General features: G+C 38.3%; 2 protein-coding genes across 2 annotated transcripts in view; one reads left to right on the forward strand and one right to left on the reverse strand.

Moving 5' to 3' along the window:
* Positions 1-21594: 21594 nt before the first annotated feature.
* Positions 21595-55841, reverse strand: LOC139711727 (dymeclin-like). Its single transcript, XM_071623585.1, has 13 exons — positions 55306-55841; positions 53069-53162; positions 36879-37145; positions 34346-34471; positions 33796-33929; positions 31398-31586; positions 30453-30637; positions 29609-29734; positions 27657-27700; positions 27016-27133; positions 25560-25742; positions 24078-24200; positions 21595-22417 (listed from the first exon to the last, which is right to left on the reverse strand). The coding sequence occupies exons 1-13, from the start codon at positions 55496-55498 to the stop codon at positions 22271-22273; spliced, it is 1929 nt and encodes a 642-aa protein (XP_071479686.1). The 5' UTR covers positions 55499-55841; the 3' UTR covers positions 21595-22270.
* A 5168-nt stretch (positions 55842-61009) lies between these two features.
* LOC139711737 (uncharacterized) overlaps positions 61010-72089 on the forward strand; it is a 20693-nt gene continuing 9613 nt past the window's right edge. The window contains exons 1-11 of the mRNA XM_071623594.1: positions 61010-61425; positions 62366-62588; positions 63011-63067; positions 64895-64975; positions 65336-65403; positions 66308-66359; positions 67388-67493; positions 68724-68857; positions 69990-70141; positions 70904-70979; positions 71402-71448. Coding sequence (XP_071479695.1) covers positions 61271-61425; positions 62366-62588; positions 63011-63067; positions 64895-64975; positions 65336-65403; positions 66308-66359; positions 67388-67493; positions 68724-68857; positions 69990-70141; positions 70904-70979; positions 71402-71448 — 1151 coding nt within the window. The 5' untranslated portion in view covers positions 61010-61270. The remainder of the gene's footprint in view (positions 61426-62365; positions 62589-63010; positions 63068-64894; positions 64976-65335; positions 65404-66307; positions 66360-67387; positions 67494-68723; positions 68858-69989; positions 70142-70903; positions 70980-71401; positions 71449-72089) is intronic.

Below are 72089 nucleotides of genomic sequence, written 5' to 3' on the forward strand. Positions count from 1 at the left end.
TTGTCCGAATTTGCTCAATCTCTCACTGATGTGTTCTACTAATATTGCTGCATTCACTCAACCCACATGTCTATGAAGGTGAACTTGTCCTTTAATTGTTCCGTGATTTTCCAACTTACTCATGAAATCATTCAAAAAAATAATATACGAGTTTCAAGATACAGGGGGCTTGAAATTTCGTATGGGGGGGGGGCAATTCCCTGATGCAAGCGAAGAACAAATTTCTTAGATGCAGGTCGGAAGTTTATTTTCCAATGTATCTGGAATTTCGCATTATATTTGAAAAGACTTTAAAGGAGCAACGACATCTTATAACAAGTCATTTCGTTCGACTTTACACAAAATGATGTATCCTACCTTTAAAAATTATCGATAACCACGCACTTAACCACGCTGGTTGAGGCTGTGACACGGACTCGTCTTCTTTTTCTTTACTTTCATACAGCGAAAGTCTCTGGAGGTTAGTATCGGTCACTCAGTAGAGCTTTTTTGTTTTTTCCTTGTGACAAAAATATCACACTTTGATCATGAGTTGTCGGGTTTTCTTTTCTCCGAGACATGTGATTTTATCATCAGCCTCCCTTCTCAAAAACTAGATATGCTAAAGATTTTATGGCCGAATTGAACATAAAACCATCAATACCCGAACAGACGTCTCTGAACCCATTAGGGCTAATTATTCGGCGTCTAGACAACATGTTTGAATACCATATCAATTTGATTGCCTGGTAATATTATCAGTGTATGGAGAGATATCCGCTAAGTGTAAAGTGAAATTACGGAGAAAAAGCCTGAAAGACACGGCGCCGCGCTTTCTATCTGGCCTGCACTTTTCCGCCATCCTGCAATCTAAAGGGGGAAAGCTTTCACTACTTACCCGGCATTAGACGCGCGTGCGTTTGAGCAAAAGCGCGCGATAACAAGAACGGAGGGAAATAGCGGCGAACCACACAAGGACCGAAAATATGCTGCGCGGGTTATTAAGATAAAACATCTCCGCTGCCGTCTGTGGATTTCTGATCCGGCTTATGCATGGCATTGAACCGCAGCAACAACAACGACGACGTGACGAAAAAGCAAAGCGCGCTCTCCGCTGCCTGCGCGAAATGAGGAAATCAATTTTGAAGGATATCAGTCGCACTATAGCTGGCTGGCCGACACATTTTCAGAGCCGAGGAACGGAGGATAAAAGCAGTGCCGACAACACCAAGGAAACAAGAAAAACATCTACGACAATTTGGCCAACAATAGGTCGGAATGAAATGACGTTGCAAACAGGATGACAGGCTAACATTGAGCTTGAGATTTATTCCCCCAGCGGTATCTTCTAAAAGACTGCCGTGGAGCTTCGTTTTGTGCACTGTCCACATATTTCGTGTCCCTATAATGAAAAAAGAATTGATAAACATGTCTTGGTAAAATATCGCTAACTCTGTGATAGACTGGCGCCAGTCTTGTTATACTGGTACCGGCATGTATTAAGGGCAAAAGGAGCCAAGTTTTTCACGTCGCTCGTGCGTGCAGCTAAGTTTCTTTCTTTCTTTTTCTTTTCTTTTTTTACTTTGCCGCTACCATATATGCAAGAAATGATGTATCACTTTGCGCAAGCCCCGAACAAAAGCAGAGGCGGGCGTCCAAATCAACAGAAGAAAAAAATGAAATAAAAAACTCTCGTCCCATACAACAAGCTCTTGAAGTGGAAACTAGAGAAGATCAAGGAATTTGTGTCGTTGATCAACCGTAGGTATATTCCCTTTTTGTTTTAATCCCGTTCCTTCAGATTAGGGGACTACATTTCAGACTGATGAATGTGTTCGAGATACCGCCTAAATGCTCCGCACATCTAAGCAAGAGTTTTCTTAAAGTGGTCGCCCAGACGACCGTCGCTGGTTTTACTTCGATATTTTTTTTTTCCCTCGACCGGCAACAGTCGGGAGCTGTCTTTGATGTCTTCGCTTTTAACGCAATTTCGGCAAATAGCATACATGCGTTATGCTTACTGCAATCTCCAAATGTCATTGTAGATTTTGTAAAACTTCTATGAGGTGAATTTCGCAGGGAAGAAACGTCAACCTCAAACGAGAGAAGTTAGCGGGCGAGGGATTCATTTCGATTCACCCTCACCTTCGGATTCTTATTCCTGAAATTAGATATCAGGGGATAGGATTGTCCCGACAAATTTGATCTTTAATCCCTAGGATACGCGTCCGATAGGTCGAATTTTAGATACCACTCGGAAGACAGGCGATAAGAATCACCCAATCACTTTATCTTATCTTAATTTCTACCACTGGAAAACAGAAAAGATCGCAAACTCCGCAAAGATAAGATTCGAGGAATATTCTGGGACATACGAATGAGATATTTCGGGAAGATACAAGGAAAAGGACTATAAATGTTTATCGAGATGAGCTCTGTATACATTTTTATAACATAGCTTAGATTTACGGGAAAGGCTTTCCGACGTTGAAGTGCTTGCTTGTTTGACCGTTTGGTTTTGTTTTGTTGAGGTTTGCTTTGCAGCCGCAGAGTTATCAGAAATGATTGTGATGACATATATACAGCGTATGAAGATTAAAATAAGAATATGGTCACGACACTCAACTTGTGTACATAATATTCATTATGAAATATATATATATATATATATATTTATTTATTTATTTATCTATTTATATGATAATAATAATTGACAGTGCTTCTCATAGCGCATAACACAAAGTGATAATGTCCCTATGCGCTCAAAAAAATGAAAAGGTTATACGAAAACATACAATTCCAATTACAGTGAAGGTAGAGTTTCATGTTTGCTTACATTGTAAACAAATCAGTGATTTGTCTTCATTTCATATATATTATATGTGTGTGTGTGTGTGTATGTGTACATATATATTCATCTACTTATATTCATATGTATAGACAATATGTATGTATGTGATATATGTATTAAAAATCGAGTTATGTTATATAATATATTACATAACTTTCTCTCGATATATATATATATATGTATATATATATAAATGTATACAATGTACATAATCTATATAATATAGGACAATGTATATATGTAGAGAGAGAGAAAGATATAGATAGATAAATATAATATACACACATATTTCATATGTACATATTATTATTATGTATGTTTATCTGTTTATATAACTTACTTATCAACTTATTTATAAATGATGTAAGTACAATTAGTGTTTTGTTGTGTAAACGTAAGAGAAACACATCTATATATATGCATGCAGCCACATATTGAGTAACCCTAAATTCCCTATTCATTTTCATTCATCTATCTATGTTCATTTCTCATTTATAATGCATATTGACGATATAGATCACGACCTATTTCATAAGCATCTAATTAGATACCGTCCACCATGTCACACAAGGATGCCTTGCGAGTCAATTTTAATATTTTCTCTTTTGCGGCCTTAGTGCACCTGCACTATTACGAGAACTTAATTGGATTGATGTCACACATATTTCTACTTGAATTATCATCTGAAGAAAACCTGGAAACCTTTCTATATTGCAACATTTTTTTTTTCCTGGACTAGAAGTACTAGTGAAAAAGGCATATTTAGAAAAGGTGTGACGATTATCAAAATAAAGAGTATAATCGTAATCGTTGGGTAGAATCAAGAGGTATTGATGGATGAATATAATTTTGTATGGTTGTTGCCTTTCTTTTTAATTTTAGTCGGCTGTCATTCTCGAAATTACATCTGGCCCATGACGTGTCTTTCAAATGGAACCTTAGGAATGATTCAAAGTGCCGCCATTATTATTGTGTAAACGTGGTGGTACTGCCTGCTCGCCTGCTTGCCTGCTTGCTGTTTAAATGATGGTCGATATTACAACGTTACAAGCGATCAGCAATATGCGAATCTTATATGAACATTGGCTTTATTATTCTCTGCTTGGGAAAGAAAAGTATATTTTCCGTCGCCGCGAACCCCAGCAGCAGCCAGGGCGTGTGTGCTGTTAACGGAGATGGGCAAGGCACCAAAAAGACGGGATATCAACAACAGCTCGGTGTAATAACGTCATATTTTGGCGGAGGGATTTTGTCAAATATGAAGATAATTCGTCGTCAGACAGGGGTGCAGACGCCCTCATTGAGGGAGAGACAGTGAAGTCGTTACGCTAATCCTGGTAGTTTGCCTCCTTTTTCTCCTCCCTCTCCCTCCCTTCTATCACCCTTTCTATCTCTCCCTCTCACACACCCTCTCTCCCTCTCTCCCTTTCTATCTCTCTTTCAGTCTCTGTCTGTCACGTCTATCTACCCATCTCTCTCCATCTTTTTCATCCTCCCACTGTCTCTCTCTCTCTATATATATCTCTCCCTCTATTCATATCATTGTTCATCTCCATTTCACTCTTTCTGCCTGTCGCCCTCTCTCTCTCTCACTCTCTCTCTCTCTCTCTCTCTCTCTCTCTCTTTCTTGCTCTATCTCTCTCCGCCTTTGGACGCTTTTCCTTCGTCTTGCACGAAATTCCTTTCCAATTTCATTTGGAGGTCGGCGTCATCAGAGCAGAGGGTTGACGTTTAAATGCCTGCCGCGTTATTGCAATTGCAAATAGAGACTGAAGAGGGAAGGAGAGAGAGAGAGAAAAAAGTTACTAAAAGTGTTTTTCCCTCATGTACAAAGCCATCTTTACAAGGTCGCCAGAAGGGAGTCCGCCGCTTTTAAAAGTTAAAGTTTGCCATTTACCTCTTGACATAGTCTCTGAGTTTCGCTGCAAAGTAGAAGTCGTTACTAAACGCGATCTAAATCAGGAACAGCAAAAAAAAAAAAAAAAAAAAAAAATTACAGCATCATCACCATCAACAACAACAAGAGCAACAATGAAGACGCAAATCATGAGAGGAAAAAAAATAATGCCAAATGAGATTTCGGTTCAATGTTCACTTTATTACTGATAAATTCTCAGACAGATTTCTCTTGACGAATTTTTGTGCCTTACGTAATGAAAGTCTGATCGAATTGTAGAACGGCATTCGCAGCATATTCATGACTAAAAAGAAAACTATCAATCTCACTTAATTTTCCTTTCAACATGAAATCCAAAGAATGTTGTATCCTTTTTTGGTCAAATCCATGTTGATTTGTCATGATTTGGAAGCGATGACTTATCGTAACTCACATTTTTTTAAAATAGTGAAAACATGAATTTTGAAATAGCATTTTCTGCAAAGCAATAGGAAGATACGATAGGATATAGTTATGAAGCAGTTGCTGCTAACATTATTCAATGAAAAAAAACATGAGGCACTTCGAAATTCCATATCTTTCTTATCACTTGCCCGATTTTGATGATCATTTTGTTCGACTGATATCTTCCCATTTATTATATTCGACTTGAATAGGTGAAGAACTGCACCTCACTGATAGGTCGTACGTATAAACTCATTTTAAACTATAGGATCGCAAGAATATCCAAAATTGGTATGCACTGCAAATTGAAATGATGATTCTACACTCTCAAAATGTGATGGTAATTGAATTCTCCTGGTCATTTGTGGTCTAAACCTTTTTTCTTTTTTTTTCAGCAGCGGAACTACTGAATGATAGGTTGAGCACTTTTAGGGAATCATTTTGTATTCTGCTGTATAAAAATCCCCTGTGCTTTGAGACAGAACTTAAAGGACAAGTTCACCTTAATATAAATGCGGATTGAGAGAATGCAGCAAAAATAATAGAACACACCAATGAAAGTTTGATGAAAGTCTAACTATCAAAAGTTCAAAAAGTTCAAAAGTTATACATTTTTGAAGTTTCAGTGCTGCCATCCCCGGATGAGAAGACTACATCTGGATGTGACGTCACAGCGTAGAAAGATAATGAAGAAAATATAAAGAAAAATCCACGTATTTTCACTTTTCTCGCATAACAGAAGAATAGGTGACTTGCCTCTTTCATAAGGCAGGTGGAAAATATTACTCTTAACATACATCAGTGACAAGTCGAGGGAATATGTGCTTTAAAAGAGAATTAAATTTTGTGGAGTTCCCTTTATATTTTCCTCAAATCGTTCCACGCATGTGTCATCATAAACTGTAGAACTCTACTAATCCAGTTATGACTGATGTAAAGAAACTTTTAAAATTTATAATTTTTGAACGGATAGTCTGATTTTCCTCAAACTTCCACTGATGTGTTCTACTTAATATGTTGCTGCATTCACTCAATCCACACGTCATTGCCAGTCATACGGTGACCAATCAGCCCCTTCAAAGTTTACTTTAAAAAAAGGGGGGGCTGATCGGGGGGGGGGGGGGGGGCTGATTACAAACAAAGTTATCTTGAGTTAATAGGAGAACAGTGACAGATCGTAAAACATTATACAAGGAGTTACTCACACATTGCCTTTAGACGAGAAGCATAGCCCGATATCTGATTTCGTATCGCACTCATATTTATTTATGTCACGGCTTGCTCGTAGACCAAATGGTGTTTCAAGGAATTAAATAAACGGCAATAGGTATTTGAACCATCATAGTAACATCCGAGTCAAATGTAATAGGCGGGTCTAGACAGACGTATATACACACGCACAGTCACACACACACACACACACACACACACACACACACGCACACTCACACACACACACACACACACACACACACACACACACACAGGACCTCTCGTGAACAAAGGGGTATACCAGGTATGTATCAAGAGACACGTTCTGCCTAATTGTCGCTTATCTTTCCCGCCATTAACGAACGACGCTCGTCGCCCCGCCTTCTCCCCTCGCCAATTGGAAACCGCTCGCCAGCAGCGCGACGATTGTCTCCAAGCTGTGTTCCGGGGAGACGAAGCGAAAAAAAAGAAAAGTGAAAGTGCTCCTCGGCGCCCGCGCTAATTTTTCATGAGCGACTGTAATCATCGTATTAATAACTCTCATTTGCAAAATGAAATTTTGATCGTATCATGTTTGCTTCTTGCAAACAAGGGCTGTACTTTTAACAGCCCGGAAATTGTACTAGAACCTAATTTCCATTAGGGCACCGGAGGAAGATATATAGCACATATCCACCAACCTTCTCTCCCTCCCTCCCCTCTCTCCCTATCTCTTTCTCTCTCTTTCGTCCTGTCTATCATGTGCTGCAATACTTTCCGCCTATTTCAACATTTGCATTGTGCGTTTCTTCGCCAAGAAAGACATCGAGGCGATTTGATTTGTTGTGAGCGCTGATTAAGAGATAACAACCGCCCTCAGACGACGCGTATCATCAAAGCCAGTTCTCGCGCAAAGGATGATGGGTCGATAAGCAGACAGGGGATAGCATTTCGCGGGAGCCGCTATGAACTCTCTTCGACATTACGATCAATCAATCGATCAATCATTCGATTACTCTCTAATTGACTTGACTCTTGTGTATGAGTGTGTATTACAAATTTCCTCCATTATTTGGTGTTTCTTTTTCTGTTTGTGTTTTTTTAAGGGTAATTAGTTACCGAGAATAAGGATGGGGGGGATGTTTATGTTTCCTTACTACATGGCGTACGTTAGTAATGTTGTGTGTTGTTTTTTTCCAATATAATGATACATTGATATTCAATGATATCAGAAAGTTGGTAAAGAACAATGAGTTGCATTATAGAGAGGCGAATTTGGCAAATAAGGTCATATTATTGTTAAGATTTTTACCATCAGTATCATTATCATCATCATTATCGTCATTATCATCATTATCATAAGCAACTACTTTTTGTCATCAACATGATTCATTTCTAATCTTCGTATTCAATTCCTTTCTATTGGTAGGACATAACTTTTTCATCTTTTCACTCGTTTTCATTTGAATGTTTATATACTAGTAGTACATTGTATACTATTAGGTGCTCTCAATATCCTTTATTTTGTTTTAAAACGTATATTTTCTTTTTTCATTCTTCTGTCGACAACATCTTTGTAACAATAATGTTGCACCCCGATGCAATTGCTCTATTTTTCCAGCACGCGTGAGAAACGGCTGGACAATGAGAGCAATACGTTCCGACTTTTGCCTGTTTGTCTGGTAATTGTCAAACTTGGCCTCCCCGCAATTCGATTATACCAGCAACATAAAGCTGATTTTCTTCACAACCTCGTATCCTTGGCACATACTCACATTATCAGCGTCACGAGTACAAATCGAGAGCTCAGACGTCTAGGGCCACATAAAACGACATTATCATTTACCGCCACAGTCTATACTATATGTAAAGGCTGCGCGATTGTTCGTGCGTTTTACATCGATACCCATTACATTTAATAACCGATCGAGTTGTCTGCTCTGGCGGACCAACCAACACACACGCACACACGCAAAGGAGGAAAAAATTACCGTGGCCCCATGGCGCCTAACTTAATCTGATGACCGATGGTATCATTATATCTGTTATCATTTTCAATGAAATTTTGATTATAATACCTCATCGTCTTATAGGTCGAGTGGCGTGTTTTGGGCTTCCGCACTGTCGCGTCGCAGACTCGCCCGGCGTGGAAGTACGGTAATGCCTTATCTTGATCAGAATATGAAAGTTTGATCGGCGAGAAGTGGGGATGTAATCGAGTGGAGTGGAAAATAAACAGCGGACGGACTCGGGGAGGGAATTTAATGACGTACGACAATAAAGGGAGTGCCCGTGTAAAGGACGCCACGAGATTGGCGGATCGAATCGGGATTTGGGTGGAAATTGACGAAACACAAGCGGCACTTCAGACTGAGAACAAGAAAATATAATAGGGATGGATTTCTTGGAAAAGTATGTATGAATGTTTGTACATATATGCACATAATCGTTATCTGTAAGTGTATTATATAGGCCTACATGTATGTATATATACAATTATGTATATTGTGTATGTATATATAGCAAGATAGATAAATATAATATGTGTGTTTGTGTATGTGTGTGTGTTTTCACTATTAAGTAATTAAGAAGAATATCATCTAGGTTATTGACAGATGAATAAACATATTCAGACAAAAACAGATAAGCTGCTAGAGGAGCAAGATTGAAAAATCAAGAACAAAACACACATGCACATTCAACGTTACGCTTCTGACAGTTAAGGTGGTATACCAGGTTTGTGTGCAAGGAATTTGACTATTAAACAACAAGAACAATGACGACAACAATGACTCGCAGAAAGGTGTTTGAAAGTGAATTTGACTTGTCAAGCTGGAGGAGAGGGGCTGCTGAGCCCTGTGTGTCACCAAAGAACTCCTGCGGGTGTCATTCACAGGGCCTTGAGTTAGCTCAGCTGCAGGTAGCGCGTCTGCCTCATGATCCTAAGGACCCCGGTTCGATTCCCGGGTCCCACTGAGCAATGGTGAGTGTAATCAGGGAGGTGCTATAAGAACCTCCCTGGTGTAATCATACCGTCCCCTCTAGTAAGAGGCAAAACACTCTGTCCCTCGGATAGGACATAAACTGGGGGTCCCGTGTGTGAGAGAGTCACAACTCATGCACGAAAAAGATCACACTTCATTTGGTCATCGCAAAGAGCAGGGTGAAGTGGTGCCGCTTCACATCCAACTGGACCCCATGGAAGACCAGCTATTGCAGCTGAATATGGGCTATCAAGCCATCTTCTTAGATGGAAAATGAAACAACAACAAAAAACATAGGAACTACATCGAGCCAGACAACGAAACCAAGGCGCCAAATTTGGGACAGATTCAACTCTGATCCAGTGGGAAACGCCACATTAGACATTCAAGATGTAGTTTAGAACGTGGTAAGCATGGTGCAAGATATTGTTTAAAAAGGGCTTACTAGTAGTTAAATAGCTCCTAACTTGTGAGAACTGATTGATCCCCAAACACATGATCTTATAGAAGATCAAGTTGAATTGAACGTAGGATTGATTTTAGAGCTCACTGAAACAGCCCCTTGTGTTTAATTGGTAGGATATTTCGAGACTGGTTTCGTAAACGAAAAATGAACAGAAAACACATGAGAGCAATGTAGTTCGAGGTATTCTTCAGAAAGATTGGACGATTTTAACCGAAGAGTGAGTAATGTCAGGTCTTCTTGGGTTCAGTTTATCAATGTGCAATGCATAGATAAACACAACAGCTCTTACCTATTTTGATGCATCCAAATTTACAGCGTGATTATGTTCTATACACCTCAGATTGTCTTCAAAGCGTATTAGTGAGCCTCAAACTTACATGATGTATTCAGCAGCGTACATACGTAATACGGTAAATTATCGAGACTTTTTGAATTATGCAAATGAGCAAATTATGATAAGACACGGGGGGATAATAGGCGAGATTACTGAAGCTATCAGTGTCATCTGGTGAGACATCTAATGGGAAAATGATTAGTGCCAGTAAACCAGTGATTGTGATGTGCCTCATCTAAGGAAGTAGACACCACTCGCAAGCCAAGCAGTTGCGATGGAAGCGTCGATCCCATCCGCGCAGTTTGGCGGATTTTCCCTACCCTCGCTGTGTTCTGCTACCAAGTGTAGTGTTTTCCTAGTTTAATTAATTCTATTTAGTGATGGATCTTTCGCTCATGTTTATTGGGTACAGCAGCTATATAATTAGTGTTTGATAGGTATATTTGCAATGACGAGGGTTCAAAAAGAAAGAAAGAAAGAAAGAAAGAAAGAAAGAAAGAAAGAAAGAAAGAAAGAGCATGCGCGTGCTTGAATGTGGCGCCAATTTTTATCCGGGTTTGGCGCCTTAGTGTTAGTCTTTGCGGGTTTTTTTTGTTTTGTTTCTTTAACGAGTTTAATCCAAAGCATCGACATGACACGAGCTCAAAACACCACACGTTTTTGTTAATAACGAAAAACATAATTACTATCGTGCCTGTAATGTTAATTGCTCTCCGTCCTGCACAAAATAAATGTCTGATGAAATGAGAAAACAGACTAAAAGAGCTGTAGGGGATTAGCGCACTAGTGTCCACCGGTCGCAGAGCTATAGATCCCATCACACATAATCGCATACATATCTTATCATATCTATATCTACATCTATATCTATATATCTATCTATATATATATCTATATCTATATCTATATATATATATATATATATATACACATATATATATATATATATATATATACATACATATATATATATATATATATATATATATAAAGAGCTTGTTTCCAAAAGGCGCTAAATCCAGGCGCTAAATCATTTTTCAGTGGATTTAGCGCCTTTTGGTTGCAAGCTCTTCATATATATATACGATAATCATTGAGTGCGTGAATTTTCCTCATTCGCTGCCGTATCTTATTCTATCTGTATGTTTCCTCTCGTACTGCATACGATTTTGTCGCCATTGTAAGACGAAACCCCCTCTCCTCATCAAGAAAAACAAAAAATCGCATGAGTAAATTCATTTTCAAGAAAATGGAGTTAATCCATACAACCAAACACGAATATTCTGCATTACGTTGATTAACAACTGGTACGTGGGACAGGCATCAAGAGTTAGATCAGAATTTAGCTTCCTCGACAAGAAATCTTGTATACATCAATTATAGGCATACGTTCACGATACCCACATATACACTGAATAATATGTTCACACTCGCGTGCCTACATACACATTATGTCTGTGTTAAAACAATTTCATTTCTATTTATTATTCATTTACTTGTAAACCAACTTATTCATCAATTCATTTATCTAGCATTCCACTCATCGAACTACATACATACATAATACGTGGTCATACACACATACATACACACATACCATACATACATATATACATACATATATACATACATAAAAACATCAAAACGTAGCTGCAAGACGACAAACGAATACTTAATGACTGAAATAACATCCACATACCTCCCTCTCAATCTCTACTTATGAGCATCCAAGTATACACTCACTAGGTTACTCCCCCCCCCCCCCCCCCCCGCCCAGAAAAAGAAAATAGATGGGAGGGGGCATATGAAGAGAGAGAAAAGTTAAACGATCTCTTGAGGAATGAAAAAAAAATCCAACCCGGCAAGATGGACGCTCTTCTGGCGGTCGTGTATTTCATTGCTACATCATAATAACACACTTGGGTTATTATTCTGGGTGCACGATTTATGAGAGTAATATTGGCGGACATGGTATCTCATTTGCGATGAATTTGTGTGTCGCGCCTTTTGATGACCGATCGCCGCCAAGAAAGTTATTGGGACTTACAGTATCCGTTCACCAAAGAGGAGAGAGAGTGCTCCCTCTCGTCTCTGGGCCTTGCCTTTTCTCTCTCCCTCATCATCTTCCTCCCACCCTCTCCCTCTCCCTCTCTCCATCTCTCTCTATCTATCTCCTTCTCTTTCTCTCCTCCCCACTCTCTCACACGCATTTTTTTCCCTCTGTCTCTTTGCATCTATTTCCTTTCTTGCCCTTCTCTATTTAGGCCCTACTTATCTTTTAAAACCATCCTACTGTCATTTTAACTATCGATCTGCCATTCATCTCCATAAAAATTCTTCCTCATCTTCCTCATTTTCTTGGCGTATATTCTTGCATATTGCATAGTCTCCTCCTTCGATTTCTGCCGCCGACCACCATTAAAAAAAAAGAGTAAGGGAGGAAATGGAGATGAATAGATCCTGTATGGGATGAAGGGGGACTCATTCAACTGAAGTCGTTAAAAGTATTAATTTTAAGTCTGATGACCAAACTCAGAAAATCCCATCCATGAACAGTAAAGCTTTCCTACTTGGCTATATTTCTATCTTGTACTTTAAGTAGTTCCTTCGTGCATGACGTCATTAACGAGTTGTAGATCTGCGACGCAAACGCTATATATGCGACGCTATAATTTATAGGCAAAATGAAAAAAAAAAAAAGAACAAGAGGCCTGGGGGGTCTCGCGCTCACCTGAGTATCGCAAGTTCACCTTCCATGCATTCTTGGTGACTCTCAACTGAGAACATTGGAAACTTATGGTGGAGGGTATAGCTTTGAGAGCTGGCATGCTACCTCTACCTGTCAAGTTTGGTGAATATTGATGAAGGGGTTTCCAATGATTATGAACATGCACAATTTACATTACCATTTGGACCCATCCCACCCCACTTCCTTGGGTCCCAAGGGGTGGGGGGGGGGGAGGAAGTCACCCCCGATTCTGCCATGAACAAACTTGAAACAACAGTCTTCAATATACTGACTCATTGTATTAAACTTAGCTCAATCACGTATGATTCGACAGAAAATCTTTAAAGATTCTTTACTGGGGGGACCCTTGGGGGTCCCTCAAATGGGGTATGGTGCCCATTTGATGAAATTGAGATTCTATCCCCCTAGAAATGCTACCTGCCAAGTTTGGTGAAAATTCATCATGGGGTTCTCAAGAAAAAGATGAAAATTCACAATTTAGGTCCCAACTTAGGCCCTCTGGGGCCCCCAGGTGGGGCATGGTGCCCATTTGATGGGAATGAGATTCTTTCCCCCGAGGGATGCTACCTGCCAAGTTTGGTTAAAATTATCATGGCATTTTCAAGAAAAAGATGAAAATGTACAATTTCGGCCCCATTAGGACCCTTCCAAACCCCCTCCCATGGGTCCCAAGGGGGGCACCCCTGATTCCGCCACGAACAAACTTGAAACTACAGTCATCAATGTACGAAGTCACAGTATTAACTTAGCTCTATCACTTCTGGTTCTAGAGAAGAAGATTTTTTTAAGATTCCTTAATTTTGGGGAGTTTGGGCCCCTCTGGGGTCCCCAGGTGGGGTATGGTGCCCACTTGAATAAACTGAGATCCTATCCCCTAGGGATGCTACCTGCCAAGTTTGGTGAAAATCTGTCATGGGGTTCTCAAGAAGAAGATGAAAATTTAAAAAGTAACGCACTACGCACGACGGACGACGCACAACGCACGACGCACAACGCACGACGGACGAAGCGCGATCGCAATAGCTCACTTTAGCCTTCGGCCCCGGTGAGCTAAAAATAGTGTTTTGCATATGCGCGAGGCAGCTGTTTCCACTGTTCAACCCGGGAGGCTGCGTCGTCTTGGCGTCCGCGTCGCAGATCCGAAGCTACTGTATTTTGTTGTTGTTGTTGTTGTTGTTTGTTTGTTTGTATGTTTCTTAGTTGGGAAAGCGGCGTTGCCTGGCAAATTAAAGTGAAACGATCATCCCAATTGTGAACCTGTCAGAGCTCTTCCAGTTCGATGCGCAAGAAGGAGCGAGCTGTATACCCGCATCCCACTTTTCCTCTATTAGCATCCCTGAGCGCTGGGTTGCGATAGACCAGTATTAAAGCAGGACTACTGGGGGAGAAGACCCAAAGCAGATTATACACGTGCATATAACAGAAGAGCCTTCTTGCAAATGGGCCTAAATCCATTTTAACTAATTTCCAGTAAATCAAGCTTGAAAAAAAAAAAATCACGCAATTCTGTTTCCTGTCAAGAAGATCTTCTGTTATGTTTAAAATTCAATACCATAGGTACCAAAAATGACAATGAGAAAATCCAGCAATGTCTTGAACGTACGTGATTTTCTTGAATAACAATTATTTTGCTGTTGTTGTTGTTTTTTTTTTTCAGTTAGGCCCTTTTGCAAGAAAACTCTTGAGGAGTAATAGCTGTCCACATTTAAAAAGGTTTATCATGACCCCGGCAAAAGAAGTGATTATGTCACCCATGTAATTTTTCGTATTTCCCATGATGGGTTACATCGTACATGGGCACAAATAATTTGACGTTATCAATCCTATAAACAGACAAATATATATATATTCCCACAATTATCACACTGATAATTGGTCAATATCAAAACTACTATTCACGTTGTATAAATATTAGAGAAACACGCTGGGACTTACATAAAAGCAAGCATGTGTAACTATGTTATAAAACAACGAGAGCAGATTAAAAAAGTTAAGCCCAGACCGAAGATGTGGTATAATGTAGGAGTCAGAATCCTAACAGAAGTTTTGGTCTTTCAGAAACTGCTTCATTTGATGTGTGATGTGTTCTGGTATCTCAAGCACTGACTGCGTATGCAGCAGCCTAGGTTTACATTTACAGGTTTTATTTATGTATTTTGTCCACGACCAATAAAATAGATGCCATGACAAATTTCCGATATAAACTTGGACACACCTCGAAAGCTTGAACTGTGGGAAAGTCAAAGCAAGTTTCATTTTTTGTTTTATCTTTTAAGGGATACCGAGTTCTTCTTATGTGAACATAAATCAAATAGCATCCGTGTGAGTTTCAAGAGCTTCAAGGGTTGTACTGAGTTTGAAACAACCACACTTTAGTCTAGGAAATCGTCGCATTACTAAGTAATGATAATAATGAAAATATCCTATTCTCCCTATGTTCTCTTCTTCTTTTTATTCTCTCCCTCCTCTCTCTCTCTCATATCTGCTCCCTATCTCTCCCTCTCTCTCTCACCTCTCTATTCCTTCCCCTGCAGTCTCTCTTTTTCCTCTCTATCACCCCCTCTCTACCCCCCCCCCCCATCTCTTATACCTCCCTCTCTGTCATTCTCACCCTTCCTCTTACCCCATTGCCTTCTCTCTCCTCACACCTCACTCTTGTCTCCAAGGCAACGTGGATATATTATACCAAACAGTAAGAGCGATGTGTTTGACATACTTTTGTTCTTTTAATTCCTTTACGTTAGCATCTGTATGTACACCTCTATAAGTGGTTTCAATATACACATCGTCTCTTTTATACAAAAACAAGTGTGCACAATTGCATTCGATAATTTCTACATATGACGCTCGAAACGAAACAGCAAGTAACACAATAAAATTGTTTGGACAAGCATTTAAAAACAAAAATATGACAAACCAAATTCGCATACCTGTCGAATCATTCTGCTATATTGTCTCCCCACACATGGTGTTTGTATTTGTTTCTAATGTCTGAATACAATATGGATAGAAATCATTTTCATGCATTCTAGCACAACTGCTAGATAAAAAGAAGAAATAATGATACTATTACTACTGAATCCGTCTGTTGAGAATGAGAAGGGCTTTAAGTCTTCTCGAACACTATGGGTTTTGTGGTCACTTAACGCCCTTATCATTCTCAACCAACGTGATAGATAATAAAAACGTATCCATAGCAATATCAATAACCATAAAATATGAAAATAGCAACACTGTGCAAATTCTGCAATATTCCTTTGCCATATGTAAATACATTAATGTATATCATTGTTGATTTGAAGCCTGAAAATATACTAAATAACTGACTTTCACCTTACGTAAATGCGTCACATTTGCCAAAGGATATATAGGGGTACCGCCCGATAGTCTAGTGGATACAACATCTGTCTAGTAATCAGGAGATCGTTGGTTCGAGTCCACACCCGGGTATGTACTTCCATTATCTTCTTCTTCTGTTTTTTTCCTAAACATGGTTACTACTAAAACACTGAACAATCGGTGCTTCTTATGTCGAGGAGGGGCAATTTGTCAATACATTGCAATAAAAACAACTTGACGCAAGAATTCATTCATTCGAAGAAATATTAGGAGCCCAAAAATGTAAATCTAGCATGACCTGTCTCGCGGGTCAAGCCGCGTACAAGCTGTGTATACAGTCATCTCTTAAAACTATGACGTCAGACCTCTGATGTGTAAATCCTCTCGCTGAATTCTGTCTAGAAATTCCATGTCTGGTGGATTTTGAAACTGGCGGGAGGGGAGTGCATTTGACATCAAAACTTATATCAAAACATGTTTTCCTTTCTGACGGTTTCCAAAAATGGTCTATATTGAAGTGCATTACATTTTTACAAAAACAAACAAGTCTATTCATCGAGGTCAAGGGAAATTGTTGCTCTAAGCTTGCAACATATACAGGTCGAGACAGAAATAACATGGCATGACGAACACTTCCAGTTACGGGTAGGCATCGCTATCACGCAATATCCCAAATGAAAGCTTTGCTTGTCCTTGTTCTTGCAATCTATTGGTTCTCCAATTACTCAAGTGCAATGTATACCACACATATCAGTTCGAGAAACCAATACTTTAACCCGTGATAATGAACGACAAGGAGGCGCTGATGCAATAACTAATAGAGCAAATACCTTCCTCAGAGCTCATGTCGTAATGTACTGTAGTAAAATCTGATATTGTAATTAACTATATCTCTCGATGCAAATACAGACTTAAAGAAAAAAAATGAAAGGAAATGTCCCTGTAATCTTTTTCTTTCTTTCTTTCTTTCTTTCTTTCTTTCTTTCTTTCTTTCTTTCTTTCTTTCTTTCTTTCTTTCTTTCCTTCTTTCAGAAGGAAGTCTGGGCCTGGTAATACAGAATGACGGGAAAGAAAAGAAAAAAAAATATTCCAAATAGACCAATCAGAATTAAGGATTTGTCAATAGTAATCTCCTTTTTCCTGACAATAAATTTAGTATCAAACATAGATTTGAAAAAATAAAGAAAAGTTCACATCTTTTCATCTTCATTTTACACTTATATAAACCTGCAGCAAAGGAAATGTTTGACTGGCATTCATTCCTACTCTGCACTGTTCATTTAAGCACACAAGACATTCACAGATGTCAATCAAAGAGGAGATAATTTTGATTGACAGGCATTGGTTCAGTCAAGTAAGATACAGTTAGCCTCAATGCAATGCTGCAGACAAAATCGGGGGGGGGGGGGGAAATCTTGATTAGGATCCAATCATTGGTCATCTTCAAATGACCACGCCTACAATTTAGTAGCTACAAGACTCAAATTCAGCATCACCATAGAAACATTTCATAGGAGCTCTTGAACAGTGAAAGCGCCTGTCAGCAGGATGTGATGTTCACTCTCTCTTTGTGAAGATTAAGGGGGAGTTTTGTTTTTGTCTTTATCAAACTATCATATTCATATGAGAATCATCTAGATCCAGGGAAAATCAAAGATACGACTGCAAACATGAAAACAGAGCACCTCACAACACACCAAAAGATAGATACAAGACGGCAAATCCTACAAGTTGTGCGAAGACACGTGGCAAAAGCGAAATGTGCAAACATTGGATCGGAAGGTCATGCAACATTTAACAAACATGGATAGGCTGGAAAAGTGTCTCAAAGAGTATTTTCCCGTACTTGCCCATACACAGGCAGGGTGTCCTGTGTGAGAAAAAAAAAAAAAGCAGTACAGATACAGTGCCACACTGTGATGTTGTTGCTATGGTAACTGAGTCAGGCTCAGTTAGTCTTCCCCTGCACATCCACACCACAGCTAACTCTTGGAAGAGCTATTCAAGTATCCCAAGCTATGAATGGTACTAATGCAAGTTATCCTCCTCCACGCAGTACAGGGTTATACAATACACATGCAATTTACACTATGCTGCGAGATTATATTGTGTGAATAAGGCCATCGCCTTTATATCATTTGCTCCATTTAGAAGTTCAAAAAATGGAGGAAAGTCAAGATAAAATTACCACTACAATGAGCTGTGAGGAACCCTGTACTGACGGGCTCAATAATTCTAGATAATCAATCCATCAAGAAATTCTGAAATTTGAAGTCAGTCACAGGTGGGTAACACTAAATGGTGGCTATGCCTCTTTCAATACAAAACTTGGAGCTGTGCAGCAAAGGTCGTAAATGACAAATTGTCAACAGCTGAGGGGGTGCTTGGAAAGGTGCTTCAAGCAGTGTGACAGCTGTGATGCCGTCAAAAAGGGGACACAACCCACCACCCCCTTTTTGCATGACTTCCCAGGCTTGCTGCAGGAGTGAAGGGCAGCCAAGAAACGATACCATGTGAATTTCACTACAAATCTCAGATTTCAGCTGAACCCAACAATCATCGTGTAAAGAACACTGTTGTACTATCATCATGGCACCAGCTAGGCAACGGCATATCATTTTCCCCCACACCAAATCTACTTGCAGACTGACCTGTAAATATATACCGCATGATTTGTTTTACCAGTATTCCCTTTTTCATCTGTTCTACGTCAATACCTCCGTGTTTACGTCTACTGGGAGCCCTATCCATAAGCACTGCTTCTCATGTGGTTCCCACCATCATGTTACTGTTCTTCATTTACTTTACTTTGTATATGATTATGTATGTTTGTATAATCTTTTTATTATTGCATTTCGGAAATGATGGTGAATAAATTGAAATTGAAATTGAAATTGAATTGAAAGAGCAGAAAAATTTTTACGCTTTTTTTTTCACTTTCTTGATGATCACTTGAAACATGCTGATGTTGTCTGAAAAATATATCTCTATACATTGACTCTATAAGCACAAACATCGTGTCTGAGAGCAGAGTAGCTATAAAAGTGTTCAAGTCCTATTTACATATGTATAGCAGGCAATATTCTACACTCATATGAAATACCCTATTTACAAGTGTAAATGAGATACAATGGAAAAAGACGAGCCTTCTTGGAAAAAGGAAGAGTAATATTATACTGTAAAACCAGAAACATTCGCGGCAGGAAACTTTCGAGAATTGCCACTGGCATTAGATGCATTGCGTAGGAAAAAAAAAAATGTGTGCATTTTACTTTAGCAAATCTTCACTCCTCGCAAAATTCACGAAAGTTGGACGCATGCAAAAAAATTTCTGGCTTACAGTATCTGAAAAAAAATCAACAAAATAATCAACTAAGTATAGGAACTCTCAAGTGACACAGCACAAAAGAGAGAGAGAGAGAGGAAACAACATTATTCTACTTTGCTTTTCACCAATATTTTTGATGAGCAAAGCGTTCAGTTTGAAGGCAAAACTACTGTGTCTACTATGTACATGGAAATTGGCAGTTTGGCATTTCAGTTCATGAGACACAAGACAAACGATAAGTTAAAACACATATTGCAAAAATTGTTACAACATTTAGTGAACACACAAACGAAACATCTGAATATTGCCATTTTGATTCAATAGGAATATTTGTCTTAATCTGTCGTTCGTGATAGCTACTTGTCTCCTGTTCATCTTCTCCTCTCAATACCCTGGTGATTTTCTCTCAATCAGTTTTAACAACAGGATATTTTGGGCTCCCATTAATAGCTTTCAACAAGGCATTCATCAATGTTTAGTTGTCAAGTGTGTCAGCTACATCATGGCTGATTACTAGTAGTTGAAATTAGAGGGGAAATTGTGAGCAATTCTCTTTCCCTCACAAAAAATGTGGCAGATGTTTCCACAGAGGGCTGGTGTGGCTGTGGCAGCAAAAACAAAACACTTATCATTTCTTACCAATGCCAGGCATACCATCTGATGTGTTGAATTTCTGACATTTCTGCCCAAAATATAATAATTTAAAAAAACAACTAAAGAGTTTGAATGCAAAAGGAGTTAACTGCATTCTTGAAAATTTGAGATATTTGCAATTAAAGCTGCTATAAACAAAGAAAACAACAAGAAAATGTGGATTATTTTAAATCATAACTTAAAGAATATTCCCTTTTTTATGTGATAAGTAATGCATCACTAGAAAGGTTTTATTTTGTTCTTGTGATGATGGGACGTACTTACAAAATATTTAAAAATAGCACATAACCCATTTTGTGTTCAAACACTTCAATTATAGCATGGTTTTATTCATCCTATCAAAGTAGTCTCTGTAGAGTGCTGGCACCTCTTTGTCAGATTCAAGACAATCTCACTGATCTCGGCATGGCCGAGTACCAGATTTTACATTTGGGTCAACAGGGACGCTGGGGAGGGTAATACATCTCGTCCAAGGGTGTTAGCGCCAGGCAAGATTCACACTCTAGATCTCCTGTTATTGAGAGCAGGCTAGCACCTTGTCCAATATGCCAAAGTGCTGTCACACAAATAAAGTTTTGATTGCAAAGAGAGAAGGTATCCTCAAAATTAGAACACAGATTTCTGCAAAGGGAATGGGGAGGAGGGGAAATGTTCCAATCTCTTGAAAATATGAACCTGAACTCTGGGCATAATGTGAGCTTTCCTTCTTTCTTTCTTTTGTTTTTTGTTTGTATGTAAGGCGATTTTCTTTTCTTCTTTTTTTTTTTTTTTGTCTTTGGAAACTCCAGAATATGTAAGGCGCTCCTCATGCATGGAAATATATTTGGATGAAGGGAAGATTCAAATGAAATATTGCTTGTCCCCTTTGACGACATCAAGAACAAATCTCCTGCAAAATGAAGATATTTATTGTCTTTTCCGTCATTAGATGAGATGCCAGATGAGGATGACAATCAATTTAGTTGCCAGAAGGGGCATCAAATTTCATTTGTCTTTTGTAAAGACAAAACAGTCACATGCATTAGTATCCCCATAGTGCCAATGACTGCTGCTTACTTGCCCTGGGTTAGTGTGAAACTAGTAAATGTCGACAACAACCTCAATGTACTACCATCTCCTAACACCTTGTTCTGAGGGATATATATGGCAAGCTACTTGTGAAACATCTACACATTATGCTGGGATCATGCCCACTTGCTGATCTTTTTTTTTTCCCCTGTAACATGTCTGGCTATAGAATGATTCTGCATGTTAAACACAAAAGATGTTCCAAATTCATCTTGGAATGGATATCGCTACACTATAAATATAGAGACTGATGCGAATATTGTCTATGTAAAAATTGACTCTATAAATAATGGTCAGGTTTGGTTTTTTTTTTTGGGGGGGGAAACAACTGATGAGAAATGAGGGCACTGACAACCATATGCCTTAAAGTAAAGCGATTTCATTACATCGTCCCCTCGTCTTTGCTTGAACAAATGGGATGACGAGGGTCAAAATGAATTCCATCGCCATTTCTGAGGAGGAATAAATAAACAGCCAAGAAATAGTCAAAAAGACCACAGAATCCATCCCAAAGATGGAGTGTGATAGTGATATACCCGTAGACCCAATGAGCTGCCACAAATGCATCAGCGTAGAATCCATGGATCTAACGAGTGGAATCCAGGTGCAAGGAACACATTGTTTTAAATGGCTTTCAAGTTACTGAAGAGTGCAGTCTGTCCTCCCTCGAGAGCCAAGATGAACCATATGTCACCTGTTTCCACTGAACTTCACTCAGCTGTGGCAAGACAACAACAGTGACGACCTCTGACCGGCGGCCATCAGTCAGAAGCAGGTGCATCACTGCGCTGCAATCACTGACGGGCGGGGAAGATCTTGGATGAATGGTCCTGCGACAATACGATATGAAATAAAAAGCTTTCTATTTTCCCGCCTTTCTCCATCAACTTCACGTCTCGTCTCTCAAAGCTCTCGTCCCCCCGAAAGTCTTTCCTTTGCATCCTGCCGGCGCCCTCCGAATCTCCTAAACCAAAGTCGGAGGGGGGTCACGTGGCATTAATTGAGAAAAGCTCCACCCGGTCTGGGTCCCAGTACATGTTAGACGAATGGTAGACCAGCGACCAGACGTACGGGATGAAGAACTCCTCCGGCTGGTCCTCCTCAACATACTTGAACTTCAGCTCTGGGAATTTCTGGAATGACAAATAACATTTTTGGAACATTACACACTTGTACATCCCTGGCCACTGCTTCTCAACTAGTCCCCTATCAGTCCCTTGGCATATTACCAGTATCTTCGAATGACACACAAATGTATGTGCGCTAGGAAACAATGCCGACATATTGCGCATCAAGATGCGCAACCCTTTGAGGGGTCTCCCAAGAAAAGTGAAAAATTTGTGGCATGCACACAAGACTCATATACATGTGACAAGCACAGCATCAACGGCATAACATTAATCTAGATAAGAATGTTCTATGGCGTATGACACATACATAGATTTGTTATTCATCAATATATTGCTGACATGAATTCATGTCCAACGCATTCTAGTCTGTGGACACATTTTGAACGATGATTTCCCGAGGCGAGAATGCGCACGTTGAGAGAAGCTAGGTAGCCAATTGGCAAATCACAGATACACACAGCTGAATAAGCCTTGATACACTACTCTGAATTATTATTATTATTATTATCATTATTAGCATCATCATCATTATCATTATTATTATTATTATCATTGTTATTATTGTTGTTATTATTATTATTATTATTATTATTATTATTATTATTATTATTACTATTATCATTATTATTATTATTATCATTATCATTATCATTATCATTATCATTATCATTATCATTATCATTATCATTATTATTATCATTATCATTATCATTATCATTATCATTATCATTATCATTATCATTATCATTATCATTATCATTATTATTATTATTATTATTATTATTATTATTATTATTATTATTATTATTATTATTATTATTATTATTATTATTATTATCAATATCATTTATTTATTTATTTATTCGGCATTTGCAAAACAATACAAGTGATAACAGAGAAACAAAATAAGCAAACAAACACAAGAAAACAAAGTGTCAGGCTTTCCATGTTGAGCTTCCCTAAGGAGCCGGGTTGGAAAAAAGCAATCAAAATCACTATGACCCTTGGGCCTCTCCAACCAACTTAAGGAAGCACATCAGGGAGTAGTTGAACATAAAAGAAGAGAAATAATACATCACATCAAACTCTGAAGATACAAGTGGAGGAACATTTTGTTCATCTTGTTTGTTAGGCATAAAACCCACATTGAATGCAAAACAGAATAATAGCACACTGCAGTAGTATGCAAACTTGTTCATTTTGCCACAATGCAATATCTGGTCCACACATACATGCAACTTGCATCCAACTATATCTTTCTTATCACCATTTGGAGTTAAGAGCTGTGTTCTGTAGAAACAATACCTAGATCATCTACAGAATCTAAGATGAACAATATTCATCAACCAGAGTTCATCATTCATCAACCTTGCCTAACTCTTATCCAAAGGAACCAGAGAAAATCTTTCTACTTACGCAAGTTTTTACTTAAACATAAGAATCAACCAATGTTCATATAACTCCGGATAGAATTTTTCTTCGCCTTGGCCAATTCTTAGATTCATCAGGTATTATAGGTGAGGTTGACTGTATTCAAAATGCAGGAAATGTCCATTTTGTCGATAAAGTCAACCTCCATACAAACAGCATTCTTTGTGATTACACATCAAACTTCACACATTGCACTAGTTGCCCCCCTACTCTTCCAGGCTGTTGTGCTTACCCGTAACCTGTCCCTGGGCCACTGCAGCATGCCCTGCTTGATGATGTCTAGGACCTGGTGTACCGAGGGGGAGTACTGCTCGTCTTGGCTCTCCTCTAGCCTCACCGAGAAGTACGTCAGGACCTGGCGGGTTGATTGGAAAAGTAGCATGCAAGGTTGTTGGTGTTTTTTTTTTAAATGGGTTTGTGCTAAAAGCAATAGGCAAATGCTTGAATTTACAGAGGAAAGTAACAACTGGAAAAAAATTCATAGACTTCAATTTCTACATCTACAAATCTTTGTGATAGACTCCCCCCCCCCCCCCCAAAAAAAAAAAAAAAAAAAAAAAGTTACGCTCAAAGGCATCTTTGTTTAGCAAGACAAAAAATTCCTGAGAGCATCTTGCAGTATGTATAATTAACTCAATATCATCACAGTAACCATTATCATCATTGTAATTGTTAACACCAGTCATTTTTGTTATTTTTCATTACAATATCAGTGTGATTTCCATAACTGTTACAACCACAACATCATCAATATCATCATCATCATCATCATCATCATCATCATCATCATCATCATCATCATCATCATCATCATAGGAGTTATAATCATCGTTGCCTTTATAATCTTCTTTCTCCTAATACTCCACCATCATCATAACCATCACAGCATCATTATCATCATTGTAGCCTTCACCATCTTCTTCCCTCTACTAGTCATCCTCACCACCATTATAACCATCATCACCACCACAGCATCACTGTTAACTTTATCATCTTCTTCTTCCTCCTCCTCGTCGTCGTCATCATCATCATCATCACTATCACACTGCCACTCATATCATCTTTATCATCATTGTAGCCTTCATCACTTTTTTCCTCCTTATACTCATCCTCATCATTAACATCATCACCACGGCACCATTATCAACACTATCACTATATCTACTATCATCATTGTAGCCTTCATCATGTTCTTTCTCCTACTAGTTATCCTCACCATCTTTATCACCATCATCACCACCACAGCATCACTGTTATCTTCATCATCTTCCTCTTCATCATCACAATCATCATGGTAGCCTTCATTACTTTCTTCCTTTTTATACTCATCCTCAATATTATCATCATTATCATAGCACCATCATGTTCTTCCTCCTTATAGTCATCCTCACCATCACCATCATCAACATCACCATCACCATAACAGCATCATTTTTGTCTTCATCATCTTCTTCCTCCTCATATCATCATCATCATCATCATCATCATCATCATCATCATCATTGCAGCATCACTTTCACATTACTGTAGCCTTCATCATCTTTCTCCTAATACTTATCTTCATAACCATCATTATTATCATCATCATTATCATCATCATCATCATCATCACCACCACTTATGTCCAGCTTGCATTTCTTCACACACCATGGGGTGGGTGATGAAGACAACAAGATAGTGGTTGAAGAGTTCCCTACAGAGGCCAGACCCTTACCGTGTCAATATTTTGGATGATGTCCTGGAACTTGGGGTGTGCCTTGAAGCTGGCAAAAAGCTCCTGCTTGTAGAGCAGGGTGTAGACGAGATGAGGGTTGTGGGGCAGCATGTTGGTCAGACAAGAGTTGATGATCTCCAGCACCATGCGGATGACTTCTTCCAGCACACTCAGGTCGGACAGCTGGAGCAAATAAGATTTATTCAACGTTTTGAATTGATTTACAATATAATTAGTACTCTAACTTAATAAGGGATGATGTCATCTGACCAAATATGAACCTGCTGTTGAAAATAAAGGGTCCTGGCAATCAAAATTACATTTGTAAGCCTTTGTTTTGCAAATAACTTGCCATAAATGCAAGATTTTTTTTTCCAAAACATAATTACAAAAAAAAGACAAACACTCTTCTTTTTCAACTGAATCACACTGTTCATTCTTGCAAGTTACAAAAAAAGTATTTGTCATTTACATGTAAAAACAAGCATAGAGGCAGTACCACAGCAATAGTGCAATCATATGAAATGGCTATAAGATGCATTCTGACAGCACCAAGTGTAATAATGTGCCTGCATTGAATAATCCCCTCCAAGTGTGCTAAACCAGGTCCATGCATTCTTCCTCATCCATCAAAACATGGTATTATTTTGTCCGAGAACTATCTCATTGGGGTGACTCAATCAGGTTGGGGATATACCCCTGAAGTTGGGATAACTTACCCTCTACGGTGGAGAACTCCACCTTCATGTGTGAGTAACTCAAGTTGGTGTATCTCTTTATCATACTGAGGTAACACCCCCTCTCCAGCTCCTCCCCCCCCCCCCCCCCAAATATTGTTGGTTGATGACAGGGTAACTCCCCCCTTTCCCCATTATGTTTGGGGTAATGCTTCCTTGATGCTACATTTACACCATGTGCCAAAGTGGCCACGGCAAATCACGTTTTGGGCCACTGTGGACAAAACAGGATGGACATGAGACAATGCGAGGGGACGGGATAGGCAATTGTAACAGGTTGTGATTGCCATGGATGCCTTGCCAGATTTTTAACCCATCAAAAAATTTGCGACGGCAATCACGGTGCTGATGAGAAACCTAGTGGGCTGTATTAAAATGGGGTGAACGCAACAAAATGAAACAGCATGTAGAAGGCCATAACAAAACTTTGAAGGCGGTCTGTAATATGGGATGCCATGGAAAATATGTATAGTCTAGCCTGACCAGACACCATGAGAACAGCATCTGATAGCTACATTGTCACTAGAGCGAAGACTGGAACAAACAAGACTAGGATATGGAGGGAAATATAACGGAAAACATCTCAACAACCCATGGCACACTACGTTTCGGGCAAACGGAGCAGCCATGGCCGCAGGGAACCTGGTGAAAAAATAGGCATTGCATTCAGGAAACAACTCCCCCCCCCCCCCCCCCCCCCCCTTATGGATTGTACTCACCAGGTCATCATGTTCCAGCTCCCCTCCCTGGGCAATGTCACCGTTTGGCTCTACAGCAGACAGGAGTCTCAGCTGCTCCACTATCTTGTCGTGTTTCTTGATGAGCAGCTCAAACAGGCTGAACACAAGAGATCAAAGAGACAAACATGTAAAAGCTTGACATCCAAATAATGGACACAGACACACCCTGCCCAAATTACACTTACATCTCACACTATTGTAGACTTGTGCAGCGATGCTCACCCCTTCTTGCATTATTGCTATAAAGTTTATCAGAATTCATTTACTCTTTATCAATACTTTCTAGTCACGATGAGTTCGCTGTTGCATTTTTAATGTTACCTGCATGGCATGTGATTTTGGTCTGGAATTAGATACAAGAAATCCTGACAGAAAATTTGTGTAAAACGAATAAACAAGTCAATAGCTGATTTGCATGCTGTATAATTATATAGATTGCTGACAAGACAAACAATATTCTGAAAAACAAAAATATGACAAACCTACCACGTTCTCCCTAGTTATCCAAATAAGGAGAAGTATCACCAAGGCGAAACAAAAATCAAAACAAATTGAAAACTGGGTGTTTGTTCCTCTATGACATCAAATTCAGTCTCTGTAAAGTCTCAGTGGACACGGACATGTTGGCCAGGGCAGCCAGACAATTGGTATGGAGATACTTGTCCTGCAAGGAGAGAGAGAGAGACAGGTTGGGGCGAGACAGTCGACACAATCATTTCTAAGCCCGTCATTGGCTAAATGAGTCACATGGTGTTGACACTGAATATTGTCTATCTCCACTTAAAGAGATACTCCACTCAAAATGCAAGTCACATATTGACAGAAAGAGTGAAATCAAATGAACAGCACGGTGAACTTATCACTTCAGAATTCAATTTTCACAATACTTGTACAAGTGTACATACAACCTTATGCAAGAGCTGCGAAATGATAATATCATCAGCTCTGTCAAGTGAGGACACGTGATTAGGACTGCTTATCATGGTTTGTTTGATTCATTCTTCAACATATGAAATTCTAACATTCCATAACTTCTGTCACTTTAGGTCTGATTTAACCCTAACTAGGCCGGGCTATTTAGGTAGTTGATAGAGCCGGGGGGGGGGGCCTCCCAGGCCCCCCCTCCAGATCTCGGCCGTCGACCGCGCGATCGCGACGAGAAATTGGCACACACATTGCCTATAATGTAATCTAAAATGCCATGAAGTCATTTTTTCAAAAAATCATCATTTATGCTAAATTATGCTAATTTATGCAAGATGATGCATAAAATCAGACTATTTGGTATAAATCACAAAATGAAGCTCAAAACAGGCACATTTTTTGTGTAAATATTCTTTTTAGTGTCCTTAGCAAATGTAATTAAAAAAAATTGTGATATCAGAAAAAATTCTTAAGTATTTTATTGTTTTTTTTTAATTTCTTATGTATTTCTTTGTTTTTTCGAATTTATGTTTTCCATTGTTTTTTCGATGAAATTTGTCCGCGACATCGCTCCGAACAAGAAAATATGTTATTCATTGATTTTAATCAATAAAACACCAAAATAATCATGCTTTTATGAAATTTGCCTGTAAGCACAGTTTGCATTGAAATTGTACACGAATTAACGTTTTTGAGCAATTTTTGGTCTGACATGCATGTACATATTTATGCGTTACTTCGGAACCGCGTGCCCGGGCGTCACAAATTTGGTGTCAAAAGATGTGGGAGACTCGAAAGAAAAAAGTCATGAAACGTCGCGGCGATAGCTTTTTGCGATTGCGATACATCGCGCGGAACGTCGAGGGGGGGGGGGCCTCCGAGGCCCCCCCCCCCGCTAGTTAGGGTTAACATACAAATCTATTGCTCTGTTTGTAGAAATGTACACCTTCCATAAAAATGAAGTTTTAATTGAAGGCTGCTCACACCAGGGTTGTCTGTTTCAGAAATCCATCATCTGCTACATCATGAATTTCATAATTTCAACACAAATCACTGCCCAGATGCACACAAAGTAGCAATCTCTTTCATACTTCCAACAATTTATTTCATCCCTGAAGCGCCCTCACATTTCATAGAGGGGAGCCATGCCACCGATACTCACTCTCATTCTGGTCATGTTGTACTGAATGAATAATAAGTATCTACACTATCCAAGTTTTTCACAGCATATCCTCACATCTTAATGGACTGAATCTACACAAAACAATTTCACAAATATTATATATATACATGTACAGTCGACCTTGCTTAAGTCGACCTTGGATAAGTTGAATAATCGCCTAAGTTGAAGATCTTTCCAAGTCCTCGTCTCTTTATATTCTATTGATTTTAATTCTTCATAAGTTTAATTTTCTCTATGTCGAAGCTATTTCTTCAGTCCAAATAGATTCGATTTAGGCAAGGTTGACTGTATATATGAAGAAAATCTAGGAGGTAAGCGATGCCTTTGAAAATTGAGAGTGGACATACATGTATTATCTTTCTCTCTGAGGAAAAAAAAGATAGTCCACTCTTGATACAAAGGAGCAAGCATTTCACCACGGCACCTACAGAGGGCGCCTTCACGCGTCCTCCCTGTCTGACTCACCAGTTCATGGACGCACTTGTTGAAGGCGTCGTCCTCGCTGAGAATGAGGAGGATGATGAGGGTCATGTAGATGTGATGCGAGTTCCTCTCCTGGGCGTTGTAGAGGATCTTCAAGAGAGGCATCACCTTTGGAGGGTTGGAGTTCACAGATAATCTTGATTTAGACGATGCAGGAGTTAACAGTACAAATATGAAATATTATTCCTCCTCATTGTAACCGCTTGTATCATAATTTTCCTGCAAAGCTGACAAGACTATAGAGTTTAATAAATTCTCTCTCCAACAAATCATAACTGCTAGTGGGAGCACATGTTAAGTTACTTCAATGAATGATCAACGTTTAAATGTGTGGTATTCAAAATATTTACAATACTACATGACACGTTATATGAAAGTCCACTCCAGTCACTTTATTGAATTGAACAAGTTTTGAAATCATTTGGATAATCCCCTCCGGGCCATGCAAAGTTTCAATATCAAGTCATCTCTCCACAACATCCAACCAAGAGGTAATATTTACAGCAGAGATGACAACATTGTAAACAACACTCCAGTACTCTGATGGCTGAAAAGGTGTACTTTTGGTGGAAAAACAGTATTTTTAACTTTCCTGCAATAAAAATATAGAGTGATAAAACTGGGGGGAAAAGTATTTTCCATAAAACCCTCAGTATTTTTGGTAAAAAACAGTACAAAATACTGCAAAATAGTAAGAGTTGGCATCTCTGTTATAGAATAAATGTGAGTGTCACATGATTTTTATTTGCATTATGAATTGAAAAATCAAAGTCTGAAATAAATTGTTTGAGAAGATACGGAAGAGATGATAGGTGCGTGGACTAACCAGTCTATCGATGTTTGTCCTTGATAAGACATAATTCCTAAAGTTGGCATTCTGGTGGAGGAGGAGGTACAGGAGGAGGGTGCTCTGGTCATCACGGAGATTGTCACAGAACGTCTCGTACAGGTTGGCAGAGTTGAGCTTGAATGGTGGGAGAGTTCCAGATGGACTCATTGGCATTCCTCCATCTATAGTTCAAATGTGAAAGGTCAAAATTATCATTTTTTTTTCGGAGGGGGGCCTACAAAATTATTTGATAGAAAGTTTTCCTACATAACTTCACCAAAATTTGAAAAACAAAAAACAAACATGCAACACATTTTGTCAAACATGGTCATTTTTACAACTCTGATAATCACCTATGTCATACAAATATTCTTTGCAAGACCTTCAAAGAGGTGTCCAGTCCCACATGCTAAGATTTGTGTTAAGGTATACACAAAGGAGATGCCCTATCTCTGGTTTCTTATTCAGATTATAAGTTTCTTGATCCCTGGGTTGTGGTGGTCATGTTGTTCTTGTTGGTTTCTTTTCTGCATTTACAAATGCTCATTTATGTCTCATACCCATAACTATTCGATCAAATTTGCCATCCACAGGTCCTGTACACTTTGGGGAAACTATCAGAGAATATTTTGGGCTAAACTTCCACTCTTCTTACATGATCATTAAGAGAATGACTTCCATGTAAATGAGATGATCATTTTGACCTCACAGGAAGTTGGGAAACTGTTTCTGCTTATCAAACTATGAGACTGTCTTATATGAATATAAACAAGGGCTTTGCATATATGTCAATTGTCATCTGAATATGGCATACTATTGGCAAATCAGTGAATTGAGAGAATACATTAGTTGTCTGATGGTGTTCTAATGAAAGTGGGAGGAAAGGTTTTGTCGATTTAAAAAAAAAAAAATCTCATGCGCTTCATAAGCGACACCTCTCACCTTGTGAGTTTGCAAAGGAGCATAGTGCCAGCCTGTAAGGGTTGTGTACTCCTCTGTCATGTGTGTAGTGATTGGTCAGGACCAGGAGCAGCAAGAGGCTCTGATTGGCCAGGATTGCACGGTCGGCCGGCTCCTCCTTCTTGGCGCCCATGCCCCCATAGCCGAGGGTAAGCACGGCCCAGATACCGGCTGGAAAAAAAAAAAAAAAAAAAAAAAAAAAAAAAAAAAAAAAAAAAAAAAAATTGTGAAAAATTATTGACACATGCTGCCATTTACAAGGAGAACTATTTCAACAGTGAGTCACAAAATGAAGTGGTCACTCACCATCATGGCTGCATACAGCATCGCATTTTGACAAAACAGAAAGAAATATCTACTATGAAAAAAAGGTCTTCCTGTACTAACTCTGATGATAATGATAATAATAATTAGGTCTTCTTTATCCAGGGTAGTGTCTTCAGTGTTGCCACTGCTCTACCAGAGGGCCCTCTCATCATTATTATCCTAGTGTTGCCAGGTACACATTCATACACCTGGGTTGAGAGGGACATTGATCTTCTGGATCAATATGCCTAATGCCCATGACACTTCTTTTGCTTTTTGTTTTTGTTTTTGTTTTGGGTTGTTGTTGTTTTTGGAGAAACATATAAAGGCTTACCCCTGAAACCCAGTGGCACTCTGAAGATGCTACCCTGGGTTAAAACTAATTGAGGGCAAACTTGCCAAAGGTTTCAGAATCTCAAGATACTGTCGGGAAATTTACTTCAGAATATCTGCTGGAGGATCAAGACCATTATTTTTCTTTTTCATCATGTGGGCAAAAGTGTAAAGCCAATATATGAATCAAAGACGTTTCGGCTATCCATACAGTAAAAAATATGTGGATTTTCATAACAAAGTCCATTCTGAATGATAAGGGTCTAACATATACGATGACAAAAAATGTCCCTTACCCTCCCCTCCCCCCCCCCCCCCCCCCCAAACACACACACAAACACACACAGAGACACTGGGCACAACACATGAAATCGTAATAATCCCCTAAACCCTGTATTCACAAATCAAAATATGAAATCCAAAAGCATGACTGCAGTATGTTTTCACCTGTCATGCTTTCAAGAGAGATTTATGGTACATGAAGTATCACTGAAGTAGTGTGCCACAGATCAACGACAATAAATCAACATAGATACTCTATCAAGAAGAGAACGCAGAAAAACATCAGGTGGTTCCTATACACTGTAGCATCAATGTTGGCCTACTACAGCATGACTTCATGAATTCCATGGTTTGGATGATTACATCTATTTGGCTAGAATCTTGCCCAGTAGAACAAAACTTTTCCCAAAAACTATGACTCCTTAAAATCCTAAATGAAATTACACAATGACTGCTACCTCGACTGCTATATTCCTTGGAAATTTCTCTGGATAAAATTAAAAACTTTATGTTGAAATACCCCTAGCTTTGATCAAGGCCCAGGCCCCCCTCCAGATCTTGACCGTGCGATCGTGACGAAAATTGGCACACACATTGCCTATGACGTAAACTGAAGTACCATGAAGTTAATTTTTCAAAAAATTATGATTTTGCATAATGATGCATGAAATCAGACAATTTGGTATAAATCACTAAATAAACCTCAAAACAGGTACATTTTTTGCATAAATATTCTTTTTAGTGTCCTTAGCAAATGTAAGAGAAAAAAAAAATTGTGCCATGGGAAAAATGTATTAAGTATTTTAATGTTTTTTTAATTTCTCATGTATTTCGTTGTTTTTTGGACTTTATGTTTTTGGTTGTTTTTTCGATGAAATTTGCCCGCAACATTGTTCCGAACAGGAAAATATGTTATTAATTGAATTTAAACAATGAAACCCCAAAATAATCATGCTTTTATAAAATTTGCCTGTAAGCACAGTTTGCTTTGAAATTGTACTCGAATTCACGTTTTTGAGCAATTTTTGGTCTGACATGCATGCACATATTTATGCGCAACTTTGGAACCGCGAACCCAGGCATTGCAAATTTGGTGTCAAAAGATGCAGGAGACTCGAAAGAAAAAAGTCACGAAACATCGCGGCGATAGCTTTTCGTGATAGTGATACATCGCACAGAACGTCGAGGGGGGGGGGGGCCTCAGAGCCCCCCCACCCCCCGGCCTAGTTAGGGTTAATAGGAAGAAAGCTTGACAAGCAATTTGACTTTTTGACAACTTTAGAGTTGGGTGGATACCTGCATTAGAACATTTGAATTCTTGTCTGTGTGAAGGGGGGGGCATTATTCTATCATCTACTCTCTGTTGAGAAAGCACTACAAGAATGTGCATAGCTGATTTTGCAGAGATCTGGTGGGCATCTCAGGGGTGAGAGTTTCAAGCCGACTTCGCTTGACCCACCTGCAATGGCTGCCGAGATCCCGTAGAGAAAACTGGCCGGCTTGGCGGAGTCCTTCAGGAGCTCTAGTGGACATTCCTCCCGCTTGATGAACTGGTCAAGGAGAATCTTGACCAGTATGTGGGCATCACTCGCACTGGACAAAATTGAACAGAGATTCCAGTGTATTCAGATCTACAATGTCTTGATTAAGGTAAAGGGGAGGGAGTCCTCCACAACTGGAAAGAAGCACTCCTTTTGGATGCATTCAATACAAAGCAAAGGTCTTATACCGGTACATCACTGACATTGAGTTTAGTGAGGTGAGGTCTTTGCTCGACTTTATCAGTGAGGTAAATTTCACATAATGAAAATCAATTTGAAATCATAACATGTTTACTACAAGGTCGGCAATTCTGTGAAAGAAGAGTTAAAATTTTGCAGTATTCTTTCCACTGAACTACAAAATTAATGACTTACGGACAGAAGCTAGTTATCCCATGATACATTAGCTCTAACTTCTATCTGAAAGCTTGAAGTGGTTGAAAATGCATTCAACGAGCATCTCCTTACCACTTGCCATGCATGATGTACTCTGTGACGAGGCTTTTGTGCGAGATCCTCGGGATGTACATCTGGACGGAGAGCAGCACCAGAAGCGTGTTCATGGCTTCCAGATGAATCACGTAGGTGAAGTTTCTGTGGCATATCGTAACCAAACGTAAGGAAAATAATGCATTAGCTTGATCTATGCTCACATCAAATTTTATCTCATTCTATGTATGAGAATCCACAGAACACATACACGTACATATATGCTTTATCTTTAATAGCTATTCTAGACCTACATCAAAGCCAGGAAATGACTATATTGGTACATCTGTACATCATGTCATGAAATATTGTTTAAAATACAATCAGCAAGAAATGAAAGTAAAACACTTTTTAGAGATCATATTTTTCATAGCAGATTTTGGTGAAAATCAATGTATTATATAGCATATTAAAGGTAATTTAATTGGCTATCAGGTCAGTAGGTTAATACAAAAGTAAACTTTATGCATGAGTGAACACATTCATTTTTACCCGCCAAGGCACAAAAGTAAAAATTGCAAATTTGATAGGTTGTCTTTCATTTGGCAATGCCCTTCAAGATAACAATGACAACAAAAAGCCAGTTTAACACAATGAGAGACATGAATGAAATAAAAAAAACAAGTTTTTGCTCTCTTTATAACTTCAAACAAAAAGAAAATGGGAGACTAAAGGGGGAAATAAGAATTTTCTGTCAGCACACGACAAAGGAAGTATGTAAATGGCATAAAGATGATTAAATAAACATACTTTTTTTTATAGATTCTTATTTAGTAATTTAAGGATTCATGAGATAAATTTAAGAACCAAATATTTACAATTTTCCTAATTTGAAAACAAATTGAAATTTCTACCATTTCTGTTAATATTGCTTCTTCTCTTATTTCATTGGAATATGGGTTTGACCTAAGATTCTTCATTTTTCTCCTTTATTTATTGGCCTTTATTGATATTTTGGGCTTCAAAGATATTATAGAGATCAAAGGTTTATTTTTGCAACTTAATTCATGTATCTAAAAATTTTGTGTTAAATTTGGCTTCTGTTCTTATTATTCAAATTCATGAAATTCTTCCGTCGAGATGTTTTCATTGCAACTGATTGACAAATTGCCCTACATCGACGTATGTAATAAGCACTGAATTGATCAGTGTTTTAGTAGTAGCCATGATAAAAAATCATGGGCGTACATACTCGAGCAGGATTCGAACCTACGACCTCCTGATCACCGGACAGGCGTCATCTCCACTAGACCACCGAGCTTTCGCCCGACAGCAAGTGTTGGTTCTAATCCTTATAGCATGCAGCGGGTACTGCTTTGTTATTCAAATTCATGAAATTCTTCCGTCGAGATGTTTTCATTGCAACTGATTGACAAATTGCCCTACATCTGTTCTTATTGTTATACGGAAGAGCACTTGCTCATGAATAACAACTTGTTCAATTTTGCAATTTTTGCTTTTGTGCCTTGGAAGAGAAAAACAAAGATGTTCACTCATGCATAAAGTTTCCCTTTTTATTGACCTACTAGGCTGATAGCCAATTAAATTACCTTCAATATGGTATATAATTCATTAACTTTTAGCCAAATATTCTATAAGAAATATAAACATGAAAAAGTGTTTACTTTCTGTTTTTTGCTGAGTGTAGATGAAGCGGTTTTGGCCTTGCTTGCTGTGTATGCTGTACTGTGAACTGACCTGGGAGGTCTGCATCACCTTCAGATCTAATAAATCAGTATGCACAACTTACTCCTACTGCTAGGAAATAAATGAAACTGAAATAAAAGCACTGTTTGTGGTCATCATCACTTGCCTATGTTGTTACACAGATGTGAAGATTAGACAACACTGTATATCATGTACCACACGGCCTAACCATTTTTCTGCAAAAACCACTGCAGCATGATTTATCACTTTTTAGCCCCCTCAACTCCACGTGACTCTTTAGAATTTTTCTTCGTTACTCAAATGATTGTGACCACAGTAGGATCAATCCGCAGACTTTGTAAATCCATCTTTCTCTGCGTGAGCGTGGAGGAATACTTTGCTGGCAAACTGAGGAACAGCTGTCAGCAGTGTCTAGAAATCTGCTGGTATCAACATCCCTGAGATATATTATGTTGTGATCAATACTAGTTTCCTTCCTTCATCTGAGCCCTCTCCCCATTCCCATTATATACGTTAAACATGTGGGCGTGCATGTTCCACAGTCTCTGTGATTATTTATCGTATTCATGTTGGCTATGAAATATGGAACTTCAGAAACCAACGCAAAACAAAACAAAACAAAACAATAACAACAACAATAACAATAACAACAACAAATTTGATTTCATTCTCTGACTGAAGATGCTAAGTGTGTTAATGTAAAAAATGAGCCATGCTTTGCCATATGGCGTTTGTCTCCTTTGGGAAGAGAAATAGCATTTAACATTCGGTTCATCTGGTTCCTGCCTGGAGTTGGAAGAAAATAGAAGGGGTGGACATGGGGGTGGGGTGGGCATGGACTTACAGGACAGGGACCTCCACAAGGAGCTGGACCAGTGTCTGGATGAACCTCTCCAGCAGCGTCTCCTCCCCTTCCCCGTCGGCCCCAGCTTCCCCGTTCTCCATCCCGGGGCCGTCAAGGTCCAGGTCCAGGACCGTGGCCGCAGGCCGCGTCCTCACCACCACGGACAGCTGCTGCAGGATGCGCCCCTCCGACAGCATCTCCAGGAAGTACTTCAGGCTGCGGCGGATGATGAAGAGGGCATTGTACGTCTGCCAGGTGAAGACATGACTGCGGGTGTGGCAAAAAATTCGAGAGATTAGAGACTGTCAGCATCCCGTTTGGTGCTCTTCTGGCTGACTAGTCAATGCCAGCATGAACAGAATCTAGCAAGATATCTTTGTGCAAAACAAGGAAGGGGGATTAAAAAAAAAAATTGTGCTGATGAATCACTGCTCTCAAACAGGAACCAGATGAAAGAACACTGAGAATATTGGTTTGGCAAGAGCTAAAGAACCCTGTACCACTCAGGGATATGTTTGCCAAAACTTTCAAAGCTGAAAATACATTCAACAGCTTCAAAAAGTTTTCCATTTCTTACAGAAATGGACAAAATCATTCTACCAACACCGACATTCTGTTTGAAGCTGCCTCCAAATCCTCATGACTGTTCTGTTGATGGTATTGGTTTGACTGATTCACCCTTTCATTACAAATATTCTCTTTAGCAATGATGACACTTAGGATTGTAAAATCAAAGGTTATGCCTCAAAATACAAAACCCTGGTCTCTTGAAGACTGTGTATCGTACTGACTTTTGGCATTTGACCGTTCTTTACTCTTCTATCTCTTGCTTCTCCAAGTCTTGCAAACTACAAGCCTTATCACACTTCAGGCCCTCAGCAAGTGGCTAATTGATGCTTTTGCCTAACAGTAATGAAGATAACAACTGATTGACATGCTAAAGGATGGACAGTCAAATCAGGAACAATATGCTCGAGGTACCTCTGGAGTAGAGGCAGTAAAAAAAAAAAGGATAGAAAACATTGTAATTAACTGTGAGATATTGCAATAGTTGAGGGCAACAGTCAATCAATGTTAACCCTTTGCTGGAATTCAAATCTTGAGCATAGGGGTTAAAAAGCCAGTATACTGCACATAGTATAGAATTTCATGCTATCTTTATTGGAGGGTCTTCCATTTTCTCAGACAGTATGCAGTGTATACACATGAGGTACAATTGTGTATAAGCCATACACACATGACATGCAGGCTAATAACCTTGCAGAATTTTAAGTATCAATGCACCATATGAATGTGGTAATAAAAACTAGATTTTTAAGCTTTGGCATGGCAACGAGGAAAAGAAATTCAGGAAGGAAAGAAAGATGATTGTGCTGATGAAAAATCAGTAGAATCCCTCTCAAGCATCAACATTTTTAGGACAGTATCCTGCATACAAAAATTAAGGGATTCAAGATTAGAATGTATCATCAAATATCTGATTCAATAAATGTGGGGAAAAGGATTAGTGAAACATTCAACTGAAAAGACATTGTATCACAAACAAACAACTTCCAAAATATAAACAAATTAGATATCACAGTGGTGGTTGTGATCATATCAGATGTAGGCTTTATGGTGTGTTATTTCCATAATGAGCAAAAGATTCTAAAACATTATAAACTCTTCATGCTTTTATCTGAGGCATACATTGATACATGTATGCTGATACACTGATTCTAATGCAATGCATAATGAAGTGCCATCAAGGACCTCATTCTTCTAAATTACAGGCAAGAATATTTCCTTCCTCCTTCCATATTCCAAAACACCAAAATGCAGGCTGTCAAAATGAAAGTATAATACCAAGTTGTTAAGTGTAATGAAGACATATCTACATGACATGCAAGAAGAAGTCTTTCATAATGGCAAACAATGGCATTTATCTACAATCTTTCTGAACCTGAAAGAACAAAACTGTGGCCTAAAAGGGAAAAAAAAATCTAATAGCATGTTGAATCAAACATGGCGTATCTTTCGCATAACAGCAAAATGCTGCAGCTACACAAACACAACAAACAAAGAGAACAATTTGCAGAAACTTTATAATGAAGATGCAATTCAAATGCAATTTTTGTATCATCCTCTGTAAACTTTACCGTGTTCTCTTTCCAAGAGCTTTCGTTTGACTGACAGAGAGGGGAGAAACGGCAGATTTGGTCATGTCATAAATGTGAGCTCCACATTACTAAAATATTTTCTAGGAATTACCCTGGTTAGTAAACACACGTGGAAGGCCCGACGACTTGTCATAGAAAGCACATACTACTTTCGATTCACAGTGAGTATATTTTCTAGCTCCTTGCTCTTCTTTTAACCCCAGCAGATGCAAAAACATTCTAGGATTATAAAACGCCCATTACTTTGTAAAGGCCCCATCACACTACAACGTATTGAGCCAATGAATGCCCAACAAAATTGAAAATTTGAAGATACATGGTCAGTTTTACAGTAAAGGGTGTAACTTTGATGTGGCAAGGGTCAAAAATTAAAGTTGTGTTTCCATTTTTATTTTTGCCTTTATTTTATATAGGAATGTCTATATTTTCAATATTTTGTCATTCCAGAGCTTAATTCTTAGGCTAAATATGAAAAATGAAGTGACTATTATGGAATTTTAGATAAATTAAGGTAAAAACAACAAGAATGTTTTGGTCACCCACAGCAACCAAATGAAGATAAATGGTGGATGTAATGCAACTTTTCATTTGCTGTGAACATATATTTGAAATATCAAAACACTTTTCCCCCAACAGATATTCGCTCTTGCAATTATTTGGATGTGAACTTCAAATTCCAAGGTAAAAATGGTACCTGACAAACTATTTTTAAGTTAAAAGAATGTTCTAGAAGCAAGAGCCACTCTAAACATAGCCCTAAATTATCTCTTGGTAACAAACATTTATCAACCCAAATCCCAAAGAAATTCGATTATTTTTGACAAAGTTGAAATTTTCAGACTTGTGAGTTTCGGAGGCTTCAGTTAACAAACTAGTGTGTTTCGGAGGCTTCAAAACTGCTAACACAAAGATCTAGTCCTGTATTCACTTAATATGATAAAACTACAGTAAGCAACTATCACTACATGCTAGAATAACAACAGGGCATCAATAAAATGTGAATAACAGTATACTTATGTACATTTTATGGCAGTGCATAATGTTTACCCTTCATACAAATTGTACTTATTATTATAAGGAAATTGGCTTCCACAAAAGTGAATAACAAACTGTGTAGGGGAGAGAGGGGTTAATGAGGCCCCCTTTTTTACAATTCATCAAATATCTTGTTAATCAAAAGCAGCAGGTACATGGTAATGATTCAACTGATAGTTGCAGGTGACAGCTACATTATCCAATTACAATCAGAAAACCAATCATTTTAATTTGCATATTAATTAGCTTTAAATGACAAAGTTTGGGGGCCTCTTTTGCCCCAGTGGGATGGGGTAAAAGAGGCCCTCTTCAAACCTAGTTTGCATTCTCAATATATTACATGCACATTAATGAGTAAAACTGAAATTAATGTTACTGCATTCATAAAACAGTCAATACTGATAATGTATGTCTTACAAATACTTCCCTGTTTAATTAGTTAATTGATTAATTACTGTTGTGTATAGTGTGTGACACCCAAGATTTTTTGTTCTCATTTCTTGTCACTGGACAGGTATGTGTATAATATGTTGTCCTACATGTTTTCCTGGCAGTGGACAAACACAAAATCAACTGTAGAAATATCTATAACTGATCAATCCCACTACAAGAAACAGTTTTACAGTACCACTTAGGTCACAATTTTAAGATACTGCCAATAAACTGATCCGAGTTAGTAGTGTCATCTATAATTCCACAAACTTCACATTTCTCAACCTCATAATCATCGCTTTGATTTTCACTTTCACTGAGAACAAGTGCCTTTGGTTCATCAGCAACACTTTCCTCCTGTCTACCCTTCTTCTGTTTCTGGTTTTTCTTGGTCTGTCTCTCCTGCTTCTTTGCTTTTTTACTTTCTTTTCTCTTCTTGTCCAATTTATGTAACTTGTAATTGAGCATGATGTTGCTCGGTTGTTGGCCGGCGTTAAAATTTTGCCGGGAAAGATATTAAACACACCCTGAAATCAAGAAAAATGACAGTACTTGTTTCAATTTGTGATTGATTACATTAATTACTACTAAATTAACATCTAGTAAGTACAATTTTATACATGAATTAGGTGCACAGGTAAAACTACATTCATCAAAAACAGTCATCATAGAGCTTTTTGTACAGGGGGCCTCTTTTGCCCCGATGGTAGTCCTACAGTCATCCACCCCCAGCCAGAAAATAAAATAAAATTTCATTAAATTAAATATCATGCTAGCATGGGCAATAGTAGCTTTATAAAATACATAGAAAAAATATATAATATTCAGTAGTGTGTAGGTACAGTACTCACTAATCCAAAGTGGACAAGCCACTTTTCGAATTTCAGTTTGGAGATGCCTGTAGTTAACAGCTCCTCAGAGCCATGTGCTTAGGCCAAGTAAAAAAATACCAGTTTCTCGTCCTCGCGCGCATCGATTTTGGCCGCCGCATCGATTTTTTTACTATTTACTATTTTCAAAATGGCGCTGAAATACCAAGAAATTCATAATTTTCATCCCAGCCCGCTCCCCGCCCGCATCAATTTTCAGTTGCCGCATCGACTTTTTTTGATATTTACTATTTTTTCGGCCGCCGAAAAAAAAAATCAACAATTCACCTGCCAATCGTGATGTCTTATTTCTAATTACGCCTTGCGTCCTCTACTTAGCTGTAGTACAGATGTAGCTTCTGTAGTGCGTATGTGTAATAACGCATGCATTTCACACTGCGAGCTCGGCAAGAAGGAATGACCCACAATGCAGTTAATTGTAGTTGGATGGGCGGGCCTGGGCTTTGATGTACAGCGCACTCGGTACGTCATGATGTAGACAGGACGTTGAGCACCTTCTGTACATTTCTCTCGTGCTGTTGCCCGCTTCATGTGCTGCTAGATTGATTGCGCAATGTAACCACAAACCCGTTGTAACGAGATCCGTGGGACCGGCGATATTACCTCGTTATAACCGGTACCTCGTTATAACCATACTCATTAAAAACAAAGACAAACATAAGCATGACGTCATATACCCATCAATGAAACTTAAACATATCCTTTGCGTTGTTATTACACAATTATTGAGCGTTGTTATTGAGAGAATAAAGGGAGATTATTTGTGAATTAAACGAAGAAATAGAGGCTGAAATGATAAGTTAATTCTTTATTGTAATTCTTGTTTGTTAAGCTTTTTCTAAACACCAGCGCAAATATGGGGGCAAATATATACTGTAGAGTAACATACAGGCCTTGTTTACCGTAACTTGCTAGGTATTTTTACGCTGTTGGTGCCCAGCGGGAATGCGATTATTTCATGTAATCTTGTACACATGTACAATGTATGATCGTTGCGCCCAAATGGATTAAAAATGCGTTCTTTATTTTCTTCCGAAAATCTCTTCGCGTTTTGTACGACCGTTCTTGAAAATATGTGACAGGATTGAATGTGGGAGGTTGTCATTCTGTTTACGCAAATCTGTACCAGATCTATTCAAACTAATAAACGCGTTTGTTTCCCTTTCCTGATTTAGGCTAACATGCGTCATTCAACTTTTTTACGCTACTGTCACCTGGCGAGATCGCGATGATTTCAAAGTAACATACGTGCGTTGTTTACCGCTAACTAGCGAGGTATTTTACGCTGTTGGTGCCCAGCGGGAATTCGATAATTTCATGAATCATTTGGCTGTAATCTTATACAATGTATGATCGTTGCGCTCGAAGGGATTAAAAATGCGTTCTTTATTTTGTTCCGAGAATCTCTTCGCGTTTTGTACATCCGTTCTTGAACTGTTGAATGCGTTTGTTTCTATTTCCGAGCACCGATTAAGTAGGTTAACATGCGTTATTCAACAACTTTTACGCTACTGTCACCCGGCGAGATCGCGATGATTTCATTCATTATTTCGGCTTTAATCATACACACTCATATTTAAATTATCATTCGTTAAATGATAATGAACACATCCAGATCTATTCAAACTAATACATGCGTTGTTTCTTTTTCCGAGCACCGATTAAGTAGGTTAACATGCGTTATTCAACTATTTTTACTCTACTGTCACCTGGCAGGATCGCGATGATTTCACTATTTATTTCTGCTTTGATCATACACACTCATATTTAAATTATCATTTGTTAAATGATAATGAACAAATCCAGATCTGTTCAAACTAATAAATGCGTTTGCTTCTTTTTCTGAACACCGATTAAGTATAGGTTAACATGCGTTACTCAACTATTTTAACGCTACTGTCACCCGGCGGGATCGGGGCGATGATTTTATTATTTCGGCTTTAATTATCCAAACTCATATTTGCTCAAAACCAGCAAAAGAACTGGAAGTCGGAACTAAAATTGGAAAGGATATAATGAGTTGCACACGCATTCCAATTGTCCATTTTTGGTCAAATTTTATTGTCGCTACATGAAAAGATTTTGAATGCGTTATCTATTTTTTTCTCGTTGCGCTGTGGTCTGACCTCATATCACGCACGCGTTTCTCGCGAAAAAGAAAACCGAATGATTATGTTTAATAATTAGTAGGAATATCGGAAGGTGTTCCTGTGTCTTATCGCGTGATTAAGAAGAAAACATGGAAGGAACGGTTCTCTGCAAAACGGGAAAAGACGTGGATAGCGAGATTTCGGTTTCCAATGTTTCATTTGTCGCGTGTTTGAAAGCGGCAATTTGGTCAAGAAATGGAACCTCGTTATATCCGATGAAATTGCTTATGTTTTTCTTTATCATGATTTACCGAAATTGTCCTTGTTATAACCAGAATCTCGTTATAACCGAACACGTTATAACCGATTCGTTCTGCCATTACACGCAAAGGAAAACGGGACCGACGCGATCACCTCGTTATAAGCGGTTCCTCGTTATAACCGAACTCGTTATAACGGGGTTTCCCTGTAGTAGAGGAGACCAGCCAGCCAGCATAGCATGCGTTCTGGAGCTGGAAAAAAAAATCGTGGAGTGATGGAGAGAACCGATCTCAAGCGCACGTGTGCACAACGAACGGCTTTAAATAGTGAATATAGTATTCAACTGGTTCGTATTCTGTCTTTCAGTAAAAAGGAAATCAGGTGGTTGTTTCACAGGGTTGACAATTGGCAGTACTGTCTGCGGCATTTTAAATCCTTGAGCGAATAAGTTTTCATATGAGAAAAGATCTAACTCAGTAAGTTTGTGTTGTGTTGAAAGGCAAAAATAATGCTATGCATTTCCAGAGATAATGGTTGGATTCATAGGTTCAACAAGTGATGCATAAATGTGTATATTTTATGTTAAAAAAACATGTTTTTTTTCCATATACCCTTGATATGACTGAATGAATACAGTCACAGTGTAGTTAAATTGGTATACTTGTCATGCATAAACAGCAATATCAGATTTGGTTTTAAATTGTGCATCACTTAAATGATAAGTGGTTTATATCACACATATAAACACATATTACTTTCATTTTGACAATCCTCGAAAAAATAGTAAGATATCAAATAGTAAGGACCTCCCTCATCGCCTTGCTCAAAAAACCCGGACGAGAAACTACTTTCTTTTTTTACTTGGCCTTAGGGGTATGGCTCATACATGATATTGCAAGTGAAGGCAGGGAAGTTGCCTCTCAGACCACATGGTCAGCCACTGGTTTGGCCTTGGCATATTTGAGTAGTAAGCAAACTTCTACTTAGGGGCCTCTTTTACCCCGGGGCCTCATTAGCCCCTCTCTCCCCTACACCTTGAGCAATGCTCAGTTCGAATTTATGACATTACATGAGGCAATATGATTCTAAAGGAAACTGCAACAGTAGCAATAAAAGTACACTGATTAGGAACATCATTTTTTTATTTTTTTTATTTTTTTGCGGCTTAAAGTTACAAGTGTGTAGCAGCAACGCATGTTTCGGAGGCTTCATCATGACCGTTAACATGCAAAAATGGTCCATTTTAAGGTGATATTGGCACTAACAATGTTGTAACATGTACAATAGTATTTATTTGTATGCAGAAAAAAGACTTTCCAACATATATGTTAAGAGACAAAGAAAAATATTTTAAATTTTTATGCTCAGTTGTATACATACACTGTATTTGCATATCCATGACTTTGGCCATGCAGAACATGATTAGGCTACACACATGTACAGCTGTATGCATTTGTCAAACTTTTCATCATAATGCAGTAAGAATTACTTTCAATGAGTTGGAACTGTAGCTATAGACTTAATGCAAAGATTATGTTTGCTTGCTTTATAAGTGCAGTTTGTGGGATGTATATTGACATAAACCACCCATCATAATTGTTTTATATACATGTGAAATTAATTTCAACTGTTGATGAGAAAGGGATAGAAAATAGACTATGTGATGGCATGACAGTTAGATTACAACATAGCATTGTAAAATATAGAAAGGGGGAAAAAAGGCTTATAAACATTCTTTTGCATATGGACCATGCCTGATATCCCCTACTATAGCTATCAAATGCAGTGATCATGGTCATAGAACAGCAATCTTAAACACCGATCAGCCATTCCATGTAAGGGTCATCATCAAACTGTCATCATCAAAATGGAGTTGGAGTTATAATCAATATATTGGTGATATTATCATGGAGCTCAATAGAAATTGAAACGGTCAAGATCCCATTCATCTTTTTGAATCGCCTCTTGAAAAGATAAATGTACCCCTACCCTACCCATGACTGTGTATGAATTTGAATATAAAAAAAAAATGTTGACCAAATGTATAGTTCCCTATAATATATGATAGTTAGAATTTTACTTTCTTTTTCTGTGGTATACAAGTCACCCTTGTTTCATATCATTTTATTTTTTTTTAAATTCTTCAAAGGCTTCTTTTTTTATAGTTATTTCATAAAATACCAGTTTGTGTGACTCCTGTGACAGCTAGGAGGCCTGCTTTTGAAGGTACGCATTGAGAAATTGCTAGCAGAACTTTTACTGTTTCTAAAAATGACAACCTTTTTAGCAAAAAATTAAAAAGCAGCAAATGTGTTTAAATATTTAAGTTTGTTAGAAACTCACAAGTTTGTTTTAAATAGTATATAAACCCAAAGACTACAGTTTTAACTCTTTGAATTTCAAAATAGTTAGGGGCTTGTAACTTTTTCCAGAAAAGCCAGGACTAAACAGATTATAAAGATTTCAATCATTTCAGTATTGTTCTTCATGAACATAACTTCTCCAGTCACCCACCCATGTAAACTACATGTACCCCATGGCAACAGGCTATTTATAAGTAGAGGTCTATATATCATCTATAAACAATCCTATCCCAACCATTACTGTCCATGTACTGCACTGAGAACTACATCCGCAAACATGTCATAGAGTCTCACACATGTATGCGAAGAGATGTTTCGTAACACAAGTTACATTTTGTTTGTGGGCAATTCCGCGGTAACGGAATTACAAATCAGAGAATTTTGGCTCATATTCTTTCACCCTGTATACAGGATTGATTACTTTGCCTTCTCTTGATACATTTAAAAGATGCAGAGGTACTCACACTGTCACCCCAAATACAAATTTGTTAAATGTTCTCACTTGGTTGGTTACAAAGGAGGTCTATGTGCGATGGTAACGGAATTACCAGAAAATTTAGTCACAACTTCAACTCTGACTTTGGGAGTTATTTCTCTGAAATCTATAACACATACACTGTAGGTTGTTGTCTGATTTCATCTTTGATTGTGTCAACTTCAATGTAGTTGTATTGTTTTTCAAATATTTCATCACATTTTCCAAGCAGCAGGCTTTTTCCCTGTAAAGTCAGTGGTAACGGAATTACACAAATGGTAACGGAATTACGCCTTCTGAAATACACTGGAAAAAATACACATTCTTGGTACTCATGTATTCTGAAATGTCTTGATAAAGATTGTTTATGCCTTTAGCTATAATATAACCACTAAATAAGTACTCTCTAGCCTTTGACCTTGAACTGCTACAAGTGTATAGGTGCCAAATGAGTTTTTATTTTCAAAAAACATAAAATGTTCATGCTAACGACTGTGATTTGAAGTTGGAACTATGTCAATCAAGATCTCGTAACTTCTAAGTACCACATCCATCAAAATTTGTCTACTTTCAAGTTAAGAATTTCACACTCTGCAGGTAAATGACATCTAAGACACATGGTAACGGAATTACGCTAGAATAGCCCTACACAAGTACAATTCTGTAAATCCAGTCAACAATACTCAAATTTTCTTGTATTTCTCTTGTTGATATCATGCAAGACAGATTTCTCTGTTTTCTTCTTCCCTAACATGCCAATAATTGACAATATGTTTGAATTACTTACAAGTATTGTACATAAATATTATGTGCACATGCATAAGAAAATAATAAAAAACTGTCCGGATTGACACTGAATTTAAATCTAAATCATAAAGTGCCAATTTACAGTGCAAGAGCACAGTGTGCAGCCCCATCATTGAACACAATATTTAATATGAAGGATGAACACTAAGGATGCTTGAAACTTTTAATTAGTTAAGTGAAAAGATGCTGTTGTGGTTCAATGACAAATATAACAAATTACAATTCAATCATAAATTGAAAAGAAAATTTTCTTATATGATTATGGTACTGCACCAGTGCTTAATCATTATTATCTATATGTTGTGGCATATATTAATCACTAAAAACTTGTGACATTTTTCTAATAGCTGAAGTTGCCCCATGGTATATAATGTAGTGCATAATTTGATAATTCCCTTACAGTGTACGTCCTACTTAAGCCCACCAAAATAAAATGAACTAAACTAAAAGGAAATAGAAAACAGCAAAATAACTTTAACAAACTACAACTTTTTGAACCATAAGAGTGAGTCCACTAAATTCTGCTAATTCATAGAAAGATAAGAGGGCCTCTTTTTATCCATCTGCAGCTCACTGTGTTAGAGTTAGATTAATCAACCTGTGAATAATGTTAGTATTTACTTCTGACCACACAAAATTTCCAAATGACATCTTCAGAAACACGATCATGACTTGGCCTATACATTTCTTTAAGTTTCCCGTCTCTGTCTTTCTTCTTTGACTGTGTCTATTTTCTCATCCTGAGTGTTGCCATATATATTAACTCACAAGAAGTGTGCATCTTCTCTTTTGCAGTAAGTTGTATTTTGACTGCCTGAAAGCAAATTGTAAAATACACTGTAATGGCACTTGTATGAAAGGAAACTGGATTGTAAAGCAAATGGTAACATGAAGAGTAAAGGTAGAAGCAGAAGCCCATTGACTTTAATATCTAAAATCTTCTTAGGACGGGAAGTATAGGCCAAAATGTTACATTTTAGAGCTGTATCGCAATTACTGACTGGGTAAATGTTCATCACAAATGGTGTTTTTGTCTTTATTCCTTTTAAAAAGAAAGGATTAAAGAACAAATTTCAAAGGGTAGCAGATGCTCTGTATCAACTGGGCATGAAAATCAAAATACATCTCTGTGGAGGAAAGATCTACGAAACAGATGAAAGAAGGTCAGACACACTTACCATTAAAGATAAAGGACTTGAGGATGAAAACAGGACATGTTCAATAAAAGGTCAGACTATCGACTTGGTGATAATAAAGCCTTTAGCATACAGAAAGATCAAAGGTGTCACATTCAGTGGGCATCCCGTGTCAAGTAATGACTTCTATCACATTGTGTATGATCCTTAAACTCTTAAATTCTTGCTCTTTCCTCACAAAAATTATCCTGTTCATTTCTCTCTGTCAGTAGCAGTGCTCCCTTTTCCTTTTAAAGAAATTTTATGTCCTTCCTCTTCTTTCTAACCTTTGTTCAATTTATGCTGCATCACACCCATTCAATAGTCCCTCATCACTATACTTAGATTTTGTATGAAACCATGAGACTTTTTAGCAAGAAAATATACATTGATATCTCAGAATTCAGTATGATTTTTAACATTTGAGAATGAGTAACTGTGGGAAACCTTATAAAGTTATCAGTTAGCACAGTCTCCATGTAGTTCTTGTACAAATGTATGAGAAAAGATGAAAGAAGGGAGGAGACTTTCAGCACAAGAAGTCTTGTCAAGCATGTACCCTGATGTCAGGACTCACTGTCAGAGGCATCCAGCTACTGTATGCTGAGTCGTGTCAGTGTATCATACCATACACATATTTCAACTTTCACTCCTTTACTACCAGTCATTAATACTGTTAAGCTCAATAATAATGCCCTAAAGCTATTTCATGAACAGTTCACATACATATTGGCACAAAAGTAGGATATGTCATTCTCTTCCATATTAGATGTGCGTGTAATTCCGTTACCATGTAATTCCGTTACCACAATTACAGAAGAACTGAAGGAGATATGTCACAAAATGTTTTGTGACTTTTCAGGGAGTCACATGTAGAGAAAAAATTTACAAGGGGAGAAAAAATCAGCGATTAGTTTGTTCAGGAGAAAACTTTTTTCAATTTTATGGTAACGGAATTACGTCAATTTGTCAGTAGATTTTGAAAATTTCTCAAAAAAATATCATAATGAGAGTGACTGAATGCTTCATTAAATGTGATTGTTGAAGCATAGAAAGAAAGATGTGGAAGTATGGATGAAGCAGAGAGATATTTAAGTTGTTTCATTTTAAATTTTCATTTAATATTGTAAAATTTTTGATAAATACAATAAATAGTCTTCCAACTTTAAAAGTGTGTCCAACAAAAACGAGGAAAGTTATTGGAAAAGGGTTTTTTGTTTCCGTAAATACAACAATCCGTTTGTACGGGTAACTTAAATTTCTGAGCATTTACTTAACTTTGAATTTTGCTGTTTTTGCCCTTCCCATACGGAATTGCCCTTAATCAAAAATAGTCAAGTGGTCACTGCCAGCATGATAAAGTATGGAAAATAGGGTATAGTATCAAGATTGTGTTGCACCTAGCATGCATCAAATCTGACATACAGATTGACATGAAAACCTGTCTGAATGAAGTAATCAAATGTCAAAATTCCAAAACAGTACCCTGTGATCCAAGTTACACCACAGAAATGATAATCTGCAAGATGTTAGCTATTTTCAAATCCAATCACAAATTTATTGATTAATTACTTTCCTCCAAATAAGTATTGGAAATGAAAGCCAAAGAACTTGTTAAGAAATGGAAAGCTGAAAAAGTCAAGATTTTAGTATGGCAAAAACAAATGCCATGTGAGTAACAATGGAATTGATTTGTCAATGGGTTATAAATGGACATGTAAAAGATTGTGCTTCGAAACTATTACACTCAGATGATAGTGAGTCGAAAGTGTAAAAATCCAAAAAGTATTTCCCACCATTTGCTCTTGATCATGCATAAAAGATACAACCTTAAATTCAAAACTAATATATTTCTTAGTTAAGTGTATGCTTCCCTCTTGAATAACCATCTATTAAAGTCCTTGAATCTTCAGGACAGGAATAGTATTCAGTTCTTTAAAAAATAGTGTATTTAACACTAAATAATCAAGTAATTGTTTGGTCTTCATTAACGAAGTCTAACCAGTCAAAAGAGTGATGCAAATATGGTCACAACACTTCAACTTCTCTCAAGAGTAAAAATGAGTTATCCAACTTAAGAACATTGATGTACAATGTATCCACAACTACTTGCTTTGTTGCACTACTGTTGCATGATGTGGGCATGCCAGCAAGCTGGACGTCACTTTCATTACTCACAATATCTAGCCTGTTCCATTGTTTCAAAAGGAAACCTACAAAATAAATGCTTTTCATACATTTAAACAACTATCTACACCTTGCTTGAGGAATCATTAAGTCTCATTCAGTCCAAACAGTTATTTGATAGACTTAGAATTACAAAATTGTAATCAAAACATTCCATTTACATGCTGTTAACACAAAATGAAGCCTCCGAAACATCTGGAAAATTAATTTGGTATGCCGTATGTTTTTATGAAAATCATGTATGTTATGTAGAAAGTGATGGGTAAATTGTGTCTTTTTTAGTTGATATACTCTGTTTAAACATATTTGTGGGGCAACATCCTCATCTGCTAATATCTTATTGCTGAGTGAAAAGGTGAGTTATGTGTGACACGTCTGCACTGTTTAAGAAAAATAGGTAAATCGTATAGTAAATCTATATTGGTGAATAAACAAAGCAGCCAGAAAACTGAATGTGATTAAATATCTTTAGATATGTCATAAGCGATCATTGGGTGGGTGAACAATAAATCTAATTTGATTTTGTCCAGAGAAAATCACAAAAATGCAGTGTTAACATCCTTTTGAAGCCTCCGAAACCACTTTTTCTCTATAAAGTGTATTAGCTCAAAAAATTATTGCAGTATCATAATGTTTTGATTATTTTTGTTGTCTGTCCATGGCTGTTGATGATTTCATGGCATAATTTGGGGCAGACACTCAAAGAATTTATCAGAAATGTCAAATTAGATGTTTTTGCTGTTTCGGAGGCTTCAATGCGTCTCGGAGGCTTCACGTGTTAACGGAAAATTTGTATTGTCTCCTATTTTCAGAGAGTTTGGCGGATCTTAACTATTTTTGGTCTATTAGGTTAGGGCCCCATATCCTACATTTTGACATATAGATTAGGTTGCTTCTCTTATCTATATTCATATTATTTGACTAAACACTTTGTTTCGGAGGCTTCAAAACTGCTAACGGAAATTTCACTTGATGGAATAAAATTATCACAAAATTTCAAATAGCCCTAGAATCAAGTAAACTTTGATGTAAGTCTAAAGTTTAGCTGTACCTTACTATTTTCAGCATAAAAGAAAGTAACCAAAACACATCCACTGATCATTACTGTCCATCAAAGTTTGTAAACAATTGTTAACGGAAAATGAAGCCTCCGAAACCTCAAATTTGAAGTCATAGTATTCTAAAATAAAGGGCCAGATACAAACCAAACTAATTTGGTCATTTCAAGTGACCATACAACTATGCTTTTAACATAAAAAATTAGATCTCTGCAGTTGCTGTAGAAAATTATTAACATTTCAAAAATGTTATATAAATTTCAATGCAACAAAATAGTCATTTTTAGGATACATATGTGACTGCCAAAACAAAACGCATCAATACCTGGACCTGATTATGCTACCCAAGGTGGCTACTCATAAGGTGACTCACATGGGAAAAAATCTTTGAGATCTGTAAATCTATGTGTTCAGGGTGGGCCAAAAGGCTAAAAATTGAAAGTTATACCCTTTACCATAAAACTGACCACATATGTAAGTTCACATCTGTTGCTAATACTAGAACAGTTTGCAAATACTAATGAATACAAAGAATATCAAACATGTTACAAACCATTCTATATCGGCAACGGATGTGAACAAATCTTCACATTTTTTACTTGGTTGGGCATCCCTTGGCTGGATATGCTCTAGTGTGACGGGATGAATTCTTAAATCCCCATAGACTTAATAATTAGGCCACCAGGTTCCCGTATGGAATGGGTTAACAAACACTCAGTAAACAAAACACCAATAAAATAAAATACCATTACATCACAAAGAGACCATGCAATAATCTGCTAGACACATCAATATCTTCCCCTGTGAAAGCTGGTGTGATTGCTACCAATCTTAATGCACAGGTTGCCTTTTACATTTGAGCTTGGATGGTAGCTAGACCAAAGTTTGGGATTAGAGCTCTACCTTGTTAAACTACGTAATTATTCTATTTTCTTTGGATTTGCTTGGATAGCTAAAAATAACAACAACATAGGACTAGCAAAGAAAGTGATCTATGGTGTGATTATTCAAACTGTGGAAGGGGAATGCAGTCTCCATTCTAGTGATCACATCAAGTGGTGTTAGTTCAAGGTCCCCTATGAACTAGAAAATGAGGTCATAACATCTTAAGTAAAATCAATTCATATGTGGTTGCTCTGTTCCTTTAATTTGTGTTTCATTTTGTTGTTGTTCTTCTTCTTTATGGGGGGGGGGGGTCCCTATCTAGTAAAATTAAAGTGGCATGCTACAGTTCAAAGCTTTCACAGATCATACTCACTCTTCATTCTGTGCCGAGACCTTCAGCTGCAGGGCTCTCTTTATGAACACTCGAACAAGCGCACACAGGTTTCCCGAATGCAGGTTGTTATGTGCTGAAAACAGGTCATCAGGTATGAGATGATTAATTATACACTTGCACGCATGTATTACACATCATACCGCTATTTATTATCATCAACATCACTGCTGACATTCGTATCATCAGCATTATCAATATCTTTAGTATCATGACTACCATTTTGCAAAAATATTCAGAGAAGTACGGTGCTGGTGGTTTTAATGTAATGACTGATTCATATACTTGGTGACCAAAAAAAGAAGACGAATAGCATTAAAATCACATGTATCCCCAAAAGACTTGATTGCATGTCAATGCAGCTTAAAGGGATGGTGTAGTATTGGTTGAGGTGAGAATTTAGCATTTAACTATTTGCAAGATATTCAGTAACCACTTTATGAAATATTAAGAAGTCTACAGTGCAATGATAAATTCAAAGTTCATTTGATGAAAATCGGTTTTGAAATGGCTGAGATATATCCAAAAAGAAAGTAAAACAAAGCAATCCCTAATTAAAGGTGGGTCCCACATTTTATTAGGATTGCTTTGTTTTTGATATCTCAGCCATTTCAAAACCAATTTTCATCAAATAAACTGTGAATTTCTCTTTGAATTATATGCTCTTTCATATTCATAATGAGGTTTCTCACTATCTGAAAAAAAAAGTCATCAAAAAACATTGGAAACCTGAAACCCCATCTCAACCAAAATTGTACCATCCCTTTATCAAACCCGTTCAGGATGAGTCCCGAGTATACTCATCAAGTGTCTATGAGAAATGCGTGTTGTAGCAAAATCAGCCCATCCTCAACGGGTTAAAGTTCCACTTGACCACTGGACTCATGAACAGAATTTTCAGACCATAAATGAGATCACCACCTGGTCATCCTTCTTTGGACACCTGCAATTAACTGTCTGCATCACTTGACTACCGTACATGTATGACATCACTTGCATGCGAAAGATGCCTTTGTTGAGAGCATGAGATATATCCCTAGTTTCTCACATTCTCAAGAGCTGTACATTTTCACTGTAATTCTGAACAAGATAAGTGAGGATATGTCATCAATTCTTTCATACAAAATCAAGTAAGGTCCTTTACACAAATTCAAGATGAATGATACTTTGGTCATTTTGTGTACACTTAATGTACAAATAACCCCCTCCCCCCCCCCCCCCCACAAAAAAAGGGTGTCTCTTAACCCGTTGAGGACGGTTTGATATTGCTACAACACGCATTTCCCATAGACACTTGCCCGAGTATACTCGGGACTCATCCTCAACTGGTTAAAACAAACATGATGTAAAACAAACCTTTCTTTGAAAATAACTTTTCTACCCAAGCATATGAAAACATCATCTTAATTGCAGTAAATTTGAATGCCATCACAGTCATTTATAAGTTACCAGATGCTTTTTAAACACAAAGTACCAAACAAACCACGAATAAACCCATTTCAAGCAAAATATGTTTTGCGTGAAATATGCAGGGCAATTATGATTTTCTTTTTTAATAATTCACAAAGACTACAGCTATAAAAGATCTCCACAGGATTGGAATGCCATCATCTAAATTTGCCAAAACATTTGTTATGAATCGCTTGCATTTCCAACAAGTAAATCTTTCTCTTTGCTTTGTGCAAAACCAGCTATAGGAAATTAATAGTAAGTTTTCTTCAAACTCAAAGATGCCTTTATGAAAGCATAGGGTGCATGGAGATTTAAACTGTTTGACTTCATGGAACAATACTGACATTCAACACTGAGCATATTTTGTTTTGATTTTTCAGTTTAAAATCTACAAATCAATGAGTTTATTTGGCACAACCAGAACTTGAGGGATTATGATTTCAGTGGCATATGACGGCAACCTAGACTAAAAGTGAAAAATCTGCAAAACAACCACCACAGGCATAGTCGAATACTACTGTATTTAAGCTCTTATTTTTGCGAATTTCACGCATCACAGTTGGATCGCGAATTCAACAACACGCGAAATTGTCTCCACGCGCTTTGTTAATAGAGCATTATCGTAAGCGTCGGCGTCGATTCGCGAAAACAACATCTCGCGAAAAAGTCTATGACCTCGTCATTCGCAAAAGTATCTGTACGCAAAAATAACAGCGTATACAGTATGTTTCAATTAGTCAAAAGAGGCAACTTGGTGCTCTACTTACAGAGAGTTTTGCACAGCATCTGTGACGATTCTACGATGAGCCTGGCATCTGCAGTCGACTGTGGAATTTTGAAGGAGAATGACAGAAGTTGCTCCCAGAACGGATCCGAGTCATCGATGGGCTCCTTGCCTACAAACCGACGGAGGAACTCGTTCTCCGCCAGCTCGCTCAGACTGCTCCCGGCTCCACCCATCACTCTCGTTATTATGTTAGCTGCGGGTAGCAGCAAGTCTCTATAAACTGGATTTCTAAGAAGTTGTTTGTACAAGTTGATCCAAAGGTTTATCCACTGCGCTAATATATCTTCCTGAACATTCCTTTAACAAACAAGATGCTTTTACAACAAGGAAACAGAGTAGTGCTGAATGGAGTTAGGTGATGAATTGCGCTGTGGTGAAATCCATGCTGGACGATTTGACCTGCTGTGTAGAGGCAGACAGAAACAGTGTCAGTAATCCATTTACACTGCAGTAAATTTTTATACATTGCATCATTAATATTACAGGTCTGAATAAAGCCATTACAGACCTCTAATGTTACAGATAAACATTACAACACATTGCCAATGTACCATTATATAGATCTGTACACTGATATTAGCAAACAAGGAGCAAATTCTGCTTTAATAGATCAAACTCGTTGTGGGCCTATTAAATACATGCCACCCTTTATCATAAAAGCAGACCGCTCAATACTAAATAGATTTACACCTCTCTACACAGACAGTGTACAACCCAAGCATACCTCCTTAATAGTTTCTGGCAGCGGACCATCAAAGACTGGAACACCCTTCTTTTCTTGGATACTGTCCAACACCAGGCTTAGTAGGGGCCAACTGGACAGGGGCCTATTGAAACCAAAATTTGGCAAATATATGCCATCTTGTAAAAAAATTTCAATCCTCCTTGGAAGCAAATTAATCTGTGTCCACACCACACAGACACGTCACTTAGTTAGTCATGCCTGGACGTGATGCTAACTGATGACACTGATGACACCTAGTACTAGTAGTAGTACTGTGGTAGTAGCTCATATTGACAGTGCCTGGAAGGCATGGCAAAGGAGCGGTGGTGAGAAAGAACGGTCCCTCTATGACAACCACATCAATCAGAAAAAGAACTTCCGGGCAGTCATCGCCAGGCTAGAGCACGGCAGAAGAACTCACTTATGAAAGAGATTGAAGCAGCATCATCTTCAAACCAAGCCTCGTTCTACCAACTGATCAAACGGAACAAAGACACCTATTGCAAAGAAGGAGAGACCACCTCACTCTTGCATGCCGGCATTACATGGGGATGTGCTAATGGGATGGCACAAATACTTCTCAGATCTAGCTCCTGATTCTGCTTCAATACCCACCCAGGCAGATAGTACAGTTATCCAACCTGATTTGAACAGTTATCCGAAACCCTTGAACAAGAGGGTCTGGCAGCTCACCTCACATGATCTCAACAAGGCAATCAACCGATTAAAGACCGGAAGGGCAGGTGGCCCGGATAACATCAGTCCAGAACACCTCAAAAACCTGGGGATGGGTGCACGGAGACTACTGTTACAATTTGTGTCTAGTTAACTACCCTCATCACATGTGGACTTTGCCCACAGTCCCTCAAGGAAGGCACCATCCTCCCCTTTCACAAAGGGAAAGGCAAGGACATAATGGACTTTAAAAACTACTGTGGAATCACGCTTACCTCTGTCCTGGGCAAGCTCCTGGAACAATACATAAAACCGAACCTCGAAAAACAGCTCACAACACAGAATATACCGGACGAACTTCAATTTGGATTTCGCTAATGATTCTCCTGTCAACTAACCTCTCTCTATCTCTGCAACTCACCACTGAAATAAACAATGCCTCAAAGAAACCCACCTTCATCGCCTTTCTTGACGCAGGAAAAGCCTTTGACAAAGTGTGGCATAAGGGCCTCTTAGGAAAACTCAGAGCTGCCCACTTGGATATCTGCACGTACAATGTCATCCAAGATATTTAGGATGGTATGACAAATAGAGTCTACTGGCAAGAGAGAATCTCTCCACCCTTTGACATCACCCAGGGAGTTTGACGAGGTGGAGTCCTCTCACCCATCCTATTATATACTCTATTTATCAACGACCTCATAAAGAACTTTGCAGCAGAAACCTTGGGTGCACCTTCCTGAATAGATATTCAGGGGTCATCATTTTGGCGGACAACGTAGCACTTCTGAGCTCTACTCCCAGAGAACTTCAGGAGATGCTAAATCATGTGACACAGATGTATGCCGACAGGTGGCACTACAGGATTAACCCCTAAAAGAGTGCAATAGTTGCAATGAATGGGAAAAGACCTGACAGCCAAATGCAATGGTCAATGAGTGGCTCTATCATCGAACAGAAGACCTCTTATGAACACCTTGGGATTACAAAATCTGGGACCCGGCTTGACCCAACAGACACTATCATCGCAAAAGGGCTCAAAACCTTCTATGCCCTCTCTGGGATTGGAGCCCATACTCTAGGCCTTATCCCCACACTATCTGCACACTTATGGAATACATGTACTTTGTCTCCCTTGAATGCTTTATGGGGTGACCATGTAACACCTTACAAAAAGCATGATTACTAAACTTGACCTGGCGCAAACACACCTTTTCAAGCGGATAATCGATCTGCTCTTTTCAGCTGCAGATGAAAGCATCTATCTTCTCATCGGCTTAAACCCAATCTCTAAACAAATAGATCATGAAAAACTCCAACTACTTGGCCAAACCCTCAACTTAGACCACACAAGGTTTGAGCAACGTACCTTTCTCCATGCAGTACGTTGTAACACCCCATTCATCCCTACTCTGAAGGCCACACTATCGAAATACAACCTGCCCCAGCTCAGTGATCTCATCAACCATGTCATGCCATACCCGCAATGGAAACGCCTCATAAGAAACATCATCTCCACAGCAACACAAAAGGATTTCACAGAAACGATTAAACTCAAGCCCTCACTTACATTCTGGACAGACTGGACTCACAACAACCCAAGGATACTCTACCCCTCAAACCCTCCATCCCATATCATCTGCCAGGCCCTAACAGCAAGAGCTCATTCTCTTAACATCCACATACCTGCTACAAACAAGCTTTCTCAAGATAAGGATGTAGACCCCACTTGCCCCCTATAGGCTATGCAAAGAGGAGGATCAGACCATTTAATTATATATACTTTGTCTCTAGTTCTCTACCTGCACTTTAACATCGCCGGAATCTGCCAAGAATTCATCAAAAAGAACAGAAATCCTCCTTCAAACAACTATTGCACCCAGACTGCTTTTCAGTTCATGCATGCCACACTTTTTTTACCGTTTGACCATGTTGACCAGGCTATTTACTTCCCTCAGACTCTCTGTTAATGACAATATCCTGGCGTGTTCCCTCCACTTCATATTCAAATTCCATATTTTACAGGTTGAACATTAACCTATCCAACTCTGCCCCCTGATATTTCAACTATTTAATAGGAAGATGCCCAATCCTGAACTTCTACATTTGTATGCGATCTATGCTCGTCAATCTGCGACATAAACAGAGGGAGGACAAGTAGAACTAGAAGAAGAAGAAGAAGAAGATGTCTTCTTCTTCTTCGTCCTGTTCAGTGCAGTCTACCTTTGGTGAATTGTCGGAGATGTACGAGCTGAAATTTTCGCGTACAGATATTTTCACAAATTGTTACTTTGACTATGAGGACATGTTCGCTTGTTGCTAATTTCGTGGTTTGCAAGGTTCTAACTTCTAGAACCTAACTGAACTTCCTTATTCGTGTTTTGTTATTTTCGCGGTTCGAAGGCAATTCGCAAAATTCGCAAAAATAAAACCACCGCAAAAATTTCAGCTCGTACAGTGCTCTACTGTTGGCAGGCATGGCGGAGCCATGGTGTGGACGTGTTTATGTACAGGGAACTACAGTGTCAGTGGTCAGTGCCCGCGCCCGTGCAGGTTAAAATAACTACATTTCCTACAGTGCAGCTAAAAACACCCCATTCCCTTCATTAATTAAGTTTAATACAGAGGTACCGACCGTAGTTATGGGTAAACTCGGCCTAGCGGGTAAAGTCGTCGGCCCCCAGCGCGCGCAGTACAACTTGTCTAATGTTACTTGTAACAAGAGTACTGCGCGCGCCGGGGGCCAACTTTACCCGCTAGGCCGAGTTTACCGATCACGGTACTAACGTTACTGCACTAGCGGAGTTGAATATCCTGCACCACTGCACTGTCCGGTCAACATTCATTCTGAACGACAAGATTAGACTTACCGGTAGCTGTAACCAAGCTAGAGACGTCAGACGTCCGACTCAATCGAATCTGGACATAAATTTACATGTAATCGTTACATGTAATAACGTTACTGTTAGAGAATGTCTATTTTACTGTTACTTTTTATTCTTACCACTAGCGCAATTCACAACTTCGGGCAAAATCATGCATCGTTGAAATTGCGGCAAAATCGTGAAATAGGCCCCACCGCAGTGCGCGTGCACCCGTGCGTTAGCAAGCAAGGTTAGGTTAGGGTTAGGGTTTAGGGTTAGGTAGGGTTGTATTTATGATTAAATTGGCCATTAAATTAGTCAAGGGACATTAGGGAGTCCTTCCGAGAATAAAAAGGAGAAGACCAAAGAAAAAAACGGGAGAAAGGGAGGACGAAAGATGCTATGCTGTGGAAATCGGCCCCACCGCCGTATGCATCTCGCGTAAACGCCGTTTGGTGGGGCCGCATTCACGAGTATTATACTGTGGAAGAAAGCCCCACCGCCGTGCTTATCTACCGATGAACGCCACACGGTGGGGCTGAATTCACGAGTATAAACAGGCGAGCCGCCGTAGTATTTGTATGGACACGCAGTGGTGGGGCCTATTTCACGAGTATGCCGAAATTATCTGTAAAAGATTTAACCTTTAAGTTTATTCAAACTTTATTAGGGTCCTAATATTCTGATATGAATAATCATGCATGATCAAATCACAAATGATTCACTTACCTACTACATCACTATTAAAGTATTATTGCACGTCGCTACACAGTACGTGGGGTGATCGCAGGTGTAATAACTGTAGAAAACTCTTCTAAAACTCGACTTAGGTTGATTTGTCTGATGGAACAGCAGTTTTCACACATGGGTTGTCTAGGAGTCCTAGATTCTAGACGAATGGGATGTAATTTAATGATGAGTGATCCAGTCGATGTCATCGCAGTATGCAATCTACGTGTCCCGCAAATTGTACATAATAATCGGCAACGTATAGTAATGATTTTATCCCCAGTCTACAATTACCTTCAAATTATTTTTTATTTTTGTTAAATATGCCCACAATTTATTTAAGGTGGTCTTAAGGTATTTTTAATAAATTTTTGGTACTCATTTCTATCTTGATAAAATGAATTACATTACATGTATTTTCATATAGAGTCACGCACTTCGCTGGCTCTCCAGACATCGACACCGGATGAGCGACAGTATACACGATATCGATACGTCATTGCGTGTAAAATGGGTTTAGACGTATGAATACCGCACCTGCCTGTGTTGCACAGCTGACTCAAAATACTGGACCAGTCAAGAAGGTTGAGACCTAGGCCTACCTGAATTGTGGAATGATGAAAAACACGCTAGTTGGAGCTCTGGCTGCACCCTTTCCCTCAGCCCATGTTGCCATCAGCATTGAGCGTGGATTCATTCTGCATTCTGTGACTCATTCTCAATATCAATATTGCATTGATAATTATGTCCAAGGCCAAGCATAGACAGCAGAGTGTGCGTACATATGCTGTGATATGCTGTGATTCAATGAGCAGGGCCCTGGAGATCGAACGCAAATTTTTCGGGTAACGTCGCGTAGACTCGATCGTAAATCCGTGGTTATAACAGTAACACTCTTCAACACAACAGGCACAGCAACTCACAGTGCATTCGTGCCAACAGAATGATACAAGATGGCTGCATTCTCGGCATACAAGCAAGTTTTCAAGATTTTTCGCCGCGTCACCGTCAAGAGGGTGATTTGGTGCCTCTTCCTTGTATTATTGATATCGCTTGTGCTCACATATGTGAACGTAGTGTCGGTTCTTGACGAGGAGAACACAGATAGGTAAGCTCGTATGCAGTGACAGTAGGAGCTCAATTACCGGGTACTCTTGTTTAGTAGAATAAGAACTGTTTACCGGTACTCGAGTAAATTTACTAAGTTAACAATAATCATGACTTGAGTTTGACGTGAAGAGTGTGACTAGGGGTAGGGACTACGGATCTAGGGTCTATGAAAAAAAAAAAATATTAGGCCAATCAGCTAGATAAAGGGCTGAATGGAGTGTGTAGTAAACTGATTTAAATTTACATACGTGATGTCTTGGCTGACTGACCCGAAACAGCTGTTTTCTTTGCAGGTGCTGAATGAAGCAGAAGCCTGAGAAGGAAAGCAGGCTGCAGATTTTTTTACTCTGAGTGGGCCATCACAAAAGGAGACTATTAGATTTAAACTTAATTTTGTCTCTGATTCAGTGACATTGTCATTGTCTCCTCTCAGCTAGCTCAGGTGGCCCAGATATGACTGAGTAGGCCTATAGACTTCATTTTGTACCACTGCACTGCCACTGGCACTGCCATTGACAGATTTTTTTTTCTTAACAATGTTTTTTCAATAGTCAAAGGAATTTTATACAGTTAACCGTGCTCTGACAGAGTGATTTTATTTGCCCCTAATGTTAGTTGAAGGTTTTGTGAAAATCCTTTCAGTGGTTCATATCACAAGACTTTCTTAGTTCATCTTTAAAGCACTCGCATGAAATCCTTAATCTGATTGGCTGACAAAGAATTGTCAGAAAAAATATCTTACAAAACACTTGATGTCATGATGAAGTGCATGCCCCCCCCCCCCCCCCCATGAATTACATTTTAACCTGGGAACTACCATGTATGCTTTCCGTATCAAATGTCTTCATATAGGAATGCTATGGCTAGATTCATATTTTTGAACAACAGTCAAATTAAAGGAAAAGATGTGGAAATGTTGGCTGCCTTGTCTTTGACAGGGCGTACAAAGATTTCTTTCAAGACCGACAAGAACGAAGCAGGCATACAGGAGGTGATGACTTCGGTGATCTGGGAGACCTAGACATGGCTGCGTCCAAGAATCTCATCTCCAGTCGAATCATCGAGGCTTCTGAAATCAGCATCGAAGGGTGGTGGATGTCACACGCCCGATGGGACTACGAAATTGACTGTGACGCTGGCCGCCCAGGTCTTTGTGCCAAGGTAGGAGCTGTGAGATGGAAAGATGCCTGTCTTTGGAACCTTCCTTGGCTAAGTCATTTAAATACATTCTGATCACGTTGAATCCATAGTCTTGTTACCTTTGTCTCACTATTTCATTGTCTTATGAGCTATTTGAAGATGAATAATGATTTTAATGTCATAGTTATTTACTCTACATCTCCCCATCCCCCTCAAATGATAAAATAAATCTTAAAAAATGATGTCCAGGATAACCCTTTTTAGAGGATGGGAAATTGTTTTCAAGTACCATTTACTGCGTCTGCTCCCATTTTGGGTCAAATTTTAGTAAAAGTCAAATTTAGTTGATTTTAGTGAAGAAGGTCAGTTATAGGTATGATATGATTGCTACCCATATCATCTTGACACAATTTGTCTATTGTTTCCCCTTTTTCCATTCAAAGGTATTGAAGGTGTCATGCAGCCCAGATAGTGTTAGGTCCATTTACCAATTCTTGCCAGTAAGTATGACTTGAAGCTATTTGTTACAAAATGAAAGTTTGAAATGGCCATAAGCCATCTTTTGTTTTTCTTTTAAAATCTTCCCATTGACATATTTCTTTTTCTTTTTCAATTGTCTTTCTTGTATATGTCTTGTTTCATGTCTTCAATATGCACTTCAGATAAGAGTCTTGAAAGAAAAGGGTCTGTTTAACAAAACAAAATATAGTAGATAATGCCGGGGATGGCTATTTGTACCACTGGTAATTTCCTCAAGAAGTGAGCTAATATAAGCAATAGAAACAAGTGTAAAAAAAAAGTACTCGTGATTATTTTAGAGTGACTTTTATCTGCATAGCTCTACCACTTGAATGTAATTTTTATGCCTCCGCCACAAAGTGGTGCCGGAGGCATTATGTTTTCGGGTTGTCCGTCCGTCCGTCCGTAATGAATTTTGTGGACAAGGTAACTATAAAAACCTGTTGAGGTATCCTAATGAAACTTGGCATGTATGTGTATTAGGGGGTGAAGTTGTGCCTATCAACTTTTGGGTGCACATGCTGAAGGTCAAAGGTCAAAAGGTCAAGGTCAAATACATAAAATTTCACTATTTCCACCATATCTATTGAATGCCTGAAGATATTTTCTTGAAACTTAGTGTAAACATGTATTACCCAATTAAGATTCTCTGGTGATAGTTATGGGTTATGAGGTCAAAGGTTCAAGGTCAAAAGGTCAGGGTCAAATACAGAAAATTTCACTATTTCCACCATATCTATTGAATGCCTGAAGATATTTTCTTGAAACTTAGCGTATACATGTATTACCCAATTAAGATTCTCTGGTGAAAGTTTGGGTCGTGAGGTCAAAGGTCAAAAGGTCAAGTAAAAATATTAAAACTTCTTTTTTTTCTCCGTACCTTGGAAAATTGTTCAAGGTATCTTCATGGAACATAGTATATACATGTACTTACTGGAAGTGATTATCTAGAGAATGTAGGGTTCATGGGGTCAAAGGTCAGGGGTCAAAGGTCAAGTGCAACACTTCAAAATTTTACTATTTCCCTCATATTTATGCAATGCCAGCAGGGTTATTTTTTTTTTTTTTTACACTTGGTGTATGCATGTGTAACCTAATAGAAATTCTCTGGAAAGTTTATTTTTTCTTCTTTTTTTGCCTCAAAGGTCAAAAGGTCAAAGATCAAGTGAAAGTGCTGAACTAACTTTTTCCTCCATATCTCGGAAGTGGCTCAAGTTCTCCTGAAACTCAGTACATATCATGCATGTTCTACCTGAAAATGATTGTCTTATGAATTTTAGGGTCAAGGGCCAGATGAAAATGGTAACAATTTACTATTCAATTCAGAAATTGCACTTTTTCTCCACACCTGTACCTTGAAAATTACTCAATGCCTAAATGTATGAATGGGTCAAAGTCAAGTTAAAGTCCTTAAATCCCTAGATACATGCTCTCCTATTCATCCAATTAAACCTAGGTCAAGGAAGGTGAACATTCAACACATTTGTGACAAACTTGTCATTTCAATATTTTGCCAATTTTGTGAAAATGTAATCACACATTGTCCACATGTACTATCTACACCTATTAGGAAAATCATGCATTATGGCGGAGGCATACCAGTCGCCAAAGCGACATTTCTAGTTTTATTTTTGATTATTTCTTAGGATGCGTCAATTATTGAAGTATGCTTTATAGATTTATCCACTCTTTAATTTTCTCTGCTGCTTTCCATCAAAATACATTTGTTTCCTTGTAAATGTGTCCTAAGAACATAAGTAATTTGTGTGGTAGAGTTTTCATCTCTCCTATTTTTCCCCTCGATACAGGTCAATCCTCACATCAGGTTGAAAGGGGTGCAGTTTTCAGCACGCAGTGCAGCCTCAAGTCTGAAGAAGCATTTAGATGTGGTGAGCTCTTCTTAGATCTAGTATAATGTGCCCAAAGTTAGTTGTGTAATACAGCGCTTCAACTAATTCCTTATCAACGGTTGTTCACTCCTCTGCATAGTGCCTCTTCTGCATGATAGAGAACCCTAATTTTACATATTGTGTCCGTAAACTCCTCCGTTATTGTTTAGCTGTGGATTTAAGGAGTTGTTGTGCATTGATTTGCCACTTGGAATTCCTAGTGGGAGTTTTGTTCTGTAAAATTAAATGAATTTTGAAAAATATATTTTCAGTATCTGGTTATTCACAACACTATTTTCCTTTTGTTGTCTGAATGCATTTTCATAACTGTGATTTTGTTTTCCTACCTTCAAACTGCAGGGAGGAGCAGCTACATTTAGTGCAATAGCATTTTTGAAATACACAGACAACTCACACGAGAGACTCAGGTGAGTTTATTTTGTGAGAGAGTATTTTGCATTTTATGCCTTGGTGCTTGTATTTGTACATCGTTATTGTGTCGAGTTTCAATTCCATGAACAACCTGTGTATGAAGGACAAATGTGTTTCAGAATAATCTCAACACAACTTCATTTGGCACAATTTCAAATGCAACAAAAGTGCATCTGGCCTTCTGAACTCAGCTAAAATAGGGCAGTATTGCACAGTGTGTTGATAATCAGGTACATGAGCATGAGAAAAATTCAACACAAAAAAGAGGTACATGTTGTTATGTACGGGTGTGCCATTATATTAGACTGATAAAAATTTCAAGTGTAAAAAAAAGTTCATCTGACCTTCTGATCTCAGCTTAATTAGGACAATATTGCACTTTTTTTAGTGTGTTGATAATCAGTTAGGTGAGGGTGAGAAAAATTCACCGCAGGAAAGAGATGCATGTAAATATGTTCTGGTGTGTCATTTTTATGTTAGAGGGATAAAAATACAAATGCACAGGGTGTCTGTCATTGTAGGACAAAATTGGGTTACCTCACTGTCTTGCCCAATTCTGCCCCAAGATTTTGGTATAAAGTAGTCTTTTTATGTACAAGTTGTATGTAGAAGTGTACAATGTATCTTAGAGAACTGATATTGCCTTTGAATGCCAAAGGTTTGTTCGAGTCCCCATAACTTTCAATAGTCATCTTTTTAAGATCAGTGGATCCCTACGATTATGATTTGTGTAATCTTGGCTGAATGAATCACACAAACCAGGCTTGTTCTGGTTTTGGACCATCTTCTCTGGTGTGAAAATGAGTGCAAAGGCCTATAGTACATATTTTATGTGTGATTTAAGTTGTTTCTTTTCATGGTCCAGTGACTTTCTTTGACCTTTGACTTGTGTTCTTACAGATTAGAATTTCCTGGTGGGACACATCCTTTCTTGCCAGCCAGTGTTAACAAGGTAAAGAATTTGAATAATTTGTGTGGTTTTTTTTTTCCTATTTATTTCCTCAACCTGTTTCTGTTACTCTTTTCCCAAACCACCAATAGTACCTACAACTAACAATAATCGTAACTACTGTGACAATAGGGAGGTTATGACCAACAAATCATCTGTTGGCATCTTTGTTGTTACTGGGGAAGGTGCATTTATCACAACTTACACTCATGAATTCCTCCATGAATTGGGATTCTTGATGTGAAGCCTGAGCTATCACTGGGGTGCCAACAAAGCTATTAATGCAGATGGAAACTATGATTTACAACCGTTTCATGAGTGCCATTTTTTTTGTGTGTGTGTGTGTGCTAGTTTAAAGGTCTTTTATACCTTTTACAAACATCACCAAATTTTGCATGGTTAAAGAAAAATGTGTCCCAAAATTTTATTTGAAATTTTACGGTAATACACCTTAAGAGTTTTTTCAAAAAGAAATAAAAAACTAACCTCATATCACATGATAATATGCTCCCCTTTTGTACTGAGAATAATGGTCAGATTTTTTTTGGAGTCAAATAAATTTACTTGAAATCTGCATTATTGTTTTCCCCTCCATCGTTTTTAAAAAAAAAATTCCAGATTTATCATTTTGAAGAAAGGTCTGAATTGCCTACCTCTACAATGTAACAGCTTATGAAAGGAATCTGATTATCAGGTTTGTAAAAGGGACACACAAATTTTAAATAATGATGCAATATTCCTGTGTTTGTTACTACCTTTTTTTAAATGTACCCTGTATAGGAGCTGAGTTATACTTGTAGTCAGCTTCTACCATGAGTAGACTTTCATTCTCTGTCGGACAAGGTGATTTGAAGATGGCCCTTTTGCTTTGTTTCGCCTGTGCATTGATGTCATGTTTACTTAGTAGTATTTCATATCTGCATTGGTGATAAGGTTTGAGATATTTAATCAGTGTAGGGTGCTGAAAAACAAATATTTTGATCATTAAATGATTCTCTCTAAAGTTCTCTTTCCAACCTTTATACACGCAGACATTATTGCCAGCAAAAACGGTGGAGAGCATCACTGTAATGCTTTGTTGCTATGGTTACGAGGGACACATCAAAGTCAGTGATGTAGAACTCTTTGCCTTCACTGGTGAGTATCACAAAGTTTCTGCAAACTTATAAAACTCTGTGCACCTCTTTAGTTGTGTCTAAAGTAAAATACATGTATGTCTTGCAGAGAAAGCAATTTCGGAATGAAGAGTTTCATTGCAAAACAATTTAATGCCATTCTTGTTAATTTGAAATATTTGTGATTGATAATAAGAAACATGGAATGATATTTGTAATAACTTCCAGAATATTCCTGTCATGTAACAAGTGGGGTATTATTGGAAAGGTTTTATTTTGCTCTATCTGGTTGTAAACTTATGTTACAATGTTTAAAAGTGATGCTCGCCCAGTTTTGTGACTAAACTTTTCAGAAAGTCAGAGTCTCAGAGGAGCACAAATTTGTGAGAAATGTAACAAATATTGAGAAGGTAAAGGGTGCCAGAAAGCCCCATATGCATAGGACTTCTAAATGTGATTTTGTAATTCCTATATTTAACTGAGGCAAATGAGATAAGTGCTTGGAATTCGTTGATGCATTTTGAAGTCTCTGATCCTCTGTAGTCAGCCTGTGGAACACAGTATTGAGTCTACTTCATGCCTTGTCGTATCAGGGATGTCAAGTTCAAAAAAATTTTATGAGTGAGATTTTCATGACTCGGCATTGCTCGGCATCTCGGCGCGCGAATGTGCCAGCGAGCGAGGGTGTGGGAGGGGTTTTTCCCCCCTGTGGCCTCCCACGGTAGGGAGCTTTTTCAATTTTTAGCTTATTTTGAAAGACAAAAGGGAAATGAACCTTCAAGTGCAAGGGTATCACTTTAATCTTTTGAGCTATGCTCATTATTATAGGCCAAAGTTGCAGACTTCGCCCGATGCGTGAGAAAAATGGGTGCCATGCGTGAGATCGTGAGACGACCCCTAAATGCTTGAGTCTCACGCAGAATGCGTGAGACTTGGTAGCTCTGTCGTATTTCTTCGATGAATTTTTTTGCATGAAAGCCATGACACAATGAGAGCATGTTTTGCCATTTGTGTGCATATGTACATGCGTGTGTCTGTGAGTACATGTGTTTGTCTCTCTGTGTGTGTCCACTTATGTGTCTGTCCGTTTGTTTGTGTGTGTGTTTGCCTGTCTGTCTGTCTATGGATGTCTCTGTGTTCAAACTTGAACTCAACTGCATAAGAACTGCACACCTAATAAGAGAGTATATGGTATCTTCATTGTCGATATGACCAGCACTGATTAATTTCTCATCTATTCCTTGTCCCTCAGACACTCGCCCATCAATAACCCCCCTCACTCGAGATGAAGTGGTCCTCCCGTGCACACAAGGGAGACCCGCATCCGTTCCCAAGAAACCCTCGTACCACACAGAGCATGTACTAACAGCAGACAACACTCAGATTGTAAGTCCAGCCGTAGGCTGAGATCTGAATCAGTGGATTGTTTTGTGTCTCATCTTCTTTGATTTATGCTAAATGTGAAAAAAAAATGATGAAAAATGTCATGAATGGTCGGACCATACCAAGTGCTACTTTGTTAATTTGTTCGAGAGATACGATAGAGGAAAATGAACATAGTTGCTTTGGAGTTCAGTTGGGAATCAAACACACACACACACTAAAAAAAAAAAACCTTGAGGAGGAAGTGATAGAGTGTCAGAACATAAATGACTAAACGACAATTCTGTTGTAACGTGTACTTTATCTTTCCATCTGAACATTCGAAATAGTACAAAAATGTGTACTAGATTTTTTCTTGCACACAAAGTAACTTGGGCATAGACAGTTGTATTTCAGCTTTTCTACTTCTGCGAAATGAACTGTTTTGTATCATTTGTCCCAAAAATGTACATGTTACATCTTTTACTTAGTCATGTTGAAAAGTTTACCAAAGATTTCCCAAGTACAAGGTATGTAAGCTTGAGTGCAGAATATGGATAATGTGGGATGAGGATCTGACTAACACTATGCACAACAAACACCAACTAATTAACTGACAAGGCGTGGTTCACAAAACCAAATGTTTTTGGTGAAGTTTTTGTTATTAGAGCTCCTAGTGCCATTTTGACACGTGCACTTCTCTTGATTTATGAATAATTGAGCTATAGGTGATGTGAATCCTCCAATTTGAAAAAAAAGAACAATTAAAGCAAAAGATGCATGTGCTAGATTAAACTATGATGAGGGGTGTATGTCCACACATGATGCCAGAAGATAGCTTTCCTGCTATGATGGGCATTGGTTCTACAGACCTCCCAACCATTCTAATTTTGGAGGAAAGAATCTGAATTTTGAACATTCCAGGCTCTTAATAGGGGTTTCCCTTTTTTGTGTGTGTGATAATTTTACTACACAGTCCTATGGGATCTTCTCTTCCTTTCCTACTTTTGAGCCAAATCATCCATGTTTTTCAGTCAGAAAAGTTGGGAGGTCTGGTTCTACGCCCCCTTCCCCCCCCCCCCCCATCTCATTGCCGCAGAGAGCAAGAGAGAGAGCCCATATTTGTCCCAGCCTTATTGATTTTTCATCCCGCCAGAAGTTCAATGATGTGACCCTCATCACACACGCCTCGCTGGACCGCATCGACGGAGTCCTGCGGATGCTGAGCAGCTGGGAGGCTCCCTGCTCCATCTCGCTCTATCTCCCCATCAAAGCTGATGAGAGGGAGGAGGATATTGAGTGGAAGAAGTAGGTTGACCTCTGCTCTTCCTGTTATTAAAAAAAAAAAAGAAGCATTTTCTCTACTACGCAGAAGACATGTGACCTTTTCATGCAACAAATCTTCGCCTCCCTTGTTCATTTGATTCGTGCCTGAGTTACTTGCAGACATAATGCTGTCTGTCAGTTTAGCAAACATGTATTTCAGCAGTGTGTAGGGCAGTGGAGGCTGACGGAACCTGGTTATGATTTCAGTAGGAATGCTTTCACCTGGGATATGTATCGATTGTAGGTGGATTTTGTTTTATCTTCTTCTTATTCTTTGTTTGTTTGGGCAGTGCAGAATGCCCAATTTTTAGGGGTGTTTTGTAGTTTGATGTTGAACGTGCATGTTTGAACTTTCGGTTTTCACCAAATTTCATTCCATCAAAATGGTGTTCCTTATTACAATTTCCCTAGTATCAACTGCCATGTGCATACAGATTTTCTGTTCTTTTTGTGCAGTGCATTATTTCTCCCAGCATTTTGTTTAACTATTGTATTAGACTGTGAGGTAGAAATCGTTTGATCATTCCTATAACCTAAACTTTAACATCAATGGAACATTTCATGAGCAAATTTCATGAGCATTTTGAACAAAAATAAGGTTTTTTTTTATTTGTCCAGTATATGGGATTTTCTGTGTGTTGTTATTTGATATGTACGCCTTTGATAAGTTCGAAGGTAGAGATGAGTATACAGTGTCTGTATCTTTTTTAATGAACATCTTAATATTTCTTGTATGTGTTCAAGGCTGTATGTGTTCAAGAAAATGAGAATCCTTCAGACGCGGACAGACATAGACCTCACACTGGTGTATTCAAACACAGTGAGTATGGATGAGGAGGGAATTGCGATAGAGTGACAAGTCTTACATACGCCATTATGCACAGGATGTATAAATGTTTTGCAGTAAGTGAAGGGTTCAAACTGTTCTCCCCATGACGTAGAAGTTACTCTAGGTTTGGAGGCAAAGAGAAAATACTAAAACTATAAAGTTGACAATGATGTGTTCTACCATTATGCAGAAGTCAAATCATTTAAAAAAAAGAAGAAAAAAAGCTGTTTGATAGAGCAGCCTGTGATAATATAAACCATGTCAAATTCCATGAAATGATAAACATGTAGTTCCTTTGCTATTTCTGTTCTTTCAGTCGTTCCATCCCTTTACTAATGATTTATAATGCATGTGTCTGAACTAATTGCTGTCATAACATGTGAACATTTGATGTCATTGATTTTTTTTTTCAGATGGATGATGTGTACCCCATCAACTACATGCGAAATGTGGCAATAAGGTATGCCAGTGACTCCAGTAGTTTCTTTGTACTTGTGAACATGGGGTAGAAAATAATGTGAAAGTCCAAGGTTTTGAGATAGGCACAAGTGATAATGATGTTGTATGAAATATTATGATGAAAGATACCGAGATATCATTTCTGGTAGCCCCATCAAAATTTTTTAAAATAGCTAACCAAGAGTTTAAACTAAATGGTGTATTTTTATGCCTCCGCCACGAAGTGGTGGCGGAGGCATTATGTTTTCGGGTTGTCCGTCCGTAATCAATTTTGTGGACAGCGTAGCTAAAAAAAACCGTTTGAGGTATCTTACTGAAACTTGGCATGTATATGTATGAGTGGGTGAAGTTGTGCCTATCAACATTAAGGTGCACATGCTTAAGGTCAAATGCTCAAAATTTCACTATTTCCTCCATATCCATGCAATGCCTGAAGGTATTTTCTTGAAACTTAGTGTATATATGAACTACCAAATTAAGATTCCCCAGAGAGAGTTTGAGTCATGAGGTCAAAGGTCAAGTCTAAAGGTTGAAATGTCATGTTTTTCTCCATATCTTGCAAGTTCAAGGTATCTTCGTGGAACTTAGTATATATGCATGTACTGATGGGCAGTGATTATCTAGGGAAGTTGGGGGTCATGG

This window comes from Diadema antillarum, unplaced genomic scaffold, assembly GCF_040938485.1.
Source record: "Diadema antillarum isolate AM-2024a unplaced genomic scaffold, OU_Dant_1.0 seq00001698_RagTag, whole genome shotgun sequence".
Lineage (NCBI taxonomy): Eukaryota > Metazoa > Echinodermata > Echinoidea > Diadematoida > Diadematidae > Diadema > Diadema antillarum.

Excerpts from the sequence above, each read along its gene's own strand:
- LOC139711727 (XM_071623585.1), bottom strand. The coding sequence starts at position 55,498 with ATGGGTGGAGCCGGGAGCAGTCTGAGCGAGCTGGCGGAGAACGAGTTC. Across the intron at positions 33,930-34,345 it reads TACATCATGCATGGCAAGTG|TGCGAGTGATGCCCACATAC; the intron begins GTAAGGAGATGC and ends AATTTTGTCCAG. Across the intron at positions 27,701-29,608 it reads ACAAGTGCGTCCATGAACTG|GACAAGTATCTCCATACCAA; the intron begins GTGAGTCAGACA and ends CTCTCCTTGCAG.